The 72,089-nt window shown below is 32.5% G+C and overlaps 1 protein-coding gene across 1 annotated transcript; it reads right to left on the bottom strand.

Moving 5' to 3' along the window:
- Positions 1-2,195: 2,195 nt before the first annotated feature.
- LOC115697278 (MLO-like protein 6) lies at positions 2,196-42,544 on the bottom strand. The gene is made up of 14 exons (XM_030624214.2): positions 42,305-42,544; positions 42,128-42,185; positions 41,879-42,033; positions 41,650-41,766; positions 41,191-41,251; positions 38,628-38,716; positions 38,432-38,506; positions 38,224-38,312; positions 26,926-26,975; positions 26,749-26,789; positions 25,932-26,105; positions 25,522-25,557; positions 2,941-3,069; positions 2,196-2,827 (listed from the first exon to the last, which is right to left on the bottom strand). Exons 1-14 carry the CDS (start codon positions 42,434-42,436, stop codon positions 2,426-2,428), a joined length of 1,608 nt encoding a protein of 535 aa, XP_030480074.1. The 5' UTR covers positions 42,437-42,544; the 3' UTR covers positions 2,196-2,425.
- Positions 42,545-72,089: the final 29,545 nt, after the last annotated feature.

The following is a 72,089-nucleotide window of genomic DNA, read 5'->3' on the forward strand; positions in this document are numbered from 1 at the left end:
CATCTCAGCGCCCAGGTTAACATCCAGTGCCAAGGTTGATATGTGATGTGAACCTGGACACTGGGTGAGTGGGAAAACATATCGAGGATGTATTTTTTGAGGCCTAAGTGATATTTTGACATCACTTAGTCCATCTATGTGTTTTGGTGAAGTTGATCGCTAGTTCTCGGAGACTTGAAACTACCCAATTTTTAAGTAAATTACATTATCAGAAAAGTGAAAATATACAATTGTGAATTTGACTGTTTTGACTTCATAGCTCTTAGTTATTGTGAAAAACTAGAAGAGGTCATGATGGAATCAAAATCGAATAAGAAGAACCCAACGCACCATGCCATTTATGAACCTAGGCATTGGGTGCTTATTTTGGAGATTCCAGGATGTCGTTTTGATACCTACAAGGTGCTAGAACTTGAGGACGAGGTCTCTTACCCCATTTTTGACCATTACAGAGACAATGCCCGGAGCAGAATTGGCATTTGAGTGATTAAAACCGGCCCAGCACCAGGGCAACCTGGGCACTGGGTTTAGTTTCCAAGCCTTCGGGTTTGTGATTTTCTCCTTGAGTTTTCTTGTATCTTTGTTATTTCTAATGACAAAAAATATGCCTAGAACACTTTTTGAGAACTGATTAGAAAGCGATCCAGGTTGACATATTGTCAACCTGGACGTTGGGTCTAGCTTCAGGCCATCTAAAAGTTCTGTTCGGTCCCTGAAAAATAGTTGAATCTTAATGTTTGCTAAAACAGAGTATGCTCAAAAGAGTTCTAAAAAAAATCCTCAAAAACGGCCTAGGTTGACAAAATGTCAATCTGAGCGCTAGGCCCTAGTTCTGGCACCCAGGATGTGTTATTTCTTCCTCGAGAGTACATATTTCCCCATTTTTAATGAAGAAAAAGAAGATGCACGAGTAAAATTTTGATCTAATACTTGAAAGTAGCCTAGATTAACAAATTTTCAACCTAGGCGCTTGGTACCCGGGCACCAAGTGTTCCAAATGCTTAAAAATGAACTTTCTTTGAATCTGATTCTGATGTCTTAAATATGTCAGTGGTATGTCTAGTTCATGTCCCAATACAAAGTTTGATCCATTTGTACTAAGACGGTCTCGAAAACTAAAACCCTAGCTAAGATGTCAACTTGTGTGTTGGGTGAAACCCTAGGTGCCTAGAATTCCCAAGGTGCAGGTTCATGTAATTTCAGCTCTCTAGGCCTACATTTAGTTGCTTCATGTCTTCATGGTACAGAATACTGAAAAATAGTGAGCTGGAAACAATTTTTTGAAGTCTGAAATTCCTTTTTGGAGTTCTCGAAGTCAACCTGGGGGCTGGGCTAGGGACCCCTCCTAGGTCGACTGCTATGACTCGGGACTACTCAACTCCGAGATGTCATCTTTCTTGCCACCTGATAAACATTGATATCCATGTTACCAAAATAAAGTTTCTAGGTTAACATCCTCCATCTCTGAACCAGTTCATTTTTTGACTACTATACTTTTTCAGCAGTGGATCCATTTTACGATTTCCTTGGGTATCAGTTGGGGCAGTCGTGGTGGTTGGTAGTCATTGGTTTTGTAGGAATTATTTATTGATTCTCTCAATGGTTCATTCCTAAACGAGATACCCTACAAAATGAGAAATGGTTTCCATGTAGTGTTGGAAATTGTTTTTTGTATTTGAGGGAAACCCACAATAGTATTTAGGGGAATATGTAGGTTCTTCCTCATTTCTATCTAAAGTTGGAGCCTGTCCATCAATTATTAATTTTCTTTCATATATGTAAGCATATCTGTAATTTTCTTTTAAATTCAGAGTAAATATGCCAGCTACTTGATAACATGATAATATATACATATAGTTAATACTTAATATGATGTATGACAAACATATATATATAATTAATGCTTTGAAATTAGTTTTCATTATGATAGTTGGTGTGTCTAATAGGACATGTTGTATGGGAACAAAGAGAAGTGCAGTGTATTGGCAACTCATACTTAAATGATAGTAGGTTTAGTTCAAAGAGCATTTTTATTTAGAGGTGCTCAGCACTATAGCGTCTAATAATTTATTAAATTAAATTTTTAAAAAATTGTGAAAAAATATAATAATATAATACATTTTAAGGTGCTTGAGGTAGCTCTCTGCATTTTTCTAAATAAAATAGTTACGTACGTCATCAAAAACTTGAAGGGAGACAATATAAAATGCAATCCCATTCATAGGATATAGAAAATTATGAAGCCAGGATAATGGTAGAGGTGGCTACTAATTACAAAACACCACTACATATTCGCACGACGGTCATCATGAGTGATGTGCATGAGATTATATAAATCGAGGTTCAAAACACATAAGAAATGAAAGTAATAATTTAATCACAATCAATAATAACAAATGTACATGTAAAATATTAAATGAAAAATTTACAACCTTGTATCGGTGTAGGAGCGAAACCCATCAAAGGAGCTAATCTTCTTTCGGTCATAATCATCATCATCATCGTCGCCATCATCATCATCATTATCATTATTCTGGGATACATTTTCATTTATGGGTCTCAAGTTGTCCTCACTCATAATTTCACCAGCAATAGAATCATCCACATCAATAGAGAATGAGGCATGATCAAGGGTACTAAAAGAAAGTGATGTATCCATTGAGAAAATATCTTGAGAATTATTATTAGCTTCTAGTGACTTTGGGGGACTATGCATATGCCATTTGGTATTCCTTGTTCCTAGATTTTTTTTTGCCCTTCCTTTCCATTTCTTTAATCCTTTCACAACAAACTCTGTGAATACAGCTGTCCTCATTGACGATCCCATCTGACATTCATGCATTCATTCAAATTAATATAAGTAAGTTATTATATAAATATATATGTTCATGTTATGATTATAAGTTACACAAAATAATTATATTTCACATACGTACGTACCTGTGTGACAAGAGCATATAGAGGTAATGTCACATAGCCACATAGTATTTGAATTGATAATCCCATTGCCAGCTTTATCACAATGTTTTCAGTTTCTTTATGGAAGCATGACCTCAACCCAAATTTGTACTGTAATTAATAAATTTAAAAAGCATTTAGTATGTGTCTTATATATACACAGAGATAGGTGTACATGTTTATGGTTTAGCTACTTGTTTTTTATTGGTCAATTTTTATTAGGTAAATAGCGGCATAAGTACCCAAAGTTTTGAGTTTGTAAGCGGCATAAACCCAATGATTTATTTAATATTTATTGGATCATATCCAACATTGCTCCATGAAAAAGTAAAAGAGACATGATATTTAATTAATTAAATATACTCAATTGGTATTATTTTCACATGACAACAATACTGGATCCAGCTTCGTTGGACTTTACTCTTATTTTAAAAAAAAAGTTTGAAAAACACGCGTGCATATCATACCGCGTATAACATTATTATTTAGAAAAAGAAAGTAGTATAACATTAACATCTTATTTTCTTTCAACCTAATAACCCTAAATGGCACCTTCAAATTCAAAAAATACTACTATGTCATCCTTTTCTTCCCTTTCTTTCTCTCTTTGCACGACCTAATGGCAACGCCACCCTAAGCCATAGACAGTGAAACCCTAAAATCTCTCTCTCTCTCCAAAGCGAGTTGAATTATTGGAGATGGTGAGAGATTTGCATTTGAAAAAGTTTGAAGTATGAAAAATCTTAACCAAGATGTTTGTATAATTTTTTTGTAATGGTAAAGCTAAGTACTTGTTTTGTTCATATGAATTTTCTTGCTATAACCTAGTTTCAATCTAGTAATATAAATTATTGCATTTATAATAATTTTGGTGGGTCCTATTATCACGTCAAGCAATGCTTGACATGAAATTTATTTCCTTCTCACGGCATTTCATATCATGTCCAGTAGAAAAGTGACATGAAATAGTTTTTATGTCTAGCTTTGATGGCCATAGAAGGAGTTTTTGTAATAGTGAATGTTGAAATCCCATACCCACAAAGACTCCAAAAGACTTCTTTTAACAAATAATTCTCCAAGTTTCTCAAGGTATTTAAAAATCTTCAAATTAATTTTCCATTTGCTGATAAGGCTTTGAAATAGATATCGAGTTGTGTGAAATGCATAAAAGATATTTTCGAAGAAGCAGAAGTTGGAAGATTATAAAACTGTGACATCTGTTGAGGAGTGCAATGCAATCTAACAAAAGAAATTATCCCCCAAACTCAAAGCTCTAGGCAGTTTCTGTTGAGTTTTGTGCCCTAAATAAAATTCATTTCAATATAATCAGATTTATTTGTTAATAAAGATCAGAAATAATATTTTATGTTGCATGGTTCACATGATTTATTTCATGATTATATATAATGTATAAATTCTATTAAGTCCAGAACATATGTATTTGTTAATGATTATAGTGTTGTCAGAACAGTGGAATATAATCTTGATTATATGTTCGAAAGTTTAATTCCCTGATTTGTCAGTTCACTGGATTTAGACTGGCATGATAATCAGCGATAGGTATGCTTACACCTTGGATAAGTGTTATGTCCTTTCCAGGGCATTGGAAAAGTTTACCAGTATCGGATGTATGGAGTATACATTGGAAGGGACTGATATTGAACTTTGATTAGATATGTTAAATTTACCGTAATATCTATTCAATTCAATATCACCTAGTTGATCCTACATCAAATGATCTTAATCCTGATATGATTAGGTTCGATCTCAAGAGTATTATACATGTTCTTTGATTTGTTAGTTAAGCCTACTTTTGGGTCAGGGTGATACGTACATTTTGGGAACATGATAGTATAATTGAGTGGGAGCGCTAAACATAGATATGAAATCTATAACTTCTATAGGTATTTAGAAGTGAAACGATGATTTCCTTCGAGCTTGGCTAAACAAGGATAAATGGTTGAGTACTCATTTCACTTTGCTGAAATATCATTTATACTGAGCTAAGTGTTTTAAGGATAAAATACATTGAAAGGGTGTAACGGTAATTTTATCCCTATGCAATGCAGGTCATCTATTAGAGGATCATTGATCAAATTAGGATTATAACAATGGATAATTAATAGCGTATCTATATCATGGAACATATAGAGCGTTCTATATGACTGAGAGTGCAATTCCAAGTTCTATGCGTGGATGCAACAAGGAATGAATAAGTCAGTGGATTTACTTGGTAAATTCTTGATCTGCTTATTGGAAGCTCGGTTATATAGGCCCATGGTCCCCATACTAGTTGAGACCATACTGCTTGTAAGACTCAGATAATTGATTTTAATTAATCAATTATAATTCTGAAATTAGACTATGTCTAGTTTATGAATTTTCACTTAGCAAGGGCAAAATTGTGAAGAAAAGAGATTCTAGGTTTTATTTATTAATTAAGAGACTTTATATGTCTAATTAATAAATATATTAAATGACAATATTATTTAATAATTAATTTTTAGTTATTAAATAATTGGAATTGACATTTAATTGGTTAAATTGGAAAATTAGCGTTTTTGAGAAAATGGGATGGAAAAATGACAAAATGGCAAAATTGCAAAGTGGGGCCCAATAACATCCTATGGCCGCCCACACTAAGAATTTACCATTTATTTTTCTATTATTTTAATGCCAAATAATTCTAACCTAAACCTAGGTGGTTACCTATAAATAGATAGTGATGGCTCACACTTAAGAGATTGATGAAATTTCTTGCCTTCAGGAAAATTGAGCCATCTTACCTATACCATAGCCGAACCTTCATTCACTCTTTTCTTCTTCTAAATTTTCAAAACTTGGGTGAATGAGTGAGTTCCCACAAACATCAAGTGGTATCTCAATCATAGTGTGGAAGATTGTGAAGAATCCAATCAACAAGAAGGAGAATCGGGCTCAAAGAAGGAGAGAAAGAGATCCAGGTTCAGATCTTGATAATGCACTGCTACAGAAAGGAATCAAGGGCTAGAGATCTGAACGGAAGGAGTCATTATATTCCGCTGCATCCAATGTAAGGTTTTCTTAAACTCTTATGTGTTTATTTCATTGTTTTAGAATTTATATTAGGATGTTAATGAAACATACTTGTTAGTAAATCTAGATCTTGGTAAAATATTTCCAACAGTTTCAACATTCCATGTTCTATCGGAGGCCCGATTGAACTAAAAGTCTTGAGTGATTTAGGGGCTACTATGAATCTTATGACTCCATTCATAATTTAAAAGGTGAAATTAGGAGAAGCTCATCCTGCAACTATCTCCTTACAAATGGCAAACCAATCAATCAAAGAATCTCGGAAAATAATTGAGGATGTCTTGGTAAATTCATCTGCCTTGCTAATTTTGTTATTCTTAGTAGGGAAGAAGATGCAAACATCTTAATTATTCTATGGAGGCCAATTTTAGGCACCAACAGAGTGCTATTCAATGTGCTAAAGAAAGAATTGAAATTGCGATTACAAAATGAAGAGATAACATTTATTTTTTATAGCAACTAGTGTTCCAACTTGTTGTAGAATTGATACGGTTTATAATGATGATGAGTTGAAAGTCACCAATAGAAAGTACAATGTTAAAATCGATAGTCTGACAATTCACCATTATTTAGAATGGCTCACTACTACAACAATAGTTTTTCCTGACATTTGTAAACAGTCGTTTAAAGTATTCCCGTCGGTTAAAATATGCGACGGTTAAAAACCGTCGCTAATGTGGACTTCCCGACGGTTTAAAACTGTCGCTTATAGTATAGGGTACGGTTTAACACTGTTGCCTATACCCTGTTTTAGGCGACAGTTTAAAACCGTTGGGAATGTAAAAGAAAAAGAGAAAAAAAATACATATTTTTCTGCCATTAATGGTAGAAAAGTCTGTATATTCCCTCATTTTTTTCCTGCATTAGTTTTATAATTTTACCTAAATTAAAATAAAATAACTAATTAATTGTATTACAATAACAACTAACTTTAAAACACATTAAATTGATACAACAACAAAATAATTATATATAATAAATAAAAAAGTATATAAATAAATAAATGTATTTATACCGAGCTCAGAGAGAGAGAGAGAGGGAGACAAACGGGAGGTAGTGGTGGTCCAACGTATGAGACGAAGATGAGAGGGACGCCGACGGGAGGTGGCGGTAGTCCGATGTATGCGATGGAGAGGAGATAGAGACTGACGGGAGGAGGGGTGGGTAGAGATCGATGGACGAGAGAGACGAGAAGAAAGGGAGATCAACAGAGGGAGGAAGACGTCGAGAGAGGAGGGTGATGGTGTGGATGCGTGTGTGGGGTTTTGGAGAGTTAAGATTTTTATTTTAGGGTGTGGGAAATTGAGAAAAAATAGGTGAGAATAAATAGGTGGGCATGTGGAAAATAGAAAAGAAGTAGGTGGGCATGTAAGAAATATGGCGAGAAGTATGTAACAATTTTTTATTGGGCTCTTATACCTGACGGTTTAAAACCGTCGCCCGTCGCCCGTCGCATATACTATAGGTGACGATTTTAAACCGTCGCCTATAAGAGCCCAATAAATTTTACGAATTCCAATTAAAATCATCGCCTATTCCTGTAATTACTGTTAAAAACCGTCAGGAATACTAATTTTTCTCGACCGTTTTAAACAGTTACTTAATTTTTTTAGCGACGGTCCCCTAAAGAAACATTTTTAGGAGTCTTTCCTAGAAAGGCTCAAAGGCCACGAGCGATGGATGTCTTTATTTATTCACAATATCATAACTTCCTTTTATGACACTATAGCTTTTAAGGATGTCCGGGGTGGACTTGAGTCGATTTGAATTTTGAAAAAAAAAATTGATTGTGGAGTAGTGGACGTAAAACAAAGTACTTTTTGAATGCAACTCAATTTTTATTTAGTAATTTAAAACTTTAATTTTTTGGAGACTTAATTTATTTATTTTATATTCTTTTACAGGTTTGGTTATATTGATCGCTAGCTGTATAATGAGGAATCGAAAAATATGTGATAAAGAAAGTTGAAAATCTATGCAAGTGGTGCGACGGCACCAAATGTCTATGCACCCGCATCGGCAGAGAGCACCTGCCAAGTTGAGCAAATCGCGTGCCCGCACAAAAGAGTGATGTGTACCCAACCCTAATAGAAATAAAAAATTCTTATTGTTTTTTTTCCTTTCCATCTTTTCATTCTTTTAGTTTCACATTTTTTTTTTACTTTCTTCCTCTATTTTAATTTTTTTCTCCTTTTCCTTCTACCATACACAATAAAACTATCTCTTATTCGTCTATTTAATTCATCATCTCCATCATTCCACTTTTATTCTTCTTCTCTGTCAAAAAAGGTCTTAGAATCCATTATTTTATATAATTAGTTATGTTGGTTAGGAGTTAGTAATAGAGAGAGGAAACTTTTTGTTATTTTGTTAGTAACAGACCTTGGCTATTGCACTTGTATATATACTCTTTTATTACATAATAATATTACAATTTTACCTTCTAATATGGTATTAGACGTTTACAATTCTCTCTGAAATTATCACTTTTGTTTTTCATCCATGGCGAGAATGAGAGCTACTAGTTCAAGAAATTTTGGCCAAACTTCATTGTCAAACAACTCTTCTTTTATACCAAATGCTCCCTTAAATCCTTTAATCATTCTTACGACTTTCACCCTTACCAGAGATAATAACAACCAACAAGTCATCACCAATACTCGACCTGCTCACGAAGACAACTCCAACCCTGATTTTTCAAACTTCAGCGAACATCCTGGATTAACTCCAGTCACACCACCACTATATAATGAACCCTTCTAGCTGTTGCATCTTGAGTTTGAGCTCTTGGTTGTGTGAGTTTACACTTGTTTTGATGTGTTTTCAAGTTTGGATGGATTTTGGATGACTTGGAGTTGATACAATGCAAAAATACCAAAGAAAAGGCAAAAAAACTTAAAATTGATGTTTCTAGAGTTGTGCGACCATGCAAGTGCTTAGTGTGGCTGCGCAACTATTTTACAAATGTATATTGGGATAAATTTTTAACAAATCCTATTTATATCCTTTCACTTGGGAAAAATGATGAGATTAAGATTTAATTTCAATTTTGATTAAGGAGACTCAACTTTTGATGGTTGGAACTGAAAATAAACACTTTGCATTTTTTTGGATGAAGATAGGATCTAGCGTTTAGAGTTATTTTCTTATATATAGATATATATATTTTATTTTTATAGTTTATGTTCATATATCTTATTTGTAGAGTTCTTAATGATTAATATGAACTAATTTCTATTTAGATTTTCTAATTGACTCTATTGAAACTCACATATAGTTTAATTTAATATCCAATTCCTTCTTCATCTAAAGTTTACTCAATTCATGTTTATTGTGTATGTTATTGATTGTGCACCTCTTACACACTATCTATGAAATCGAATCAAAACCTGAGAAGTGATATTTGATTATGCTAAAAATGAGTATACATAGATTTCAATTTTGAATGAGAGTATTGTTGGCCTAGAATTTAGCCAACCGACATCGGAGTCGTATTTATTACTAATGCTTGCCACATGTTACAAAATAAGAGTAAAAAAATAAATAAGACACGAGATTTTATAATGGTTCGACTCCCTTATTTAGTGGGTAATGACCTACTCCCTAATCTGTTGTATTGATACCAAAGATAATACTACTTAGACCACAAGTGTTGTGGAATCTGCAGTATCTCTCTTAAGATTACAATATGAGAATGGAGTTGGCAAGTCTTAAGTGAGGGAGAGAACAAGCCTATGCGTGTGTGTGTGTGTGTGTGTGTGTGTGAGAGAGAGAGAGAGAGAGAGAGAGAGAGAGAGAGAGAGAGAGAGAGAGAGAGAGAGAGAGAGAGAGAAGAGATGAGTTTCAGACGTAGAGATTGAGAGTTAGAACTGAGAGCCTAAGACTTAGAGAATTAGGATTTGACTAATGCTCTTTATATAGTAGATCTTACATCCATAATATTCAAATAAAAATAGGTCAATAAAGCTATATTTAAATAATTAATTAATAAACTTTAAATGACTAAATTATCCCTTGAAAATAGAAAAGTTGTTGATGTTATCTCCCTATTTTTGTGGACTGTCAAGGCTGAATTCGCTGCTTAACTTGCTATTCACAAATGAAGGTTGCTCATCAAATGCCTACTAGGAAAATGCTCGATGTCCATGCACCTTCCAGGGTTCATGCTGACCGGCTACACATTGCTTTGAAGCTGACCGGCCACACAGTGCTTGGAAGTCGGCCGGCCTATGCTGGCCACAAGGCTAGCTAGGGGTAGTTGGCCAGTCCCTTGAGGTGGGTGGTTCATCATTTCTTCATCCCTCTTAAGTACTCAGACGCCTCGTTTATTAAAATAATGAGTAGATGGATTGGCCGTCTTGTTGGTGAGTTGTACTCTCACGTGGCATTGATATTGTCCACGTGGACATGCAACATCAGGTGGGCAAAAATTGGGATAATATTTTCCCTCCAAGTTCTTGTGCGGACGTTTGTACAGATAGATACTTTATTAGCTTAGTTGGGGCTGATGTAGCCTTAACCAGGTAGATCTCGTAGTATATTGAGCCTTTGAAATATTTGATCTTACTTACATGATCACATTCCTTAGCAATAACTTAATAGCAATACACTTCTAGATGTTTATTGATGCATGTTGCATGGCAAGTGAGAGGAGGTCCCACAGAAGCTTTGTAAGCTCATGGGGGGACTCACTTCTCATTTCCCACATTTCATTCTCTGTCTTCAAAAATAAAATTTTGAAAGCTCTTCATTCTCTATTAAGGCCGACGACCCCTAGTGCTCCATTTCTTGAGATCTTCATGCTATTTTGATGATTCAAGCTTCCCATCTTCTTCATCAATGATTTCTACTAGTGGGTAAGCTTTCAAATCCTGTTCTTCAATTTTTTTATTTAGATTTTCAATGATTGCTTTGAAGCTTTTCTTCATTTTGAACATTTTTCGATTCCTACATTAGATTGTAATCTTTTTGGTATTATGATCCACATGATAGTTTTAGAATGCATAATGTATGAATTCCTAATGAAAAAGATTCGATTTTGACCTTCGTTGTGATTCTTGACTCTTTGAGTCACAAAGAACATGAAGAACATATATGAGTTTTTGAAAAACACACATTTTGATCCATCACACACCCTGGCTAGCCATAGGGGTCTTGTTCTGGTTGTTGGATTCTCTCCAATAGTTAGGGGCAATCAGATGTACCCCATGGGTGCAATGCCTTAGCCAAAGAAGCCATATATTACTTGAGTGAAGGGTACCGAATCAGTTAGCTAGAGTCCCATCATTCCATATGTTTATCTAAAAGAATGTTTGAGGAGGCTCCATTGTCCAACATGTATCTTGTAACTTTTATGTTCCCGATTTGTGCAGTAATGACCAAGGGGTCATTTTGCGGGAAAATGACTTGAGCAACATCTCCTTCTATGAAAGAGATAGTGGGTTCTCCAAGCTTTGGTTTCTTGGAGCCCCTTTCTTTGACGGTCAGGATATCGCTTTTAGGCTCATGACGGAGTGTCCGAGCATAGCGCTCCCTCGCCTTTTTGGTCTCCCCTACGATGTGGGGTCTACTGATAATGGCCTCTAAGTGACTTGCCACTGGAGGTGGCATAGGGTCTCCATTTTGGACATCTTGTGCCTGAGATTGGTCGTTCTGCACATAACGACGCAAGTGGGGATTGTTCTTCCTTATGAAGAATTCATTCTCCCTCTTCAAATTCTGACACTTATTGATGTCATGGTCGATATCATTGTGAAATCAGTAAAACTTTGACATGTCTCTCTTGCTCATCTCTTTAGACTTGGCATATGCTATGAGCATAGTAAGTTGTTATATTATATGTTGGGATTTTAGGAAATCTTTGCGAAAATTCAATAATTAATTATTACAAGATAATAAAGGAATAATATGATCACAAGAGTTCTCAAGGATTAATAATAGAGAATTAATAACATGAACATAAGGAGATAACGATTAGAGATAACAAATTTGACTGACAAAATTAAATCTTCAAGAGGCATGCCACATTAGAATAATGTTATCCAATAAATCTTTACTCCAAATCTCCCATGGATTGCTAATGACTTCTTTGTAGAATTAGATTTGGGACTTTAAACCTTGAATTGTTTAGGGTTAGCAAAACTCTAGAATAATTGGGAGAGAACTAGAGAACTTGTTTTGAGAGAGAAAGAGAATGTTAGAGAGAGATTGCAAAATGAGTGATTAATTCATTTTGACTCACTCAACACCTTTATATACAATAGGAATCATCATTAACAATAATTCATGTGATTAGATCGTTGAATAAAATTATTTTGGTCATTTCTTGCATTTTATGAAATCATAAAATTTCTTATGCAAAGCTCCAGCAACATGTCGCCTACCATTGGGCGACAAGTCGCAATATCAGGAAATAAAATAACAAAACTCAAATTACTGTCATGCTCACTACTAAAAAATTGGGCAATTTCGGCACCTCAATCTCGGCAATTCTGTGTGGAACTATAGAGATATATACCAATCTCAGTGGTTACACACCGAACTATCGAGACTGGTGAATTTTTTAAAACACCTGCCTCACTCACTAGCCAGCCCGCACCCCATCACTTTTTTCCCTCTCTTTCTCTTCTTCTTGCTTAACACTAAGAGCAAGTCCAAAGAGGCTGCATTTATCCATATATGCAGTGATTCATCCTCCAAGGAGACTTTATTTAGTGCACCATTTTGACATTTTTTCTACAGTGCACGACATATATGCGTGCACTGTAGTCACGATATTTTTTTTTATATATATTTAATTAATATTAATACATTTATGTTATTATATTCATAAAATTAAGAATTTATTTTTAGAAAATAATGTACGAATTACTCCTATTTGTTTTGGCATAGATTTTTTCAGTTTATTTTTTTTATAAAGTCGTGTATATTATAGTTATTTAAAATATCTTATAAAATTTTGAGAAATTTATAATAATTTAACATGCTGAAAATAATGCACTTCTTCAAACGTGGCATATTGATATACGCCTACATGTTTCAACATTCTAGAGACTTGTTTAGTTTTTTTTAATGATCGTGTATATTATAGTTATTTAAAAAATTCTGCAAAGTTTCAAAAAATTTAAAAAAATTTAACATGCTAAAAATAAAATTTAATATTATTATCTTTAATCTAATTATTAAGTTTATTTAAATTATTATTTGAACATAATAATTGTGGTTATTTTTAGGAGAATTACCCTATATACTATTCTTTTAACTTTTGTTTCAAATTTACAGTTTGAGTTTCTAAAGTGGTTGCAGCGTTAGTTGCAATAGGGGTTTCTATATAGAATTCTGTAAAAATGCAAAAAAATTTGTTTTGAAGTGTAAACATAAAAAAACCCCTTATTTTTATTAATTTATATGATACTGCTTTTTTTTTTTTATTATTTTATTAAAAAATTAATATAATAATAAAAAATATTTTTTTAGTGTAATTATTGGTGTTAGGGTTGGAGAAGAAATATTTTTTGACCCTAAATTTATTGATAGTGTAACCTAAAGCACACGCCAAAGAGCACAGCCAAACCAGATCCGATACCGGCCATTTTTTGGTCGTCGTTCGCCCTCCAGCCACCCACACGCACCAAGGAGCACAGCCTGTGCCCGTCTCTCTTTGTCTTCTTCCTAAAAACATGACAATTTATTTTTCTTCTCCATCTCTTCTCCCTACAAAAGAACCAGGCCACTCTTCTATGGCTCTACGATTCTTCTTCTTCGATTCCCACTTGCTGATCTACTACCAGTTGGTGCTCTAGATTCATTGACTTAACATAACCACAAGGTATATATTTCTAGGTCTTTATTTACTCTACCATTTACATTTTGATTTGCTTCTTTTTCTTTTCTGAGTTTGTTGATCTAAGTAAATTTATCATATAGGTTTGAGTTTGCTCTAAGTTTGTTGAATTTGAATAATTTCTCTAATATTTTGAATGGTTTAGTAAGAGAAAGCTTGTCTAGAAGCTATGCCTTGGTTCGTTGAGGTGTGTGTCCTCTTTCAAATTCAATATTTATGTTGTGTGGCTTTTGAAGATTGTAGGTTTTCTTTGAGTTCCACTGATTTATATTTTCATTAAAAAAACAATTATACTTGATGATAGTGAGTAATATGAGGTTGAATTCTCTGCATCAGTAGAGAGCTGCTTTTGCTCTCTGCCTTTGCAAGGGAATTTCTTTCTATTTTTCTTTAATTCAATAAGAGCTCCCATCTTTCCTATTATTTTCCTGTCACTGTTCTATTGTTTTCTACTGTTATTGCTACTAGTTTTAGTATATTATAGTAGGCTCTCATCGATAGCAGGAGTAACTTTGTTTATAGATATAAAAGATTTCTGCTTTGTTTGATAATGGTTATAAAAAATTTAGTTGTTGGTATATGGCATGGTTATAGATGAAATTAATTGGTTAGCTACTGTAATGCTTCATTTCCTTTTAGGAAGCTCTTTAGTTATTTTACTGCAACATCAATTCTGTTATATTTGAATCTTTATTAAAAGAATGGTATATTTATAATTTTTCATTATATAAAATATTAGTGAGAGAATTTTTATTTTTTAAGTGAGATTTGGTGATTGCGTTTGCTTGTGAATATATATATATATATATATATATATATATATATACTAGGTGAATGTACGTGTCGAGCCACGTATTGCTAGTTTTATTTAAGATTTTGGTCTTTTTAAAATTTTGAATGTATTTTATTTTTAAAGATTACAAATTTTTTGTTTGAAAAAATTAAATATTTATATTTGAAATATTATTTAATAATGTATTAAAAATAATATTAGTGTAATTATAAAATTGTAAATAAATTTATTATTGGAGTAGTAGATTATTCTATTTAGTTCTTTTTTTAACATAGCATTGTAATGTAAGTTTATATCTATAAATATTCTGTAAAGTGTTAATATTATATAAACATCTCCATTTATAAAGCTAAAAAGTGGGTCAATGACAGAAGTGGTATATCTGCAATCACACAAAGATAGAAGTGGTATTTCTGCTTCCTAAGAAAATATTAGATAACGTGAGGTTAACTTTAATATATAAAGATTTTTCTTTTTAAAAAAAAAAAAAAATATTAATATTCTCCCAAGATAGGTTTGTTAGAGAGATATGTGGCTAAGATTATTTTTTTTAATTTAAAAAGAGATTATTAATATTTAAAAGATTGTTTAATTTTTTGGGTTTAATTATTGGGTTTATTTGTTAACGGGAGAAAAAACCTAATCGTTAAATTTAACAGAATATTCTTTTATTTTTAAGTATATTCTGTTAAACCAAGAATTGCCGTTAGATAGACACTTTTAATATATAAAGATATAAATATATATACTAGCAAAAAACTACGTGCGAGGCACGTATACTAAATTTATGCTAATTTTTTTCTATGTTATTTGAAAGTGATACAATTAAAAATTAAAGAAAAAGTATTATTAATTATTAGGGGAGATTATTATGTGTATCTAAATATTATATTTTATAATGTTGTCAATTAAAAGTGAATACCGAATGCAATATATTAGTATTTAAGAAAGCTTGATGATTTAAATATGTTTTAAGTTAATCCAAAAATAAATTAAAAATTGATGTTCCAATACTTAAAGAAACATTACTTAAATGGGTGTAAGATAAAAAGAAAGTTAAAAATCAATCTATAAATTATTGATAATTGAAGATAGCATTTGTCTAAAAATTGTAGATAAGAAAATTAATGATAGTCATTAGTGGATTTCAATCTTCATTTGCTTCGATAGAGACAATAGTGTAATTTTGGTATTTTGTACTTTTCATTCTAGCCGGGTCCGCATATATTTGGATTGTCTATTTTTTCGTTGATAAATTGAATATGGTAGTGTCGACAAAAAGTGAAAACCATGTTTAACAAAAAGTGATAGTATTATATAACAAAATACTATTAAATTATTTTAAAATACTATATTTTATTAAAATAAAACTCTATGCGATTAAAATTTCATATTTATCTTTACTCAAAAAGAAAAAATAATTGATAAAAAAAAGAAAAAAAAATGAAAAGTTTCTATTATTATCTCCACTGCCTTTCTAGATGTGAATAATGGTCTCTTCTTTCTTCCATATTCTTCTTTATTTTTTGTATATTGTGTTTGCAACATATATGTAAATTATTACGTAACTTTAAAAAACTTTACTCCTGGAAACTAATGCATATGTCGAGCACTTAGAATCATTTATTAGCTGTAAACTTTGTTGGGTTTTTTTCGCCATTGATGCTTGGTTTTGTGAACTTTGATAAAAGTCACGCTTCTTTTTTATTCTTATTATTACTTATATATTTTGTTATTAAGTTGTGAAGAAGAAAAAAGAGAAGTGCGGATTGGAATATGACATGTGATCCCATGGGAATGTCCAAATTGTAATAGGAAAAGGAATACAATAAATAATTGAAGAAAACCTAATCGTAGATGTACAACAAGAAAAATTCAATCGTATTTTTTTTGGATTGATTGGGATTTATTTTGTTTATTTTACTATATAAATAAAAAGTGACCCATGAATTTCTCATAAACTATTTTATTTTTAATAATAAACCATTTTATTTTTAATATAAATAAAAAATAAATACCGAATGCAGTATATTAGTGTTTAAAAAAGCTTGATAATTTAAATATGTTCTTAAGTTAATCCAACAATAAACTAAAAATTAATGTTCAAATACTTAAGGAAACACAATGTGTGTAAGATAAAAAGAAAATTAAAAATTAATTTCTAAATTGTTGATAATTGAAGATAACATTTGCTTCGACAGAGACAATAGTATAATTTTTTATTTTGCACTTTTCATTCTAACCGAGTCTGCATATAACTGGATTGTCCATTTTTTTTTGGTAAAAAAAAATTCCATATATAATTCGTTCTTTTTCTGATCTCTCTCAACAAACTAATTGTATATGCGAAGTCTTGCCAGCTGGCATGTGTGAGAGTCTCTCTCAGGTTTTGAAAGTCTGGTATGCGATCGACTATTTTTCTGCGTTTGGGTGAATCACGTTCCGACTGTTGAGGGTTCACCGGTGAAGCTTGTTGTCGACTGTGTCATCGACGGTGTAGGTTCGGCTGGACTGTGAGCACGGTTCCCTCTCGTTTTCGTTTGGTTTATGCGATCGACTGGTGTTGCGTTTTTCTGTTTTCTCCGATTGTCGACTGCTTGGCTGCGTTTGTGATAGGTTTGTTTCGATTGGATTCTCCTATTTTTTTCTGTTTCGTTTGTGATTTCACTGGTGGTTTTCTCCAAAGTCTCTTGATCGGTTTTGGTTCTTATGTTTTGTGACTGAGTTGCGGCTGGGTTCTTCTTCGTGTTTGTTTGTGTCGACTGTCTATTGTTAATTCTGGGTGCTACGTTTTTCTCTGGCGGCTTCTCTTGCAAAGCTGTTTTGCTTTCGTTCTGCAGTTGTGAATGGACAGGTGTGCTGAGATTCGTTTGTTTGTTTCTTGAATCTGTGACTGGATTATTTTTCACAACTTTTGTTTAGTCGTTTCTGTGTTTGTGGCTGGAGTTTGTGTCGAGTTTGCCGCTGTTTTTTTCTGTCTGTTTGTGTTTTATTTGGTGAATCATGGCGTCTAGTAGTCAAGCCATGGAGGACATGGAGCAGAGTTATGGGAATATAGAATTGGAGGATGAGGAGAGTTTTGGGATTGAGATAGATGATGATGTTGAGGAGACAACTCTGGTGGATGATCGGTGGTGTTTGGTGGGGAGATTTTTGAATGCTCGATCGTTAGATTTTGAAGCTATGAAGCATACTTTGGCTGGGTTGTGGAAGCCTGGGAAGGGTCTTTTTGTCAAAGAGTTGGGGCCAAATTTGTTCTTATTTCAGTTTTACCATGAAATTGATATTAAGAGAGTCATCAATGGTAGTCCTTGGACTTTCAATAGGCTTCCTTTGATTTTCAGCAGGGTACCGAAGGGTGGTGATCCGAAAGCAGTCAGTCTAAATAAACTGGATTTGTGGGTCCAGATTCATGGCCTTTCAACGGGATTTATGACAGAGAAAATTGTGTCTACAGCAGCAAATTACATTGGTACTCTTGTCGAATCGGATCCGAAAAATTATAATGGTCTTTGGAGGGAATACCTTCGGGTAAGGGTGACGGTGAACATAGATATTCCATTGAAAAGACGAATGAAATTGAAGAAAACAGGTGGTGAGTGGTTCTATGCCAATTTTAAATATGAGTTTGTTCCAACGTTTTGTTTTATCTGTGGTATTATCGGACACTCAGAAAATTTTTGTCATAAACTTTTTGATACACCGGAGGAGGAGCTTGTTAAACCGTATGGGAATTTTATGCGAGCGCCACCACGAAGAAAGAATTATTTGCTTGGTGCTCAATACTTACGCATGGGTACGGAGGCCGACGAACAATTTGACTATGAAAGGCCGTCGGTGCGGCAACCAGAGGATATGCCACAGATGCAATCTCATCATTCAAACTTGCCTCGGTTAGATTTTGGAGAGAATCACGGATCAAAGAATGGTAACAAGATTCCTGATGTAGTGGATGAAAGGAATATTTCTGATATTGGAAATAAAGCTAATAATGGGAATCAAACCATTAGTGGTAACAAAGATAGTGTTTCCAAGTTCAGTGCCAACGAAAGGGGGAAGTCAGTTGTGTTTGGAGATCATGTGCCAGGTCAACATTCTCTTTTTCTCCCTGGCCCATTAATGACACGTGGTGGACAAGTGGGTCGTGGGCCTTCTCTAGAGACGAAAAGAAGGAGACAAAGTGAAGGGGTTGTTGGGCTTGATTATGTTGATATGGATGAGGATGATGGTGCCGATATGGTTGATAATGGACTCTCAAAAAACGAGTTCGAGGTGGGCTCTGGTCTCCAGACCCACCGGGCATTATGAATACTTTAAGCTGGAATTGTCGTGGGATGGGCAACCCACGAGCGATACAATTCCTATATGACACTGTGGCCCAAAAGAAGCCTGATTTTATTTTCTTATGTGAAACTTTATGTCGTAAAGATGTGTTGGAACGGGTCCGACTGAAATTGAAATTTGATGGGGTGTTTGCGGTGGATGCTTGTGGTAGAAGTGGTGGGGTGGCTTTCTTATGGAGGAATAAGGAGGATGTCAAGGTGCTGAATTTTGCTACAAACTTTGTTGATGTGGAAATTCTTTCTAGTGATTTTGGGCCGTGGCGCCTAACTGGATTCTATGGGGAATCAAAAAGAAGTCTTCGGTGGTCCTCCTGGGAACAACTTCGGACTTTAGCTAATGGTAATACTCTCCCTTGGTGTGTGATTGGTGATCTGAATAATGTTCTCTCTCAGGAAGACAAACGAGGAGGACATCCTTATCCAAACTGGCTTCTTGATGGTTTTCGTGAGACTATCCGGGTTTGTGGGCTGATTGATTTAGATCTTATTGGTCATCAGTTTACTTGGGAAAAGAGTCGTGGTACTGAAAATTGGATTGAGGTTCGGTTAGATCGTGCTCTAGTGACAGAAAGTTGGCTTCATCGCTTCCCTTCAGCTAAGCTCATTAATCTTGAGGTCTCTTCTTCTGATCATTGTCCTATCTTACTTGATATGGCTGTTAAAAAGATTGTTTCTCTTAACCGTAAATTTCGTTTTGAAAATTGTTGGCTCCGTGAACCACTTTGTTTTCAAGTCGTAAAGGAGTGTTGGGAGGAATATCCTTTGGTGGGGATTCAAGAGAAAATTCAGCGGTGTGGGGAGATTCTCTCGGAGTGGGGAAAAGACTACTCCGGAAACTTTGCTTCTCGTATTAAACACTGGAAAAAGGAGGTGAGACGATGGAAGAATGGCCGTGACCCTGATGCCATTACTAAGTACAAAGAGGCCGAGACTGAGCTGTTCGAAGTTCTTACTCAAAAAGAGGTATTTTGGCGCCAACGTTCGAAGCAATTGTGGTTGCAAGAGGGCGATAAAAATAGCAAATTCTTTCATGCTACGGCCTCCTCTCGGCGGCGGTCGAATGCTATTGAGAAGCTTCAAAACGACGATGGAAATTGGGTCGACTGGGATTCGGGTTTATCTGAGGTTATGTGCTCTTATTTTCGAAACCTATTTACTAGCTCTACTTGTCATATGGATGATGTTCTTGATGGTATTTCACCCTCTATTTCTTCGGCTCAGAATGATTTTTTAATGCAACCTTTGACTGATGAAGAAGTGAAAGCAGCTCTTTTTCAGATGCACCCTGATAAGTCTCCGGGTCCTGACGGTATGACACCAGGGTTCTATCAGAAGTTTTGGGCGGTTGTGGGCGCTGATGTAATTAAACAGGTTCGTTCTTTTTTCTTAGTTGGTCATTTGCCAATTGGTCTTAATCATACTAATCTGGTGTTGATCCCTAAGAAGAAAAATGCCACTACCATGGGAGACCTGCGCCCTATTGCTCTCTGCAATGTTCTTTACAAGGTGTGTTCTAAAGTGCTTGCTAATCGGTTGAAGAGTGTTCTTCCTTCTGTGATTTCTGAAAACCAAAGTGCTTTTATCCCGGGGCGTCTTATCACTGATAATATTATGGTTTCGTTTGAGGTAATGCATTATCTTAAGCGGAAGAGGGTCGGAAAGGAAGGTTATATGGCTCTGAAGCTTGATATGAGCAAAGCTTATGACAGGGTTGAGTGGATTTTTCTTCGTCACATGATGCTTAAAATGGGCTTCCAAGATCGAGTGGTGGATCTTATTATGCACTGTGTTTCTTCGGTTTCATACACAATTACTCATGGGGGTCGTGAGATGGGGCCGATTACACCGGGGAGGGGTCTTCGTCAAGGTGATCCCCTCTCCTTATTTGTTTCTGTTGTGTGCTGAGGGTCTTTCTGCTCTTATAAAGAGATTTGAAGCCAGGGGTGTTCTTCATGGGTGTCGGGTGTGTAATGGTGCTCCTGTTGTTTCTCATATGTTGTTTGCTGATGATTGCTACATCTATTGCAAAGCCATTGTTAGGGAGGCTCATAGCGTTCTTCTTTTACTTCAACTTTTCGAACAAGCTTCAGGTCAGTGTGTTAACTATTCAAAATCAAATATATTCTTTAGTTTAAACACTACCTCCACTGCTCGACAAGATATGTGTAATCTACTCCGCATGCATGAAGCTCCTGACAATAGTATGTATCTCGGCCTCCCCTGTGTTATGGGCCGTAATAAGAATGCCATCCTTGGTTTTTTGAAGGATAAGATGCAAAAAAGAATTTTGAGTTGGGAAGGTCGTTTGCTTTCTAAAGCAGGTAAAGAGGTGCTGATCAAAACTGTTGCCCAAGCTCTCCCTACTTATGCTATGTCTGTTTTCTTGTTGCCTGTGGAAACTTGTAATAAGTTAGAAGGAATGATGAGCAAATATTGGTGGAGTTCGGGCTCCAATCAAAAACGTGGGGTCAGTTGGTCTAGTTGGAAGCATATGTGTCGGCATAAACATCATGGTGGGCTTGGTTTTCGTCACTTGCGGGATTTCAACTTAGCTATGCTCGGAAAACAAGCTTGGAGATTAGTCTCGAATGAGCATTCTTTGGTTAGTCGGGTCTATAAGGCTCGATATTACTCTCATGGGTCGTTTTTGACTGCTTCTCTTGGTCGAATCCTAGTTTTATTTGGAAAAGCATCTTCGAAACACAAGAGTGATTAAGAAGGGCGCTCGACGGGTTGTTGGTCCTGGTACAAGTATTAGTGTTCAGTTTGATCCGTGGTTAGAAGACACTTCTCATCCGTGGGTCACTACTATCGCTAATGGTATGGAGCAGTGGAAGGTCAACAATCTCATGGTGCCAGGAGAAAGATGTTGGGATTTGGAAGTGATCTCCGATATTTTCAATGATCGGGATAAGGAGTTAATTTTGAAGACCAACATTGTTCAGGAATCTACAATTGATACGTGGTATTGGTCTCTGGATCTGCATGGTGTTTACACTGTAAGGGAGGCCTATCGCTTGCTACATCAGGCTGATGTCACTAACATTAGTGACTTTGAGATAAAGATCTGGAAGATCGCTTGGAAGCTTCAAGTCCCCCCGAAAGTTCACCAACTTATGTGGCGTGCTTTGACAGGCTGTTTGGCTACTAAAGTTCAACTTAATACCAAGCACATTCCTCTGGATCAACTATGTCCCATGTGTCACCAATCATCTGAGACGATCATCCATTTATTGGTTCTGTGTCCCTTTGCAAGATCATGTTGGCAGAGGTCGAGTTTAAATATGGTCTCAGTGTCTTGGACGTCATTTTGGGATTGGTTTAGTCAGATGATATTTCAGCATTCTACTATGGCACAGGAGGAATTATTGATGGTAATTTGGGCAATTTGGCATGCCCGAAATGAGCTAGTTTGGCGGGAGAAATCATTGTCAGCGGCAGAGGTTATTCTATTGGCAAGAGTAGTCCTTAATCAATGGAGAAATGCTCAACAAAGGAGAATGGGGTCTTTATTTGTTCCTTCGGGTTCGAACATAGACTTGGAGCATTGGGTGAAACCGGTTATGGGAAAGATTAAGGTAAATGTTGATGGCGCAATCTTTGCAAATGACAGAAAATTTGGAGCGGCTGGAGTGGCTCGTGATCATGATGGGCGGTTCATTGAAGCCTTCACGGTCCTCTTGGAGGGGTGCGTGGACCCGGTCATAGCTGAAGTTGTGGGGGTTAAGGAGGCTCTGAGTTGGATAAAGAGACACCAATGGGGTCGGGTTGATGTTGAGACGGATTCTTTGGTTGTTGTTCAAGCAGTTCGAGGTTCGGTATTCATTCCATCTCCTTTTGGTCAACATGTGTCTGCTTGTCGTACATTGTTGGCTTCCTTACCCTTAGTCACTATTAATTTTGTTAAACGTTCTGTAAACAAAGCTGCACATTGTCTTGCTCGTAGCTCTTGTTTGTATTCAGATCGTATTTTCAGTGAGAGTACTGCTCCTGCTGATCTTTTATCTATTGTAATGGTTGAAAGTTCATTCTAATAAAGTTTACCATTTTCCTTCAAAAAAAAAAATTGTATATGCGGTTTAAGGTTCAATTTATTTTATATATATATTTTTAATTTCTAGAGTTATAGTTGTGATTATATATAGAGTTGAAATATGTTAAATATGAGTTCAAATATTAATAGGATTTGTTTTATTATTATTTTATGATATATAAATAATATTTTATTATTTTATTAAATAAAAATAATAAAGTCACCCATGAATTTCTTATAAATCAAGAATTTCAGTTATATAGACACACAATATATTTATATGAGAAAAGTGATTTTCCTTCTTCCCTTTATCCACTGTTTTTTCTCACCTTTAATCCACATTATTTGATTTTGTAATTCGTATGATCATGGAAGTTTGATTGCGAACTATGGTCATATGTGTTATTGCCTAGTGCTTGGGGCTCATAATTGTTTGGCTTAGTTTATGGAATATGAGTAGTTTTTTGAGTTTTTTAATTTCTTTGTATTTTCACACAATTATATATTGTACTGTGTTCTATCTGTTTGTGCTTAATTTGGAAGCAAAAATATTATTATGTAAATTTATTTTAATTTGGAAGAATATAATTAAATTTTTGTAGCCAGTGTATTTTTTATTTTTGTAATTTTTTTTCTTAAAAGAAAATGACCTATATCTTTTGGCAGTGGAGGAAAAACTTTTGATAATTTAAAAAAAAAAATACAAATGTACGCAAATGATCTCAAATAAATCCATAATGAAAGAAAAGAAAAGCATTTAAAAATAAACCTAATATTTCCAAATTATCAAGAAAGAGAAAAGGTTGAGACTTTTGACACTTTCCTGAAAATACAAATATACCAAATGGAATTTAAAAGAGAAAAAGAGATCATATTGACCATGGAAAGAGGCAGTGAGATTAAGAATAGTTTTAGCAACCGGGATGATTTCTAGAGTGATAGCATCGCCATGGAGCAAAGTAATGGGAGGAGACTGGGGAGTCAAAGCACATAATCCTACTTGACGGCTTGGGAGAGTAGTCGTCTATATCGACAATTCTATCATGTCGAGATTGCCACCTTTTGACCTATCTTGGCAATTCAAAATGTAACTGTTGAGATTGCTATCTATCTCGGTGGTTTCAAGTGTCGAGAATGCACATATGCGTGAGCAAATGACACACTTATCTCAACGGTCAGAGATGGGTCTATCTCATGGGTTTTTAGCTGTCAAGGTGACATGTTGCTCAAACATGGAGACATGTCTCCTGGGACTTCGACGGTGTTCTTGGTTAGTTACTTGGAAAATATTCTAGGCGACATGTTACTATGCAATTTTCTCTAAAACATTCATTTGACACTTTCGATTGACTCAGAACTTCTCGGTGGCTTAGTTGACTCAAAATCAAATTTTAGGACCTAACAGCAAGTTCCAACACTCCTACAAATACAAGTTTAAAGTACACATTCTCTTAATGTGTTTTGGTCTTTTAACTTGTATCATTAGTTATACATTTCTCATAGATTAGTCTTTACTAATCTTATTGTATTAACTTTAAGTATTTAACCATTATAGACACTGGTTAGAAGCATTGGAGTAGACTTAAGTTGATTATGTGATATGTAAAAGGATCTCTGAATATTGATCTCATACTCAGTGCTAAAGCTCCAAACATACAAGAAGTATCTAACTATGTTGATCATAGAAGAAGTATCTAACTATGTTGATTCTGATTATGCAGGTTGTAAGATAACTATCTGATTATGTTATCATAGGTCAAGATGGATGTTATTATATACTATCATATAATATATGGTTGAAACAAAAGCCGTATCAAGCCATCTGGTCAAACAATTTCATTAATCAAAGTGTTTTGTAGTTAATGAAAAATCTCATGTTCCATAAGAGATCAAATGACATCAAGTTAAGGATGTGATCTCAAGCAAGAAGATTACCATAGGTCACAATCTTGCTGATATGTTCACTAAATGTGTAACTCAAAGCAAGTTTTGGCATTGCCTAGACTTACTGAAAGTTAGTAATGTTGGATAGGTCTGAGGTTTATGAAACCATCTGTACTGAGATAGTTTGGAGATACGGAAGTGACTAAACCAAGGTGTACATTTGTGATGTTTATGGTTTAGCCTTAATTGTTTGGACAAGTTGTTACGGTTCTTAAAGTGGTTAAGTAAGTTAACTCCCAACCATTTGAGCTCTATTCTAGATCGTGCTCTTTAAATAAGTGCTAAATGCTTATTTGAGCTCAATTCACTTAGAGAGAGAGGTTCGGAAGAGAAGTTTAGAGCAGTCTGTTGTTTCATTGTTAAATGCTTATGAACCATTTGAGCTGTATAAGGTTCTTAAGTTTTATTTGTTTGAAGTTAATCTTTGTGGATAAGTTTTGATCCTTGCTTGTTTCTTTTAATCTTCTCTTGTTTTAGTGTGTTTTTGTTCAGTGATAGATAAGATGACAACAGTAAGCTACTGAATGCATACCCAAGTCCATGCAAAGAACGCCAGTTGGAAAGAATTCTGCAGCCACAAAGCCAATATATATGTCATTGGAATGTTGCTAAGCTTAGAAATTATTTATAACATTTCCACAAAAAAAGAAAAAAAAGAAGAAATATGTTAAAACATAATGCCATATGCGCTATTAAAATGTAATATCAATAATATATCGAGGGAGTTACCAAATGTATAAATGTCTTACAAAAAAAAAAAAATACCATAAAAATCTTCAGTTTTGTTATGCCAACTTGAAATTATCCTATATCCATATTGAATGGACCATGGACTTTTTATTTTCTCTGATAATGGAAATCCACAAATTTTATATTTAATTACTACTCGAATTGGCTTTGAAATAAGGTAGCAAAATATATGAAATTCAGTCGAAAAGTCACCTGGAACAAGATGAAGTGCATAAGATGGAGAAGCAATCTGGGTCGGCCCAACCAGAAGAAATGGTCACTAGGCCTCACTAGAAAAGTGCCTCTTACGACTTCAGATTTATCATGGCCGTCCAAGCTCATCTTAGTTATGATGCTTTGTAGATTCGTTCCCACTATTAATAGCATCTATAAGACCATAAATTTTTAGTAAACATATGATATGATACACTATATCACATGACATTTTATAATTGATGACTAATTTTTTATATTATTTATTTAATTAAAATATGTTTGATCAATATTAAAACATACCAATAAAAATATTTTTAATGGAGTATAATGTAGTTTATAAATACATCTGAACACACTTTATAAAAATTATTACCCTAATGTTATTCTAAAAAGTGTGTTAAAGCCAAATTATATATAAAATATAGTATTGTGTTAAATTTGGCTAACAATAAATATTATTTTTTATTTAATATAATACCACTAATTATTAGAATTTATTGACTTTTAATAAACTTTATATTTTTTATTTATAATATTACTATTATTTAAATAATAAAAAAATAAAAAAAATAACTATTATTTTTTATTTATATTTACTTATTTTATATAGAGCACAAAATACAATTATAAATATAAATAGTAAACTAAACATAACACAATTTCATTTTTTGTGAGAGTCTGCAAAATATATTTGTGGTGATGGGTACTTTAAAGTCTCTCCTTGATATATTTCTGGCACACACACACATATATATATATATATATATATATATATAAAGCCATTATAATTTAAAATCTTTGTTATTATTCTTACCACTAATGGAATAATAGGAAGCCATAGATGATTGTGAAAGCCTGCAAGAATTTAGACAAACAAAAATATCATTATAAGTAATTGGAAATTTTAATATTATAAAGATTACTCATACACTATAAAGAAATCGTACTATATATAAAAAAAAAATCATAAATATAATATATTCTTTCTTACTATGTGCGTTGAAGAACAAAAAGAGTACAGAAAAAATCCAGATCCACCAACTGCATAATGAAAAGAATAAATTTAAGAATGTTAATTGTTATGAGCTAATGTAGTACTAATTGTGTTGTTTTTTTTTTTTTATTATTTTTTGAGGAAGTAGTACTAATTGTGTTATGATGAATTTAGTATCATATTAGAAAAATATCGAATCTTTTGTGATCACTTTAATTAAGTTTAAGCAGAATAAAAGTTTCACTATTTAATCCTTGAAGAAGTTTTTCGACAAAGAGAAAGAGAGAGATCTATGAGGAAGACTTTAGAAAAGCTTCACTAGATTGAAAAGTGGGAAAAACCTTAGTTATTATTTGAGGTGTTATCTTATTTATATTGATCAAGAATACAGAACAATTAGTTACAACAATCTTGACTCTAACAACCTCTAAACAGAGTAACAAAGCTAAAGCTAACTAATTCTAAAAACTAACTGTATAAACGACTTAGTGTCTTGGCTAACATCTCCCCTCAAAGGAAACGGGAATGAACCAAATGAAGTTTGGATTTCAAGTACTCAAAACGATCAGTAGGAATGGCCTTAGTAAGGACATCAACAATTTGATAAATCGATGGGACATATCGGACTAATAGTTATTGAGCGAGAATTCGGTAACGAACAAAGTGTAGATTAATCTCGATATGCTTGCTACGAGCATGAAACACGGGGTTCGCAGAAAGAGCAGATGCTCCTTCATTGTCCACCCACAAAATAGGAGCTTGAGATAGTGAAACTTGTAGCTCACCAAGAAGAGAAACAATCCACTTAATTTCAGCAACCACATTAGCAAGAGCACGAAACTCACTTTGAGTGCTAGATCGGACTACAACTTGTTGCTTTTTTGCACACCAAGATATCAAATCTCCACCAAGGAACATAGCATAACCACTAGTAGAGTGATGATCATTGGGAAGCTAGTCCAGTTAGCATTATAACAACCATGAGGATCCATAGTAGTTGTTGGTGTAATAAGAAGACCCTAAGAAATAATCCTTTTTCAAATATTTAAGTAACTCTTTGCAAGCTTCCCAATCAACAATAGTAGGATCTTGAAAAAATTGAATTAATTTATTAATAATAAAGATAACATCAGGTTTGGTTAATGTAAGGTATTGTAAAGCTCCTAGTGTACTACGATAGAGAGTGGGATCAGAAAAAAAGAAGCACCTTCATGACGAGACAATTTGTGAACAGAACTGGTTGGATTTGGACAAGCTTTTTAGCACCCTCAAGATGAAGTTTAGCCAAGAGATCAGTGATGTACACAAGTCCTAGAAAATAGTGTAATGGACCCAAGTCTTAAGAGAAAAATTGGAGTTAAGATCATGAATAAGCTTGTGACTGATGGTGGAATTAGGACCAGTAACCAATATATCATCCACACAAACAAGAAGAAGCACAAGTGTCTGTCCTGAACCAAAAACAAAGAGAGAATTGTCAGACCGAGACACTTTGAATCCCCACTGCAGTAAGGTAGTTTTAAGCTTATCATTCCAGGCACGAGGCTTGCTTGAGACCATATAAAGCTTTGTGTAATTTGTAAACACGGTTAGGGTTGGAAGGATCCACAAAGCCAAGGGGTTGCTACATATATACCACTTCATTAAGAGTGCCACTTAGGAAGGCATTGCTAACATCAAGCTGCTGAATAGGCTAACTGGAAGAGACAACCAGGATTAACACAGTTCAAACCGTAGTCGATTTAACTACATGGATGAATGTTTCTTCATAATCAATTCCAAGCTTTTGGAGATACCCTTTAGCAAAAAGGCGAGACTTGTAATTATCAAGACTACCATCTGCATTCAACTTTATCTTGTGAACCCACCTATTTCGAATAAGATGCGTACTTGGATCATATGGAACCAAAGTGATATAACCTGCTGCCTCAATTGCTCAATAACAGATTAACAGTAGAAAAGAGAAGAAAACATCACAGTGAGTGTTATTGAATTCAAGTAAAAAAGATTACAAGATAGAGCCTACAAGGCTCTTGCTGCAGAGAGAGAAATCTCAATACCAGCATAAACCCCATAAACCTCCCAAACAGTACTTTAACAAACTTGCAATCTCACTCACAATTACAATCATACCCTTTAACCGTATAAGACCAAACTACCCTTAAGCATTAACATTTTACCTCTCCTAGCATAAGTGAACCGCACCTTGGTCCTAACATTACCCCCCCCCCCCCTATATCTCGAACCTTGTCCTCAAGGTTGAAAGCAGGGAGCTGTTGGCGGATGGTCTCAAACTTCTCCCATGAGGCTTCAAACAAGGGTAAATTCTTCCAACGGATCAAAACATCAACTTCATCACTGGGACCATTAGTGCCATGGCGCACATTCAGCACTTCCTCGGGCTCCACTTGCAGTTCCAACTCCGGAGTAAGTTGGGAGGAAAGGTGGAAGAAGAGGAGGCTGCCCCAATGACGGCTCGGAGCTGAGAAACATGAAAGACGGGGTGTACCGCTGCACTAGGAGGAAGGTCAAGCTTGTAGGCTACTTCACCAACGCGGCTCAAGACTCGAAATGGCCCATAGTAGCGGGCTGCCAACTTCTCATTACGACGGACAGCCAACGTTTTCTGTCGGTAGGGACGGAGTTTGACAAACACCAAGTCACCATCCGCAAAACGGACCTCACGACGGTGGGAATCAGCCGTGGTCTTCATGCGGTGTTGAGCACGAAGGAGATGCATTTGAGATCACCAAGGAAGGAATCCCTATCTTCCAACATTTGGTCCACGGTCAAGACCGCCGACCCGCCTGAAGGATAACGCACTAAAGGGGGAGGGTCGCGGCCATAAAGCACCTTAAAAGGTGTACACCCCAAAGACGAATGAAAACTGGTATTATACCAATATTCCGCCCAAGACAACCACTTGGCCCACACCCGAGGTTTCTCCGAAGCAAAACAACGCAAGTAGGTCTCAAGGCAGCGGTTAACTACCTCCGTTTGACCATCGGTTTGGGGATGGTAGGCCGTACTATGCTTCAAAATCGTGCCTTGCTGCTTGAACAGTTCAGCCCAGAAGTGACTAAGGAAAACACGATCTCGATCCGAGACAATAGAGCAGGGAATACCATGGAGCTTGACAACATTGTCAATGAATGCTTCCGCCACAGTTTTGGCAGTAAATGGATGGCGGAGAGTAATGAAGTGACTATACTTGCTCAAACGATCAACCACGACCAGTATAGTATCTACCCCTTCGGAACGAGGCAAGCCCTCAATGAAATCCATGGTGATATCATCCCACACCTGGGCGGGTAAGGGTAACGGTTGCAACAAACCGGCTGGAGACATCGCCATAGACTTGTTGCGTTGACACACCTCACAACGACGAACAAAGTCAACAACTTGCTGCTTCATCCCCGTCCAAAACACATCAGCCCGAAGGCGTTGGTAAGTGCGGGATTCCCCGGAATGTCCCCAGATGGGAGTCTCATGATATTCCTTCAAAAACTGAGGTAAAAGAGAAGAGGTGGCAGCAAGCACTACTCGGCCCTTGTACCTCAGCTGGCCATGGTCAAAGGAGAACCCGGAAACCTCCTTGTGTTGCTCCAAATCAGCACAAATCTTAGCCAAGAAGGGGTCGGCTAGCACTTCTTGATGGACCACATTCCAATCAAGCCAAGAGGATGTAGTAAGGACGGCACAAGTTGCGGGAAGAACTCGCGACAAAGCATCAACAGCCTTGTTAGCAATGCCCGGACGGTATTGTATCTCAAAATCAAACCCCAGTAACTTCACCAACCACTTTTGGTGTTCCGGAGACACCAAACGTTGTTCCAAAAGGAATTTCAAGCTTTGTTGGTCGGTGCGTACCAAAAACCTCCGACCCAACAAGTATGGCCGCCATTTGAGAATCGCCAACACTATGGCCATGAGCTCCTTCTCGTAAATGGACTTGAGTTGAGCCCGTGGCTTCAAGACTTGGCTGAAATACGCAAGGGGTCGGCTTTCTTGCATGAGAACGGCTCCTAGAGCATATCCCGAGGCATCCGCCTCTATAACAAATTGTTTAGTGGAGTCCGGAAGAGCTAAAACCGGAACTGTGACCATGGCGTGTTTGAGAGCTTCAAAAGCGGTGGTAGCTTCATCATTCCAACAAAATCGATCTTTCTTCAATTGCTCCGTAAGAGGCCTAGCAATGGATCCATACCCCTTGACAAACTTTCGATAATACCCCGTAAGACCCAAGAACCCGCAAAGACTTTTCAAATTGGTGGGCAGCGGCCAATCCAACATTGCTCGGACCTTGTTGGAGTCCACCGAGACCCCAGAAGCAGAGATAATGTGACCCAAGTATTCCAATTGCTGTTGGGCAAAACAACACTTTTTCTTGTTAGCATAAAATTGGTATTTAGCCAAGGTATCCAGGACTACCTGTAAATGTGAGAGATGTGCCTCCATGGTCGGACTATAAACCAGTATGTCGTCGAAGAAAACAAGCACAAAGCGACGAAGAAAGGGTTTAAAGACATCATTCATGTTAGCCTGAAATGTTGCTGGCGCGTTGGTGAGTCCAAACGGCATAACCAAGAACTCATAGTGACCCTCGTGAGTCCGAAAAGCAGTCTTAGGCACATCCTTCGGTCGCACCCGAATTTGGTGGTACCCCGACTTCAAATCCAGCTTCGAAAAGACCTTGGCACCATACAACTCATCAAGAAGCTCATCAATGACTGGTATCGGAAACTTGTCAGCAATGGTTTCTTTATTGAGAGCCCGGTAATCCACACAAAAACGCCAACTTCCATCCTTCTTCTTCACAAGTAATACAGGACTCGAGAACGGGCTCGTGCTTGGCTGACAGATCCCCCCTTGCAACATTTCACACACCAATCTCTCAATCTCATCTTTTTGCACATGAGGCTAACGATAGGGCCGTATACTGATCGGGGCTACTCCGGAGCGGAGGCAAATAGCATGGTCTCGGTGTCGGGGAGGTGGCAATTTGTTTGGCATGTCGAAAACACCCGAAAATCGCTGCAACAACTCCGAAACAGCCGCTGGAATGTCCTCCCCAGCCCCCACGGCAGTTGTATGGCCGAACTCCACCCACAACCCTTCATGTTCTTCTTTGATGGTCTTGATCATCGTCTTAAGTGAGACCCGAGTCTTGTGGAGGGTGGGGTCACCACGTAACTCCACCATTTGGCCGCCCCTTTTAAACCTCATGACCCCTTCCTTCCAATTATGGTGAGTGTCACCTAACGTCTCTAACCACTGGACACCCAAGATTACATCAGTGCTTCCCAAAGCCAAAGGCAAAAAATCGTCAATTATCTCTACTGTTTGCAATGAAACCGGCACCCCCAAACAAATTCCCGCTCCCTTGACCGCTTGACCCGTTCCCATTTGAACTCCATAGGCTTCCGTAGTTGAAATGGGAAGTTTGAGTTGAGTAACCAAGGATGTAGCTATGAAATTGTGAGTAGCTCCACTATCAATAAGTACCGTCACCTCTTGGCCATGAACACTACCCACCAATTTCATAGTTTTTGGAGAAGTCAACCCAACCACAGAATTAAGTGACACTTCCACCACTTGAGCTTCAGTCAACCCTTCCTGCTCATTAACGCCTAGTTCTTCCATGGCAGTCAACTCTTCCATTTCTTCCACTTCCTCTTGCACCAAAATGATTTGTAATTCTGGGGATTTACATTGATGTCCCCTTGTCCATGGTCCATCACACTTGAAACACACTCCTCTAGCTCTTTTCTCTTGCACCTCAGTCTCCGTAAGTCTCTTGAATCCCTTACCAAACTCCATTTCTCTTCTCTGGTTTAAGGGGGTTGATGCACGCTGGAAACTATTTTGGGAAGAAATACTTTTATTAATTGTCCCATTCATCCCATTAAAAGTCCTTTGAGTGAGCCCATTTGGATTAAATGAAGAATTTCTATTTGGGCTTACCCCTTTACTCGGCCCACTCCCAAAAGCCCGAACCACTTTAGGATTGGCTTCCACTATCTCAGCCAACTCCATAGTCTTCTCCAACCCCACCGGTTCAAGGAGACGGAGTGTCCCCTGTATCTCCGAATTCAGTCCCTTCAAGAACGCCGACTCCAACAGCGGCTCTGCCACCGCCCCCAATGACGCCGTCAAAGCTTCGAACTGTTGCCGGTATTCCTGAACGGTGGACGTCTGCTGCAACGCCAAAAACCGATCATACGCCGATCCTTCGTGCGCAGGGAGGAATCGCCGGAGAAGGAGGTCCTTCAACTCGCCCCAGCTGCGGATTTCACGCCGTCGATTCTCCCATCTGAACCAGCGAAGAGCCGGTCCTTCTAAACACAAGACAGCCGCCTCCAACTGCTCCTCCGCCGTTAACCTCTGCAATGCGAAATACCTCTCCGCTCTATACGTCCAATCATCGGGGTCCGAACCAGCGAACAGAGGCAGCTCGATATTCCTTGGGCGGAATTCAGGTCGTCGTCCCCCATAACCACCAGTCTCGTCCGGATTATGGCTTCCCGCTCCACTAGACCCGATCGGAGGTTGAACGGACCTCCCAATTGGGCTTCGCGGACCATCGGTAAGTTCTGTAGCCATTCTCGCTTGTCCCCGGAGTAGCAGATCCAACTTCTCGCTAATGACAGCAATGCCCCGTTCATGAGATTCAACCTTCTCCCTCATCGAATCCCAATCCCCGTGAACTTGTGACTGTGATTCCTCTTCACCCAATTGAACCGATTCCACCACCTTCTTTGAACTTCTCGTATTCGTCATGTTCCCAGATCAATTGCTCTGATACCAATTGATATAACCTGCTGCCTCAATTGCTCAATAACAGATTAACAGTAGAAAAGAGAAGAAAACATCACAGTGAGTGTTATTGAATTCAAGTAAAAAAGATTACAAGATAGAGCCTACAAGGCTCTTGCTGCAGAGAGAGAAATCTCAATACCAGCATAAACCCCATAAACCTCCCAAACAGTACTTTAACAAACTTGCAATCTCACTCACAATTACAATCATACCCTTTAACCGTATAAGACCAAACTACCCTTAAGCATTAACATTTTTACCTCTCCTAGCATAAGTGAACCGCACCTTGGTCCTAACACAAAGTCTAAGTACCCTATTTAGTGAGAGCTTTGAATTCATTATTCATGGAGCCATACCATTTTGGATCTTTGAGGGCAGCTTTAATATTGGTTGGCTTAATTGGTAAAAGGGCCTCTAAAAGTGGGTGATGAGTAGCTAAATAGGCCTTTGGTTTATAGATTGCATGTTGGGATCTAGTAACCATCTTGTGAGCTCAAACATAAGAGGATGATGGTTCTACAACAATTCTAGTATTGAGAGAAACATTTTCTGGAATAAAAGAAGAACCAAGGGCTTCACTAGTAGATGCAGATGGTAACTGAACCAGTAGTGCGAAAATTGCACCAAAAGGCACAACAAGAGCAGAAGCAGCAGCAATAGGTGCAAGACTTGGAGATTGAGATACAACATTAGTCTCAGAAGAAGAGGCAATAGTTACATCAAGTGTGATAGCATTGACAGATGTTGTAGCATGAGTTGCAGCAGGATTTTCAAAACCATAATGAATTGGAGTAGCAACACCATGAGAAGTAGTAGCATTAGTAGCAGAACAAAAGTGATTTGTGAAAAATGAGCTTCAAGATAAGAACTAGAAGATAAATGTGGTACCTAATACTCATCTGATGAGGATGAGGCTAAGAAATGTATTCATTAAAGACCACATTCTGAGCAATAAAGATTCTCCTAGCTTTGTTTTTACATATCTATCCCTTGTTTTGAGGAGAATACTCCAAAAATAAGCATGGCTCAAATCTAAAACTTAACTTGTGACTATTGTGAGGTCTCAAATGTGAATAACATACACACCCGAATGAATGGTTTCGAGAATGTGTAATCACGTACTTGATAAAATATACATTCATAGGGACTCAAATCATTAAGCACGGGTGTAGGAAGTCTATTTATAGAATACACTGCCCATTAGAAAGCATTCCACCAATAAGACATGTCTAAACCAGATTGAGCTAGTAAAGTCAAACCAGTCTCTATGATGTGCCTACGCTTGCATTCAGAACGACCATTTTGCTAATGTGTGTGAGGGCATGGATGTTGAAAATGAATCCCTTGATCTTGCAGAAATTTGCCAAAGTTTTTGTACTCACCACCTCCATCAACCTATGCACTCTTAATAGGTAATCCAAATTATTTTTCTACAAGAACTTTGAACCTAATGAACACCTCAAACTTTTGTGATTTTTGTGTTAAAGGAAAAATGCATGTAAGCCTACTGAAATCATTGATGAAGTGAACATAATATCTGGATACATCTTTAGAGGAAATGTAAGAAGGACCCCATAAATAAGTGTAACAATTCTAAGGGTTGATTAGCTCATGTGAGAGATAAGGACAAGGGAAGTTTTATGATTTTTTCCTTTTTGACACACTTTAAAAAATTGTAAGTCTTCGATTGATACTTAATTAGGAATTTTGGGCATTAAGTTTACTTAAAATTTAAGTGAAGGGTGACCAAGTTTACAATGAAATACATTGGCATCATTAGTAATAGATGCAGAAAAAATTAAGGATCACAAGAAATTTCAAAAAGCAAACTTTTATTAACCTGAGTTTTATTACAAACACTTGTCATTGAACATTTACTACTTGAAATATTATAGGATTGATTACAAGAGGATGCCAAGGAACCAATAATGATTGAAGGGAATTTGAGAGAGGCTCATAATAAGTGGCAAGATGACATTACAAACTAGTAAAAGAAGTGGACTGAGAATCATCTCCAAGCATATAGAGGCTATTTTTACATTTCCCTTTCAGCAAGACCCTCCCTGATTGTTTTTTCTTGACAAAATAACAAGACTTGTGAAACTCAAGAAACACATTATTATCATAAATTAGCTTAGATACACTAACCAAATTCATTGTGATAGTAGGGACTTTTGATACAGAATTTAATTGTAAAGTAGAATTGGAAGAGAGGGAAGAATAGCATGACCAATATGAGAGATAACTAACTTCTTACCATTACGTACAGCAAGGAATTCAGAGCTAGTGTAAAGAAATTTTCTGTAAAATCTAGTATTGTTAAAGATGAGTATGCTTGAGGATCATGATCACCTTGAACTTCAGTCAAGTAAGCTCAAGGTGGATTTGTGGAAGCCTTGGGAGTGATAAAAGCTTTGTCAAATCGATAATGACGTATCGCAACAGTATGATCCAACTTGAGACACACTTGACGTAAAGGTCTTGGACCATTTGAGAAAAAAGATCGATTATATGGCTTGGCTGCTGGTGTTGAAGTAGTTTCGTATGTTGACCCTCGAGCAAAGGGAGGTCTGTAAGGGTCAGGATGATTGGTTCTTGAAGATCCAATTGTAAGATTTCCTGCCATCTTAGTGGAGAGGTCACCAACACTATGATGGCGTTCAATTCTACACTCATGAACCATTAACAATGCTTGCATTTCTCCAAGGACTTTAATTCACGACTGGAAGTTATATTGGAGACAACTGAATCGTATTTAGGTCCAAGGCCATTAGCAGTTGAAGTTCAAGATAAGGATCACTAACAACACATCGAGTAATAGCCAAACTGTCACTGAGAGATTTAAATTTTGTCAAAAAATTCAGAAATAGAAAGATTTCCCTTTTGAATGTTTCAGAGTTGTCCTTTGAGCCACAGAAGAGGAGCCTTTGATTAGCTTGAGAATCTTTGTTCGAGAGCCTTCCACAACGAGGATGAAGAAGTATGCGAGGCAAGAGAAGAAACAACAACTTCAGTCATCGAGGATCTCAGCCAAGAAAGTAACAACTGATCTTTGCGCCTCCATTAGCTAAGAATATGATTCAGATCGCCATTTTGCAAGAACCGAGGAGGTTTGTTGGTGTTGAACAAGAAATTATCAAGATCATAACCTAGTAGGGACAATTGCGATTTCTAAGACAAGTGGTTAGCTTGATCGAGTTTGATTGTTTAGGAGGAGCTCAACAAATTCGAGAAGGGATTCCATGGATGATTTGGAAAACCAAAGTTTGGAGCAGAGAGTATTGTTGTTGGAGTGTCGTTAACATCAATTTTAGATTGAGGATCATTTGAAGAGTTTGCCATGAACGTCAGTCAAGAGCTCTAATACCATGAAAAAGTTTTTCTATAGAGAGAGAGAGTGAGAGAGAGAGAGAGAGACAGATATAAGGAAGACTTTAGAAAAGTTTCACCAGATTGAAAACCGGGAAAAAACTTTAGTTATACTGAGGTGTTATCTTATATTGATCAAGAATACAGAACAATTAGTTATAACAATCTTGACTTTAACAACCTCTAACCAAAGTAAAAAATTGAAGATAGCTAATTCTAAAATAGCTAACTAACACTAATGATATTAACTGCTTTATGACTCGTTTGGTATGTCGTATTGCATTGTGTTGGATTGTATTGCAGTAGTGTTATTTAATAAAATACTATGTTTGGTATTGACTTGTATTAATAGATTTTGTAAAGTTATAATATATTTTCAATAAACTCAACCCAAACACCGACTATGGGAAGGGTCTGGGTCCGGGTTCAGTTCGGGTCCGAGTCTAGGATTGGGTCCTGTTTCAGGTCTCGGGTCTGGGTCTGGGTCTTAGGTTTGGGTCCCGAGTCTAGTCTCGAGTCCAAGTCCGAGTCCCGGGTCCGGTCGGTCCTGTTCGGGTTCAGGTTCAAGTCTCGAGTCCCAGGTCACGGTTTAGGGTCCGAGTTGGGGTCCCGCGTTCGAGTCCGGGCATGGGTTTCGGTCCTACGTTCGGGTCTCGGGGTCCAATTCGGGTCCGGGTCGGAGATTATAGTTGACCCGAATCCTTTGTAAATATTATAATACAAGCTAATACAGACCATTTGTTATGCATTAAATAATACAATTTACATTGCATTAAAAATTTTTGTCGTAATAATTAATACAATATATTATTTTATTATTTATTATTCAATACAATACGGTTCTTATACAACCTACCAACATAATATTGGCTAATAGTCCTGTGTTTTTTTTACTTAGTAAAAAGTAAACTCTTATTAATTGCCAAATCAGAAAAAAAAAAAACACATACATACGATTAAATTCCTTTATTATTATTATTATTTTAAAGAGCCAAAGTGCTGTAATGTAATAGACCAACTCTTAGTTTCCTCTTCTATATAAATACATTTTTCGTTAAGAAAAGAAATAAACTACGTATATAAGAATAATTTATAAGGTAAACTTACTTTATCCCCACAACCACGCGAAAGTCATTCTCCAAAGCCCTTCTTATATATTTTTGGAAATCAAAGTTGGTTCCTTCATCAAAATGTGCCTAGAAGATGTTCGTACGATAATATAATTTCATTAATCTTTATAAATTTCTAATAATACTTAAAAAAACATAAGTACAGCCAGAGAGTATAACTGGTAAATTGGGACAGTAGATAATACCATTATGAATCCATGTCTTAGAGTCAAATAATCCACCTTTGATACAGATTTATAGAATTGTCTAAGAAAGCAGATCTGCAATTTAGTCAAAATTTTATTAAATTCTCTTTAATTTAATAAAAGTATATTGAATATATATTTTTTGAAGAAATATTATTAATTATTTAGAAGAAAAATTGGTTTGATATTTAATTACCGGCCACCGCAGAATTCGATGTTGGCTCCAATAGTGCAAATGCCTCTTCCCAAATGATGTTTGATGGATTAGCTTAAACCTTCGTGGATCTGATTTAAATTGTAGTCATTTAATTTAATTAATTATAACAACAACAACAATACAAAAAGAAAAAAAAAATATAACAACAATCACAACAGTGGAGGAATCCATAATTTAATCCTCGACGGTTAATACATTTATAATTTGGTGGGGGATTAATTACATTTTTTTTCTTTCCAAAATTTGAAATAATAATATTGTTGTAATATATGACGTAAGTAATTAATATTATATACTTTGTTTGCCTAATCAATTTTCTGCACGTGGTTTACACTTATAAGAGATAATGTAACTTTAATGTGGTCTACTTTGTTCTTTAAAATGTTTTATTAAATTTTTGTTTTTTTATTTTTAACTCATACTTTTATATTACACCATGTATTAAATTTATTTTTTAAAAAACTTTCTATGTAATTTAAATATAATATCTGTATATATTTTATTAACTTAAAAAAATAAAAAAATAAACAAGATGTTAACTAAAAGAATGAGAGGGAATTTTTTTTTATATATATATATATATATAAAAGGGTAAATAGTGGCATAAGTACCTAAAGTTATAGGTTTGTAAGCGGTATAAACTCAATGATTTTTTTTAGTGGCATAAGTACCTAATGTTTATAAAAATGTAATTTTCTTCTAATTTCATCAGTACAGATTCTGTTATTGTCTTAAACAGGACACATATAAGACCCGAATTTTAGATTATTTGGTCTGATCAAAAAATATGTAGTATCATTTACTTCCAAATCTTTTTTTATTAAATTTAAAACGGAGCCTGTACTGACGAAAATAGAGAAAAATTACAGTTTTACAAACATTGGGTACTTATGCCACTAAAAAAAATCATTGGGTTTATGACACTTACAAACTCAAAACTTTGAGTACTTATGCCCCTATTTATCCTATATAAAATATGTTTAATTCTCCATTATTTATTGAGCTACGTAAAACTCAAGAGATAGTCTTAAGCTATTTTAGATCTTGATTTACCTTACTTATGGATATAAATTTTAACACAATTCTTTAAAACTTTAGCAAATAAGTTAGTTTAACTCTTTCTATTGGGGATGCTCTAAAATTGAGGATGTGTAATGTGTTTAATTGGAAGTAATAAAAAGAAATACAATGGAAATGAATCAATTTTTAATTCATTCCATTTATTTAATGTTACATTTTAAAATACTGGAAGAGTCATTTCTATGGAATGACTTTTTTATAATTTTAGTACATGAAATAACTTTTTTCTTTTGAAATAGAAGAAAAAATCATTTCAATAAAAAATTAATAATTTTTTCTGTTATAAAATTTAAATTTTATACTATTTTATTCCAATTATTCTCATTCTTATTTTTATATTTTTATTCATTTTAATTAAATTTAACCTTAATGCATGTGTCTAATTATTCTTATCAAAAGTTTGTTTAATGAAAGAGGATGCAATTACGAATAACGTTCATATTATTATACTATTATTAATATAATTATGTTATTAATATAATTAACTTACATTTTAAAATTTTAGTAATTAGATCTATGAATTTAATTGAAATTTATTAAAAATATTGCATTTTATTTTAATAATTATTTTTTAAAAAATGAGACACTAACTCATAGTGAATAATATCTAATAATAACATATAGAGTGTTTTCACAATGCACTCTACTAAAATAAGTATACTGATTCAATCAGTTGCTGTTTTCACATCTATATTAGTTTTTTAGTACATTTTTTTTTTCATAGTGTGTACGTTATAATTGTTTAAAATATTTTGCAAAATTTTGAGAAAATTCGAAATACTTTTTAATGTAGAAATTAATGTCAAAATCGTCTATTTCACATGTATAAAATAAAAAAGTCAAGCATGCAACACTCTTTGAATCCTATTTTCGACTGTTAAATTTTTTTCAAATTTATCAAAATTTTACCAGATGTCTTAAATAACAACGTATACGACCATAAAAAAAAATTGAAATAAATATTCTTATAGATACCGAAATAAATAAATATGCATCAGTACACTTATTTTAAAAAAGTGTATTGTAAAATTTTTTAAATATATATTATTTAACTAATACGTGCTTCTCACAAATGAATAAATAAATAAAAAAAAAATCATAATATTTGGTTGTAGGTAAATTAGATAAAATTATTTTTTTAAAAAAAAATAGACAAAATTAACTTTAAATAAGAATGATTTTTTTTTTGAAATCCAATAAGAATGATTAGTTTTAGATATCCAACGCGGTAATATAGTCATGTATCTTTCAATTGTACATTTTTTGTCCACTAGTTAGGTTCACAGTTTTGTCGCTTACCTTTTCTATTTATGACAAATATGTCCCAACCAAAATAGTATAATTAGGTCCAACACAATGCTATTAATATATAGGGATTATATACATTCAAAAACACACACAAAATAATAATAATAATAATAATAATAATAATAATAATAAAAAAAAAAAAAAAAAAACGTACCATTAGAAAATTGATAGTCCAATGTTCTGGTTTCTGCCTCCCATGCCTCCCACCTCATCATCTGAAATTTATTTTTTTCAATCGTTAATGTTGAAATTAGAATGAATTTATAAAGATATCCAAACACAAGCCAAGCCAATTTGTCCTTTCTTTCTATTTAATTAGATCTAAACTGATGGAAAAGTCCCGACTTCAGCAATTGACACACTCTTGTTTTGCTTGGAAAGCTCATCTAGCACCTTCATTTAACTTCTATTTTCATTTTATTTTGAATCATACTTTTATGACTTGCACTAGCAATATTACATTAAATATTAACTACAGCCTAAACATGTATTTATTTTGGTAACAATGAAAATACGAAATATATATTCCTATCCATTTTATTCTGTCAGTTTTTTTCTTCTTAACCTTTAACCGAATTTAAATGTAATATTTTGAATGTAAAGAATTTTCTACCTTGGCAATGCCAAAACCGAAGGTAAGAACGCAAGAGAAGACATGGGAAACGGCCAACACAAAGATCAGGTACTGAAGCTGCCTTACACCATTTCTCGATAGCAGAGAAACCTTATCCTGTTTTTCCATCCATACCACTGTTTCTAAATCCTTTTTCTTTAAAATACCATAAATATATTTTTGCAAAAATACCACATTTTTTTGTCCAAAAAAAAAGGGTATATTTTACCTGTTGGGCGCACTTAGCTTCCTCCTCTACGTCGGTGGACATTTGGGTACCACAAGGAAGAAATGTGTGGCCAACACTTTCGGGTATACATATGTTTGCAATTGTCTTTTCGCTAATTGTTAGAAACAATGATACGAACCCCAACAGCATCAGCTCTGCATTAATTCATGATTAACAAGTAGTTATATATAATAATCCCACAATAATTCATTTATACTAAAAGAAAAACATTACAAATCAAAATCACACCTGATTTGATCTTATCAAGAGCTTCAAGTAGAGATTTCTTCCGTCTTTTGTTTAGAAACTATGAAATAAGAGAGTTAAGGAGAGCTTTTTTTAAGATTACAACTGATTATAATGATAGTAATTAACTGCAAAGATATATATTTGAGGAAAATGATAAAATATGGGTGATAACGGTACCTTGGCTAAGCGATGAAGCAGATGCTCAATGATAATAGAGACTAAAATCAAAACAAAGCAAACTGTTGCCACTGCCCAAGTCGGCGTCCTTTCAAGTGTCGCTTCCGTCGTAGTACTATCTTCTTCCGCCATTGATCTTTCCTAATCCTACTCCTCTCTCTCTTCTCTTTCTCTCTCTATCTCACACACTCTCTTTCTTTCTCTCTCTCTATATATATATATGGAGATCGTCTATTACTCCGGTTGATGTTAATCAGGCCACTTTGGGTAAAATACTGTACAATAAGGCCTCGTTTGAAACGCGGTATTAGGTCGTATTGTATTGTATTATATTAAATTGTATTTTATGCCATATTTTTTTATGTAAAATTAGATGTAGTATTAATTTTTATGGACACCTAAATATATAATATTTTAGTATAACTTAAAGTTTAACATAGTATTATACAAAAATATAATGTATAATCCAATTCAATATAATACAATATAATACAATACAATCTAATACGACATTCCAAACTAGCCCTAATAGAATTATTGTGGGAAAAATTTCACTAGAAATCACCAAGGAAATGTATACAAGGAAAAGGGAGAGCTTCATATATATGGAGAGAGAAAGGGTAGTGAAAACAATTGAAATTTTTACATCATTGAGTATGCCATTGATGACACATTGACACTAACAAATCGTTTATGTAGTTTATTAATTATAAATAGTTTCACATAACTGCAATTTACCACACTTATATAAATTACAGATTACTCACAAAATAGTCACATAGCAACTTGATTATAATATATGGATACAGATTCTTTTAGTTTGATCCACAATTTTGGCGAAGCATAGCCCACCATACTTTATTCTACCAATAGTGCGTATGTAATGTATAAACATGACATTTTAACTAAAATTATTTTCAATGAATGTTAATTGTTCAAAAAAATATAAACATGACATATGAATAATTTAATGATTCTCACCATTTAAATTATACAAAATATTTAATTTATTTCTAGTTTAATTTGCGGTATAAATATTTAAGTTTAACTTCTTATTATAAATATTTAAGTTTAGTTTTTGACGATAATAATACTTATTGCAACGTCTATAACTATTTGACCATTAGGTATTAAGTCTTTATTCACCTGTTATTTTCTTATTAATATATTTAAATTAATTTTTAAATAAAAAATAAAAATTTAATGTCATGGACTAATAAAGAATTGTCACATGACAATTTACTTGACATTCAACAGCCAGATACCTATAGATGTTCTAGAATTATAACTTAGATATCATTTTCGTTAAAAATTAAAGTTAAGTATTTATTTACAACTGCGAGTTAATCTTAAATATTTATACCGTAAATTAACTATACACTTAAATTATTGGGTAAGCATGCATACCTTGAAAAGGTTACTGTAGTAGACACATAGGACGGACTTGAGAATATATGGGCTGCGATTTAAATTTTAGGACTGTTATTTTTAGAAATATACAGAAAAAATATTGAAGAAGAGTGTTATGGACTCAAACCCATACCATTATATGTGTCATACACGCCAACCAACCAAGCTATAAATATTTATTTTTTATAGTACACTTAATTTTTTTCAAATAAAAAGCTTTTTATTTGGAAAATTTACACCCCATGCTTAAATTATCACTTTTATTACATTTATATTGTTACACGGTATAATTTACTTTTATACTGTATATATTTTTCATTTATACTGTATTCATTTAAATATCTTACTTTTTTACTGTTTTGAGTGACATTTGTCACATCAATTACATTGGGTCAGTTTATTCTTTTAAGATGAATACACGTTGTTGTTAGAGAATTTATATATATAAACTGAAACATATATGTTTATGTATAAAATGCGGAATTAAATCAAACATATATACACTATGAATAAGGATCGAAATACCTCCAGCCATTGATTCTTGAGCTTCAAACCCACATAAGCTTTGATCTGCAAAGGAAACTTGTTGATGTGGGTAATCGGGCTTCCTCGCTCTCTCAACTCTCTTTAGATGGATTTTGCTGTTATGAACAGAATGAGTGAGGAGCTCAGGAACCGAGACCCTATATTTATAGGTCAGATACTCCATCAGTATCTGCGCCACATTAATTGTCAGAATGTTTTGACAATTAATTCAGGAAATCAAATTAGGTAATGAATATAGAAATCTGACCATATATAGAATATTACATAATTGATTTTGTCCAAATTCAATGAATATAAAATATTCATTTATCAGAAAATCAGTTATTTATTTATTTCCTTAAATAGAAATTTATTTCTTTAAATAGAAATATATTTCCTTAAATAAAAATATTCTTATATTCTCCCACTTGGTCAGCATTTAGACTAAAACATTCAAACCCAAACGTTCCTCATTATATAATAAACATACGAATCATAGCGACATATTCTCATTATAAGTCGAGTATTATCTTCCATGTATTACGATATATTTATTATATAACAATGTACTTTATGTGGCAATGTACTTAAGCGAATAAACCCTAACCCTTATGTTTATTCAGGTCCTCTTACGATAATTTTCTCAGATGAAATTAAGGTGCACATAAATATGAGAAAATATCAAAATTAGAGTTTCATTGAATAATTTTTGGTTGTACAAATAAAAACTGCATATGGATTAACTGAATCCCATATTTACTTTATGATCCTTGAATTTGTGTTGCGGCATGCCTTTAGTCAAGGATGTGCGATCACCCAATTCAGTATGCGTGATTAATGACCACTTATCACACCTTTTTATGACTAAATTCTTAATGTCGATATGCTAGCTTCGACCAGTACTTTTATAGTTATTTAGCCATAAATATTGTAGCTGGATTTATCGCAAAACTTTCTTAATGGCCTAATGAAACTGTAATTCTGAACTCTAGGCCTACTATGAAACTCTATAATACATAATACGAAATGTATCCTCAAAACAATAAATGAATGTGACTTCTATAGTAGAAATAACAATCAAGATTCTCCACAATATAACTTACTGGTAATCTTAAGGTTGTAATAAAATATTGACTTACGTGAATCAATATAACCAGTGAAGTGTAGAAGAATCTAATTGGTTAACTATATTTCTAGATGGTCAATTCATCTTAACAAATATGTATGATTATAATTTTTAGTATCTTAAAGACACCTCATCACTTTGTATGAAGAATAAAGTGGTCTTAACTTTAGTTATTCTGATACTACTTAACGATCCTGAAACAAATGTAATGCAAAGTCTTATTCAGACTCTTAGGCATACACTAGGCTTCTAAAATAGAAGCAAATGAATGTTCTTAATTTATTCTCACTCCAGATCATTTTTCAGATGCTGGTTCGAGTTGAATTTATCACACTTAAAGTTAAAAGTTATATCAGATGAATAATACATAATTTTATTTAATCAGAGATCCTGTGGCTACTCTCTAATTAATTAAAATTATATATATTATTTATATTCCTTATCTCAAAATAATAATTTGAGATATGAATTATTTCACCTCATATAGAAAACTTTTATCATCATTTGCAAGTAACATATTGTCTATGTATAAAATAAATATTACTCCCACTAACCTTCTGGTATATAATTATTTCCATAATTCTCTTTTCAAACCTAAAGGAAAAGATGATTTAATACCAATTTGTGAGATGTTTGTTTTAATCTACAGGTAGACACTTTAAGCTTGCATATGTTCACCCCTATTAGAGGAAAATATTTATGGTAGTCTGTATACCTTCTCCTCTAGTTTACTATTTGGAATTAATTAATGAATTGAAACGAGCAACAAATGCCAATGTCTAGAATCTTTTATAAAGACAAGTGAGAATGTAAATCTCTTTTGTTATTGATTCTTAGTTCAAAATGAACTTCTTAGCAATGAATATTCTTTTATATCTTTATGTTTCTCAATGTTGCCTAATGAATATTATTGGTGAAAAAACTTATGCTTAATTAATGTTCTCCACCCCATTAGGCAACTTTACTAAAGATAAATTTTATTGCTCTTTAAGATATTCATTTCTTCATTCATGGCATGTTGTACTACAACTTCAATTCTTTATCATTCTATAATTTAATTTGTGTCTCAAATTAATATTGTAGTTGAACTCTTATTGTACAAAATGTAATCACTAGAAAATATTGATCTTATTGTTCTAATAAGTCATCTTAAGGATGGACCAACAAACTCTTGAAAGAGCAAATGGTTCAATATGCATGTTATTTTAGAAATTATAAGCAATTACTAAATAACATAACTTATTAGAATTTTATCAATGACTTGTAGACTATTAATGATTAGTTATGAATTCTCAATAACCATTAACCTTAAGGGTTGTTGTACTAAATCATAATTAATCTAATACTTGAGGTGGAAGTTTGAGAAAATATGAATTATCTTTCTTAGAAACTAGTTTCCTAGATTGATCACTCCTACTGATCAAGTCAATTCTTAATTCCACAATTCTAGTATTGTGAGATGGATAATAAAATATGTAACCCTTAGACCTTATAGCTTTTATGATGAAATGCTTATTTATGGTATTTGGGCCCAGATCTTTTCTTTGACAATTGTACTCTAAATGTATATGGGTATTTATAAAATGTGTACATGTCATCAAGTCGGTTTTCAACCTTATCACAACTCAAAATATGTTTGAGAAACAACTTTAGTTAGAACACGATTCGATATGTACACCCCATTGAAGAGTATCAATAGAGAAAGATTTAGGAAAGTTCGGAGTTTGCTATGTAGGCTCCACCCCATGTCCAAAAAATGCTTAGTTTCTTAAATCTGTCACACACTATGATTTAGGTGTATCAGGCATATGTATCGGGCAATGAACCTATGCTTTTAAAGAAACTTTGCAAATGGACTGGGAGTTTATCCATTCTCACGAATTTTAGTATTCTCCATTTTATATTTGATCTCACTATCTTAATATGCAAAATGCACTATTTCTCTAATTAAGATTTAAATGCCTTTGAAACATATAAATCTATGCTTTTGTAGAAATATAATTTATGTGAGTAATCATTAAAAAAGAGATGCAAAATTTGAGTCTATGTCTTCAAAATTAATTGACTAGTATGATTTCTAATATGATAGAATTCTAATATGCACCGATTTTGACTTGTTGGAATACATATTCTTAATGAATTTCACACAAGTTCTAAATAAAGTTAGTAAAATCAGTGTAATGAATATCTCCACCATTTACTAACATTTATTCTATTTATGGATATATGTTCCATATTTTTTGGTGCTATAATGTAGAAGAATTCTTATTAGCAATACATTTTTTTTTATTGTCAGATTGAACTTGCATATCTTTATGAGTGACATCATTTTGTAGTAAAGACCTCTAAATGTGTCTAAATCAAGTTTCAATAGAATCTTGGAACATAAAGGTCTTTGCTAATTTTAAAACAAAGTCACTACTATATTGCTTGTTCCTTAAACTTCTAAATGTGAAAACTTATCTTGTCTGTGGATAAGATTTGCTCACAGTTACTGACTTTCTCAGGTTTATTTGTAAACCTTGCAAGAAATTATGAATGTGGAATAACAATCTAAAATAATCCACTGTGTGTTAATGATAAATACATCAACTATATTAGAATGAATTCATACACAATAAATTAAAATTTATTGGTGATAATACAGTGTGATTTGTATTTCTTAATTATACAGTGAAAACTGTACATGTTAGATGAAGTTATCAGAATAAATTTTGGAAATTTCTACTGGTATAGAAGAAATTTATGAATAGTGATGTAATAAAATTACATATATAGTTTTGAGGTTTAAATGAATCATGTTTTACCAATGAATAAACATGCTTAAATATGAAATCTTATTAAACAAAAATTGCATGTGGGCTAAAATTTTAATTTAATAAGATTAAATTTAGATGTAGATTATGATAGATTTACACAATTTATGAAAAAACTTAAAGTTTAATATTTCTATCTCAATGAAAGGTATGAAACACTAATAAATTTTTCAAAATTTTATACTTTATGATAAAATTATTAAATTAAATCTACATAATTCCCTGTGGAATAAATTAAGAGAATTTAATTCAATATATTAATTATGTAAATATAATAAAATCCCTGTAGGGTAAGATTATTATGTTCACATAATTTATGTCCATTATGTGATCTTGATCCACTTAATATATATAATTTTATATAATTAAGGATGCTGTGGCTACTCCCTAATTATTTAAAATTATGTGGTCCACTAGACACCAAAGTATAAACTGAAGATTAAAATTTTACTAAATCTAAAATTTCTTGTGGGCTAAATTTTAAATTTAATAAAATTAGATGAACCTTATGATAGATTTAATTAAACAATTAGTTTAGGAAAATGAAGGTTTATTATCTATCTTTATTAAATTTGTGATAACACTATTAAATTAAATCCCCATAACTCCCTGTGGGGTAAATTAAGAGAATTTAATTTAACATATTATCTTAATTAATTATACAAATATAATAAAATCCCTGTAGGGTAAAATTATTATACTTATATAATAAATTACAAGTTATGTCCATTAAGGTGAATTTTAATTAATATATAATTTTATACAAATAAGGATGTTGTGGCTACTCCCTAATTATATAAAATTATATTTTCACCTTTGACATTAGGTATTGGGCTCTACCTAAAACTAATTTCGTTATTAACATAGTAGACAATCACTGAGATTAGTGCTCCTAGTGTGGTCGTCCGAAGATCATTAAAAACCGTTCTAGATATGAGCATTTGTCCCAAGTTCATGTTTTCTTATGTCAAACCACAAAATTACTTACATTTTATTCATATTTTATTCATTTTAGGAAGTTTTATGAATATTTTATGAATAATTTTATGAAGTTTTATGAAACTTAATGTGCTATATAAAATATTCAACCTATCTTAATGTTTGAACATTTCTAAATATATCTAGCACTATAAAAGAAATTTATGTATAACATTTAAATCATACAAATCAAAATTAATTGTATTAAAAATAAATTTTCCAAATAAATACAAATTCAAACAATTATTGTATGATAATAAATTAAATGCTTAATTCCATGATATGTAATTAATTATGCATTTATAACCATATAATATCTTAAATATTTGTACTAATAATTAATTTGTATAAATAAGTTAAATATACAAATTAGTACAATTAATTATATGAAATGAATTAAATGCAAAATTAAAGAATATACTTAATGACAGATTATCAATTAATTTAATCAATAAATTACTTAATTGGTAAATAAATATAATAATTGCGCACTTAATTGTAGAACAATTAAATATTCACATTCTTAAAATATCACAATTATTGTAATTACATGTAAAAAAATAAAACATGTAATTAATTTACCAAATTAAAAACTTTCCATAATAATTTATTACTAAATAACATATAATATATGAAGATATATGTTAAATAAGAATGGAAAGTTTAAACAAATGTAATTTAATTGACTAAATAAACAAAAATAAGGAAATAAAATAAAATTCCAAAAATAAATTAAAATAATAAAATTTCGGAATTTTCTTAAATTTTTCTTAATTTTCATTTTTTTTTTTTTTTTGAAAAATCTGCCCTGAAAAACGACATAATAAATTTTCCTTAAACTTCTAAAAATCATGAAATCAATTCTAAAATGATCTAAATGAAAAAATTAATAGATCTATATTGATTTCAAGCATCGAAAACACGCAAAATGTATACTTTTAATTTCAAAAAGTGTTTTGGGGTCCGAATGGATTTTTCCAGTAAAATTTTCAGATTTTAAGGTATTGAAATTATTTTAATGCACAAAATCGATCTATAATATCTTATGAATATAGTAAGGCATATAGAATTCAAAATAAATACCAAAAATGAAAACGGAAAAAATACGGACCGAAGCATAAAACTTTCATGTATATATATACTCATATACAATATATACTGCATAAAATCATCATTAATGTATGGAAGAGAATATTACATACAATTTTATGCAATAAAAACATATATAAAAAATATATATATACGTATATATATACAACAATACTTACGTATATATATAATATATATAAACAAAATTAAAATATGAATATATATATGTATATACGTAGATTGAATTAAATATATATATATAATTGAAATTATATGAATATGAATATATATATAAATTAAGAACCGATCATATACATATATATTATATATATGAAGATGTATATGAATATGAATGTATATATATATGTATATATAAAAAATTGAGTATGAATATATATATAATCGGGATTATATAATATGAAAGTATACATAAAATATACATAATTTATATTATAAATGAAGAACCCCGTAAATGTATATATATATATGAAACTCAAAAAAAAAAAAAAAAAAAAAATCAAGGCAGAGATATATAATCCGCTCTGATACCAACTGTTAGAGAATTTATATATATAAACTGAAACATATATGTTTATGTATAAAATGCGGAATTAAATCAAACATATATACACTATGAATAAGGATCGAAATACCTCCAGCCATTGATTCTTGAGCTTCAAACCCACATAAGCTTTGATCTGCAAAGGAAACTTGTTGATGTGGGTAATCGGGCTTCCTCGCTCTCTCAACTCTCTTTAGATGGATTTTGCTGTTATGAACAGAATGAGTGAGGAGCTCGGGGACCGAGACCCTATATTTATAGGTGAGATACTCCATCAGTATCTGGGCCACATTAATTGTCAGAATGTTTTGACAATTAATTCAGGAAATCAAATCAGGTAATGAATATAGAAATCTGACCATATATAGAATATTACATAATTGATTTTGTCCAGATTCAATGAATATAAAATATTCATTTATCAGAAAATCAATTATTTATTTATTTCCTTAAATAGAAATTTATTTCTTTAAATAGAAATATATTTCCTTAAATAAAAATATTCTTATAGTTGTTACCTTTACCAAAGCCATTCTCTTCTCCATCATCTTCAATCTCACTTTCTTCTTTTTCTTAACCTTACTTTCTAGTTTTTTTTTTTTTTTTTTTTTTTTTCCATTTGTTTGAAAAATCCATCCACATTTTTCTTCTTTTATGTTTAATTGTATTTGAGCCCTCTCTCTCATGTTCTTCTTTTTCTTTTGTGGGTATTTTTTTGTGTTTCAAAGTCCATGGTTATTATTTTTTTTGTTTTTTTTTTCACCGTCTTCTTCCTCAAGTTCTTTCTCTCCATTAACATATAAGTTTTTTTTGGAAGAGATTGTAATGGTTACATTAAATATGTAACCGTCATGGTTATATTTTTTTTTAGTCATTAGATTATCATTAAATAGTTGTGATTAAATTGGAAATTAAATAAAAATAAATAATAATTAATTTATAACGTAATAGTCACCTAATAATTTATTTCTTTATAAAACTTTAATGAATGATTAATTATATTTAAAATTAAATTAATTATAATTATTAATTAATTTTTCATAATTTATTATTAAATAAAGATCTTTTAGCAATTTTTCCCCTTAAATTATTAAAATTTTTCTAGCAAAATTCTTAATAATTTAAAATTATACACATATAATTTCATAATTAAAATTTTATTATACTTATAACTTTAATTTAAAATTATTACACTTAATTATTAAGTTTTTTTTATTTAAATATTTAAAAAGTAAAAAGTAAAATAAGTTGATCTTATTTTCAAAAAAAAAAAAAAAAAAGCTAAACTCCTCCATCTTTTTTTTTTTTTTTGATAAGGAGTTATTTACTCAAAAAACCAAACCAAAGTTAAAAAACAAAATCAAGCTCCCCAAGAAAATACGAACCTCAAACTTGAATAGAAAAACTCATACTTAGTTCTTCTAGTTATAAAAAAATAATTTAATATCATTTAAAAATAATTAATTATTTAAAAATTTATTATACAAGAAGAGAATTCTAATTGTATAAAAAAAGTCTAATTTTTGTAAAAAAAAAAAAACATTGTAAATAATAATTAAATGACTTAACTGTTAAAATAATTACAGTAGGGATTTTTATAAAAAAAAATTATTTATGATTATTAATTGCTAAAAGAGATCTTGTTAAAAAACCAAACTAGTGTCAAAAAATAAAGTCAAGCTCCCCCATAAAATAAGCAACCTCAAACTTGAATAGAAAAACTCATACTTAGTTCTTCTAGTTATAAAAAAAGTAATTTAATATAATTTAAAAATAATTAATTATTTAAAAATTTATTATACAAAAAGAGAATTCTAATTTGTGTAAAAAGAAGTCTAATTTTTGTAAAAAAAAAAATCATTTTAAATATTATAATTAAATGGCTTGACTGTTAAAATAATTATAGTAGGAATTTATATAAAAAATTATTTGTGATTATTAATTGCTAAAAGAGATCTAGTTAAATATTCAATTAATTATAATTATAATTAATTGATTTTAAAAAGGAAGTTTTACCTATTGGTAACCTAATATTATAGGTAAAGGAAAAATGTAACCATGATGGTTACAATAAAAATGTAACTATTGAGTAGTCAGTCACCCAAGTATTTTTATTTTATTTCTTGTTCAGTTCTTTTTTTTTATTATTATTTTTTTCTTTAGTTTTTAAAGTTTTTGGCCACATTTTTCGGAAAGATAAGAGTATGGTTTTTATATTCTAATTTTTTAGAGCTGGGCTTGCAAATATAGCATCTATTGCATCTGGTGTTGAGGTTGTGCAGAAGATGATTAGTTGTTTTTAATCTTTTGGTCTTTTTTTTTTTTTTTTTTTGATTTCTTTTAGTGTTATTTTGCGGTTGTTTTGCCATGATTTATTTATTTGACGTAGATTTTACTGTTCTTGCTCCATCTTGCCAGAATTAATGATTATTTTCTAGATTTTCTCATGTTGCTATGGTGATCCTGTCCATGGGTGTGGTAGATTGAGGTTAGAAATACATTTCTTCTTCCTTCTTTATGGATGTTTTTGTGGTTTTTTGATTTTTCTTTTCTTATAAATACATTTAACGAGCTCACTGGCAAGAGAATTTTGAGGTGTATGATTCTTTTATGTTTTTCTAAGTGGTTAAATCTGCTACATTTATTTTTCATTATTTTTGTGTTATTTTAGTATTTTTTTATATTCTGATTTTCCAAGACTGGGCTTGCAAATATAGCCACTATTGTATCTAATGTTGAGGTTGTGTAGAAGATGGTTAGTTTTTTTAGCCTTTTCTTTGTTTTTTTGTTTTGTTTGATTTGTTTTAGTATTATTTTACAGTTATTTTTCCATGACTATTTATTTGACGTCAATTTCACTATTTTTGCTCAATCTTGCTGGAATGAATAATTATTTTGTTAGGATTTTATGCCCTAAATAAAATCCATTTCAATACAATCTTATCTGTTATCAATAGAAGATTAGAAATCATTTATGTTTACATGTAGTTTTCATGTTTATGGTTTAATGTATACAATTTCTGTTAAGTCCAGAATATATAGTTATTCACAATTACAGTGATGTCAACACAGTGAAAGGTAATTGTGATTATATGCTTCAAAAGTTAATGTCCCATGATTCATGAGTGCACTGGATTTACTCTGATGTGATAGTCAGCGATAAAGCTTACTTACACCTTGGATAAGTGTTATGTGTTGGGAATATTTTACCAGGATCTAGATTTACTAAAAAGTATGTTTCATTAACATCCTATATATGAATTCTCTGAAATAATGAAATAAACACATAAGGGTTTAATAAAACCTTACATTGATTGCAGCGGAATATAATGACTCCTTCCGTTCAAGATCTCTAGCCCTAGATTCCTTTATGTAGCAGAGTATTATCAAGATTTGAACCTAGATCTCTTTCTCTCTTTCGGGTTTGGTTCCCACCGTCTTACTCACTATGATTGAGTACTTGACTTGCTATGTGTGGGCATGGCACTCATTCACTCAAGGTTCGAATGTGGAAGAACAATGAAGGAGGCTAAAATCACTAAGGAAGGAACTCTCTCATCTAGGTTGGTTGAATAGTCAAGTTGACAATACTTGGATAAGTGAGAGCATCATGTTCCTTTTATAGTGTTTCAGCTAGGGCTTAGGGCTGAATTATATGGATTAAAAAAGAATAAAATATTGGGCAAAATAAACAATAGGGCCAGCCACTTAAAGGAACCAAACTCTAGTTACAATTTTGCCACTTTTTTTCAACCACTTATTCTTCTTTCAATAATAACATATTTTCCAATTCATTCCTAATAAGTATAATTAATTATCAAATAAAATTTTCATTTATGTAATTTATTAATTAGACCATACAAAGTCTCTCAATTAACAAATTCACCCCAAAACCTCTTTTCTTCACAATTAAGCCCTTGCTTAGTGAAAATTCGTAAATAAGACATAGTCTAATTTTACAATTGTAATTAATTAATGAAAATTAATTAACTGAGTCTGCAAGAAGTATTACCTCAACTAGTGAGGGGACCATGAGCCTATATAACCGAGCTTTCAATAAGTAGATATTGAATTTACCAAGTAAACTCCCTAACTTATTAATTCCGCCTTGCGCCACTATAGATTTATAATTGAATAGCACTCTCAATTATATAGAACGCTCTATATGTACCACGATATAGATACGCTATGATTAATCATTGTTACAATCCTAATAGTCAAAGATCCTCTATAGATGATTTACACTGAATAGGAACAAATTTACCGTTCTATCCTTCAATGTATTTTATCCTTAAAACACTTAGCTACCTATAAATGATACTTCAGAAAACTAATATAATTATTGAAATGAGGCCTCAATCATTTATCTCTATTCAACCAAGCTAGAAGGAAATCATTATTTTACTTCTAAATACTTATAGAAGCTATAGATTTCATATCTATGATCAACGCTCCAACTCAATTGAACTACCTTGTCCTTAATCTATATGTCACGAGTGTTGGGTTTTATGCCCTAAATAAAACTCATTTCAATATAATCAGATTTACTTATTAATATAGATCAGAAATAACATTTAATGTTGCATGGTTCACATGATTTATGTCATGATTATATGTACATAATGTATAAATTCATCTGAAAGCCTTTTCACATACTTGATCCTGTTTATTGTGCCGTCAACACATTGGAAAGTAAACATGACTATGTGAATAAAGTTTCCTAGATTTATCAGACACAGGGTTTTACTGATATGATAATCTACAACAAGAGTTTACTTGTATTTGGAGAAATACTATGTTCTTTCCAGAGCATTGGTTAAAGTAAAGCTCAGGTTGGATGCATGGAGTATGCATTGGAAGGGACCGATATTGAACTTTGACTTAGATTTATTAAACCTACCGTAATATCTATTCAAGTCAATATCGCCTAGTTGATCCTAGATCAAATGATCTTAATCCTGATATGATTAGGCTCAATCTCGAGAGGCTATTCGTGTTCTTTGATTTGTTAGTTAAGCCTACTTTTAGGTCAGGGTGATACGTACATTTTGGGAACACGGTAGTGCAATTGAGTGGGAGCGCTAGCATAAACATGGAATCTATAGCTTCTATCTGGCGAATAGTAAGCAAAGGATGATCTCCTTCGAGCTTGACCAAACGAACATAAATGGTGGAGTACTCATTTCACATAAGCTGAAATATCATTTATACGGGGTCAAGTGTTTTAAGGAATAAATACATTGTAGGGTGTAACGGTAATTTAATCCCTTTACAGTGTAGATCATTCATATAGAGGATCATTGATCACATTAGGATTATAACAATGGATAACTAATGATGTGTCTATATGGTGGAACATATAGAGCATTCTATATACTGAGAGTGCAATTCTAAGTTCTATGCGTGGATTCAACGAAGAATTAATAAGTTAGTGAATTTTAGTGCTAAATTCTTGATCTACTTATTGGAAGCTCGGTTATATAGACCCATGGTCCCCCCACTAGTTGAGATAATATTGCTTGTAAGACTCATGTAATTGGTTTTGATTAATCAATTATAATTCTCAAATTAGACTATGTCTATTTGTGAATTTTTCACTAAGTAAGGGCGAAATTGTAAAGAAAGAGTTTATAGGGGCATATTTGTTAATTATGATACTTTGTATGGTTCAATTAATAAATATGATAAATGACAATATTATTTAATAATTATTTATAGTTATTAAATAGTTAGAATTGGCATTTAAATGGTTGAATTAGGAAATTGGTATTTTTGAGAAAATCAGATACAAAAGGTGTTAAAATTGCAAAATTGCAAAAAGCAAGGCCCAATCCACTAAGTGTAGGGCCAGCCACTTTTGTAGGAAATTTAAACTGATTTTTTCATTATTTTAATGCCAAATAATTCAAACCTAACCCTAGTGGAATGCTATAAATAGATAGTGAAGGCTTCAGGAAATTTACACTTAAATTTCTACACTTCTTCTGATTCAGAAAAACTGAGCCTTCTCTCTCCCTATCTTTAGCTGACCACTCTCTCTCTTCTTCCTTGATAATTTCGAAATCCTTAGTGTATGAGTAGTGCCCACACACATCAAGTGATACCTCAATCATAGTGAGGAAGATCGTGAAGAAAGATCATCAGCAAAGGAGTTTCAACATCAAAGATTCAGAGAAAGAGATCCAGGTTCAGATATTGATAATGCTCTGCTACAGAAAGGAATCAAGGGCTAGATATCTGAACGGAAGGAGTCATATTATTCCGCTGCACCCAATGTAAGGTTTCCTAAACTTTATATGTGTTTATTTCATCGTTTTAGAAAGTTCTTATTTAGGATGTTAATAAACATACTTGTGAGTAGATCTAAGATCCTGGTAAAATAAATTCCAACAACTGGCCTCAGAGCCATGGTAATTGATTTACTTACATGTAATTTGGACTTTAAAACGATTGTTTGTATGTTCTTTAGATGGTATCATGTTGTATTGAGTGTTATTTCATGATTGATTGATGTTTGTAAATTTTCGTGAAAAATAATTGCGATTTTGTTTCTGGAATTATTTTTATTGGATAGTATGGGAAAAATTAAGCAAGTTAGCCTTTTACAGAACTCAATTTCGATTTTATTTGAATTAGTTATGAATTTTTGAAGATTTGAAAAAATCGGGGCTGTGCTGATATTTTCCTGCGATCGCAAATCTGTCCGTACAGTTCACAATTTTTTCATTTTTCTTCGATTTTTCATGCTTTTTCATGGAATTAACTTCCAATTTTTGGTATAGTTTTGTATTTATACTATTACTATTCCTAATTCAATTCTAATTATCTTTTTGAATTAATTTAATATTTTTTAAATTTAATTCAAGATATTAGTGTAATTTGAATTTGAATAGAATTAGTATCTATATTCTTGCTTAAAAAATCTATCTTATTTTAAAATTTGATTATATCTTATCTTATTTTAAATTTTAAAAATAAGATATTTATAATCATGTAATTTTTAAATGATATAAGATATTTTGCTAATTTTTTAAATTTTGTTATTTTATTTATTTAAATTACATTTAAAATTTGAAAAAGATATTTATATCTTTTCTAATTTTTTATTTAATTTTTATTTATAAAATAACATTTAAAATTTAAAAGTAGTTAGCAAATTTTTGAAATGATATTTAGGTTGGTTGAAACCTAATTTTTCAAAAATTGTAGGTTTAATTTTAAATTTAAATTTTTTTTAAAAAAAAAAAAATTCGAATTTTTTTTTCAATTTTTTTTTTTAAATTTTTCGAAATTTTTTTTATTATTTAATTAATTATTTCGAAATTAATTATTTAATTTAAAATTAAATAAATCCTACATCCAACTATCCAGCTAACCTTGTTGCAGGAGTATGTGTTTTAGCTTATGTGTAAGTTTTTAAAACCTATTATTACTTGATTGCAAATAGCCATGGTTACCTTTTGCCAGATCTAATGATCTGATGGCTCCCTTGGTCAAGATAATAATTTGTAACAGGTATATTTACAATCTTCTTTCATCTGTGTATGACCTAGCAACATGATAGGACCCATCCAAAGTGTGCCTGTGTGAGCCTATGTGTTTAATTTTATTATAGATGCATGTAGGTTAATGTTGCTAAAATAAATTATCATAGTTATTGATAGAATTTATTTAGGCCCATTTAGTTTTTGGGCCTATTCAATTAATAACAGTTGTTCTTATTAAGGTTAAATTCCTCTCTTTTGGGCCTTGTGTGAGAGTTGGGAGCCATAGAAGTGGGTACGACATACTGAACCCAGCACCCCCTCACACAAACTACCCCAATTGTGAAGGCTCATTTGCCTGATTTGAACAACTGTACTAGGTTAATTACACTAGTTTAACCTAATAAAATTGATTAGCAACATAATTAATTTCATTTATTTTGAAATTAATTTAAGAAAATTATAGTTTAAAGAATTTTTATTCTAAGCTAAACTATATGTATTTTCTTGTATTTAATTAAATATAGAATTATAACCATCTAGATTCTTTCTGGAACTTAATTTAAATTTTTCATTAAATATTCTTATTTAAGTTGATATTTAGTTATTTACAACTAACCAACTTAAATCTGAATATCTTTTGAATTTCAAATTTTAAAATTAAGTTGAGGAATTTTAGGCATTGGTTATTAAGATTCTTTAGATATTTTTTAAGTTAATATCTTTTCGAATATTAACTTAAAATGAAATATTTTCAAATTAAGTGGTTACAACTTAATTTTTGATATTTAATTAAATTTAAATTTGAAAAAATATTTAAGTTCTAGATTTTTTCTAATAAAACTTAAATTAGATATTTTTTCAAATTTTGTGGAAAAGATACTTAGTCAAATAAGATATTTTCTAGATAATTATTTCTAGACTACTTATTATTTCTAATATTAAATAGGAAAATATTATAAATTGTGAAATTAATTATTTAATTAATTTTGGTACAATTTATTTTAAGTATATTTTTCCTAGTATTAAACTAGAGATTAATAATTAAGCCTTCTCTACACTTAATTATTTATTTCTTGAATTTAATACATTTAATTAATTTGAAAATTAAATATCTAAGTTGATTTTTATCATCATACTTAAATATTTCTTTTTTCATGACATTTAATTAAATAGAAAATTATTTTTAGTTGAAATTTATTTTTTCAACTAAATTTAAATAATTTTCAAAATATATTTTTTTTATTTTATTAATCAATTTTCGAAATTGCATTTCTTAAATGCTAGAATTTCGAATTTTATCTTGAAAAATAGATTAAGTTGTAAATTAATTATTTATTTTAATTAATTCTTGGATCAACTTAAATCAATGATTTTTTCATTTATTGATTAATTTAAAATAAATTAAATTAAAGTATATTATTAGAAATTGAATTAATTAGTCAAAGGAAAATCTAGATAGATGATATTTTTGCTTGAAGTATTTTTCTAGTGTATTTAATTAAATAGAAAATTCATATTTAAGTTGATTTTCATCATCATACTTAAATATTTGAAATTTTTCTTATATATTTAATTAAATAGGAAAATTATATTTTTTGTTGCAAATTAATTTTATTAATTAATTTTGGGCCAACATTAAATTAGAATAATTTTTCAAGGATTAATTTTTTATTTTAACATGCATTTTCGAAAATTGTATTCTTAAATACTTTAATTTTTCGAAATGCAATATATATTTATAGAAAATTAAATTTGAGTTGTAAATTAATTTAAATTAATTTTGTAACAACTTAAATTGAATATTTTTCTAAATATTTATTGGAAATTATTACTAAGATGGAAATAATTCATGTTATTTTCATATCCATCTAAGTAAAATTTATAAATATTAAATTAAAATTTATATTTAGAATTTTTCATTCTAAATTGGAAATTTTAATTAAATAAATATATATTTAAAATAAATAGAATAAATAAAGAGAATCAATGAAAATACAACTCACTTTAAATAATGAGCTTGATTATTATTAAGATATTCGATCTCCATTGTTGGTCTTACAAAAGTTAAATGTTTTCAATATAACCTCGAGACGCTAGACTTCGTCCCCCTATGGATGGTTATACGTTGAACGCATTTAACACCGTAAGATTTCATTTGATAAGTGTTTTGTAAGTTTTCGTCTCTATTAGACTCTCCCCTACGGTGACTACTTAGAGATAAACTTATGAAACATGAAACAATGGTAGAGGCTCATGAAATGAGAATAACCTTGACTCTCGCCTACCGGGACAACGTTGGATTCTTATTTTGATCGAATAAAAGGTTGCTAGAATGGTTTCTATTTTAGATGAGCTGACAACTCTATTCAATAAATGATGCTTTGACTCTCGCCTACGGGACCTTTGTATCGGTTGTTGAAAACCTTGGAAATTATTTAGGATTGTATGTTTTAGTATTTTCACTAGTCATTCCTACTTGCTATATGTTTATAATTTCTGAATTGTGTATGAATTTATATTGAACCATGTTATTTTCTGTTATTAAGTTGTAGTTTAATTTCGAATCTTCATTGTTGGTCTAACATGTTTGTTTTTCTAATGAGATAAATCCCTAATGGATTTTTCTCCATTAGACATACATAATAGTGTAAGATCTCGAAAGATAAGTATTGTATATGCGACATCTAACTGTTCATCAATTGATGACACCTTAGACTAGTATTTTTACAATATGAAACAAGAAGATTACATAAATAAGATTACTTTGTCTTTCGCTAATCGAAGCATCGTTGGATTCTTATTTATAAACGAAATTATCCTAATTCCTCTTAGCTTATTCATTTCGAATTAGCTTCAAAACATATCATTGGATGAATGGTCTATAAATCATTTCATGTCATTATATTTTCTCTTAAGAAATTAAATGACACATATGATTATAATCCCGAAATTCTATTCCCAATTGATATAAATCCTCAATCTTAGAAATCTCCTACTTGTATGGGCAAATCTGACTTAGAGTTTGTATTAGTAGTGGTGGTCCAAGAAAGAATTACTCATTATATTTGGTTGAATTTAAGTCTTTGACTTTAATTTTAGAATCCAAACAGAAATTTTCTTATATTTCTAATTCCAGATACAATACAGTTACACTTTCTCAAGTGTTTAATATCCATCTTTTATTAATGGATTCAAACTGTATGGAATATGAGTTAGGTATTCTGTGACCAGGATCCACTTGCACTATTCTAAGAACTCTTTGATGTAACTAAACCTATGTCATCAAAAGACACTACCACATTTTTTTTTAATCTATGGCATTTGTATCTTGTTCATAGTGAATTTGACATGATCAATTTTTAGAAAGAGTTAATATGCCTATATCCACTGAAAGTAGTTCATCTCATTCGCAGATGGATGTACATTCAGGGGTGGATATGAGTTTTTCGTTGTATTCTTAAAACGATAACTCTAGATTATACCTTTTAGCAAAGAAATTTGAAATGTTTGAAAAATTTCATTAATTTCTAGCAATGGTTAAAACCATTAAGGTAAGTGGTTAAAGATCTTGCGAACTGATAGGGGTGGAGAAATAGTTAGTAGATATGCAGTTCAAAGATCATTAAATTGATTTTTGAATTATATCCAAACTTACCTCCCCAGAAATTTCGAGTTGCATGTTAATGATTAGTTACTAGTCGTTGCCTAATTCCTTCTATGGTAATACAATTTCAGAATGATGTAATGGTTGTATACTTAATGTAAATCATCACTAGATTCATGGATGACCTAATCAAAATCTTAAGAAAAGCTAGAACTGTTAACCATGGTTTGTTAGCTATTCTAAGTGATTAGGGGTGGACCATCTAATAGTCAATAGATAAGAAAGTGTTTGTTCAAACAAATACTACTTTTCTAAGATAATGACTAAGTCTGAAAACAAGTAGCAAATAAAGGAGATATTTTATTCTTGATTCCAAAAGTGTTCTATCATCTTATATAACATATGATGATCCCACTGCCTCTGTTGTCTTGTCACAACCGAAGAGATCAATACCATTTAGTTTTCTTCGACATAATTCACGGTACCTTGTCGTAGTGGGAGAGTTTCTAGGAACTCACCTTCTTATGACTTGGGAGACACAAGTGATTAAAATCCATTGTGAGTTTAAACAAGTAATGGATTGTCAAGATAAGAAACTAAGAAGAAAGCCAATAGAACTATGGTTTAATCCATTCACATGGAATAACCTAAAGTTTTCTATTACAAGGACATAAAAGGAAATTTTCGTTTATAAGTCCATTCAATGGACTTAACAAAACTTCCTGTTCCTAGTATTATAGGTTTGAGTTTATCTAAACCTATGGCTTGTGGTATACCTGGTAATTACTTACTCTAATGCAAGCAACTTACTTTAGTAAGATGCTGAAGCATTTTCTTTCTAATGGCAATCTATAGAAGCTTCACAACTTCTTAGGTATAGATTTTATTTATCTAAGGAAAAGTCTTAACTATTCCAGAAAAGATAAAGCCATGAAAGAATTTCTTATATCAACAGTGAAAGGTCTTAGATATGCTTTTGTATGCCTTAGACCAGATACCTGCTGTTGAGTGGGAGTAATGAGTAGGTATCAGATTAATCCAGGAGAAGAACATTGGAAGACAATCAAGTAAATCTTAAGATTAAGAAGAGGAACTATATGTTAGTCTATAAGGGTGTGTTTAAAACTCTTAGACTACACCATATAAGATTTTCGAAATTTGCCTATGTGCTAGTAAATCTTTTTGATAAGATGGTGATTACTCTGGGGGTGGAATAATGATTTTAGAGAAGTGTAAAAACCTATCTGAAGTCTCTAGGTCTACCAGAGAGAGACTGAATGTTAAAGCTGCAGGAAAGGTACTTATTCAGTCTAAGGAAAGTTCTATACATCTTTGGCGCCATTCCAAATTGCCTTAAACTACTAGTGTTAATTTCCTGATCAACCAAAAGTAGTTACCAAAGGTATAGAATCCAGTATCCCAAGAGAGTAAACATATAGAGAGGAATTTCACATTATCAATGATTTTGTGATTAAGGAAGAGTAATAGTGGAGAAAAGGTTGTGGTTAATTCAACCTTTCAGATCCTATTACGAGGAGTTTACTACTACTACACTTGATTTGTATATCAAGGTGTTGAGATTATTTAAAACGCACTTTTTGTTTTATATTAGTGCAAGTGGGAGTTTGTTGGGTTTTATGCCCTAAATAAAACTCATTTCAATATAATCAGATTTACTTATTAATATAGATCAGAAATAACATTTAATGTTGCATGGTTCACATGATTTATGTCATGATTATATGTACATAATGTATAAATTCATCTGAAAGCCTTTTCACATACTTGATCCTGTTTATTGTGCCGTCAACACATTGGAAAGTAAACATGACTATGTGAATAAAGTTTCCTAGATTTATCAGACACAGGGTTTTACTGATATGATAATCTACAACAAGAGTTTACTTGTATTTGGAGAAATACTATGTTCTTTCCAGAGCATTGGTTAAAGTAAAGCTCAGGTTGGATGCATGGAGTATGCATTGGAAGGGACCGATATTGAACTTTGACTTAGATTTATTAAACCTACCGTAATATCTATTCAAGTCAATATCGCCTAGTTGATCCTAGATCAAATGATCTTAATCCTGATATGATTAGGCTCAATCTCGAGAGGCTATTCGTGTTCTTTGATTTGTTAGTTAAGCCTACTTTTAGGTCAGGGTGATACGTACATTTTGGGAACACGGTAGTGCAATTGAGTGGGAGCGCTAGCATAAACATGGAATCTATAGCTTCTATCTGGCGAATAGTAAGCAAAGGATGATCTCCTTCGAGCTTGACCAAACGAACATAAATGGTGGAGTACTCATTTCACATAAGCTGAAATATCATTTATACGGGGTCAAGTGTTTTAAGGAATAAATACATTGTAGGGTGTAACGGTAATTTAATCCCTTTACAGTGTAGATCATTCATATAGAGGATCATTGATCACATTAGGATTATAACAATGGATAACTAATGATGTGTCTATATGGTGGAACATATAGAGCATTCTATATACTGAGAGTGCAATTCTAAGTTCTATGCGTGGATTCAACGAAGAATTAATAAGTTAGTGAATTTTAGTGCTAAATTCTTGATCTACTTATTGGAAGCTCGGTTATATAGACCCATGGTCCCCCCACTAGTTGAGATAATATTGCTTGTAAGACTCATGTAATTGGTTTTGATTAATCAATTATAATTCTCAAATTAGACTATGTCTATTTGTGAATTTTTCACTAAGTAAGGGCGAAATTGTAAAGAAAGAGTTTATAGGGGCATATTTGTTAATTATGATACTTTGTATGGTTCAATTAATAAATATGATAAATGACAATATTATTTAATAATTATTTATAGTTATTAAATAGTTAGAATTGGCATTTAAATGGTTGAATTAGGAAATTGGTATTTTTGAGAAAATCAGATACAAAAGGTGTTAAAATTGCAAAATTGCAAAAAGCAAGGCCCAATCCACTAAGTGTAGGGCCAGCCACTTTTGTAGGAAATTTAAACTGATTTTTTCATTATTTTAATGCCAAATAATTCAAACCTAACCCTAGTGGAATGCTATAAATAGATAGTGAAGGCTTCAGGAAATTTACACTTAAATTTCTACACTTCTTCTGATTCAGAAAAACTGAGCCTTCTCTCTCCCTATCTTTAGCTGACCACTCTCTCTCTTCTTCCTTGATAATTTCGAAATCCTTAGTGTATGAGTAGTGCCCACACACATCAAGTGATACCTCAATCATAGTGAGGAAGATCGTGAAGAAAGATCATCAGCAAAGGAGTTTCAACATCAAAGATTCAGAGAAAGAGATCCAGGTTCAGATATTGATAATGCTCTGCTACAGAAAGGAATCAAGGGCTAGATATCTGAACGGAAGGAGTCATATTATTCCGCTGCACCCAATGTAAGGTTTCCTAAACTTTATATGTGTTTATTTCATCGTTTTAGAAAGTTCTTATTTAGGATGTTAATAAACATACTTGTGAGTAGATCTAAGATCCTGGTAAAATAAATTCCAACAACGAGAAGATCCAATTGGTCGACTTTAACGAACAAATTGAAGAACATAGATAATACAACTAAGTTGAACCTAACCATATCAGGATTAAGATCCATAGACCTAAGATCAACCATTGATATTGAGTTAGAAAGATATAACGGTAAGTTTATGATATCTTATCCAAGATCAATATCGGTCCCTTCCAATGTAGACTCCATACATCCAATACTGGTAAACTTTGCCAATGCCCTGGAAAGGACATAACACTTATCCAAGGTGTAAGTATACCTTATTGCTGATTATCATATCAATCTAAATCCAGTGAACTGACAAATCGTGGAAATTAAACTTTTGAACATATAATCATGATTATATTCCACTATGCTGACGACACTATAATGAACAAATATATGCATATTTATATATGTTCTAGACTTAATAGAATTTATACATTAAGTATAATCATAGAATAAATCATGTGAACCATGCAACATAAAAGCGATTTTTGATCTTTATTAATTAGTAAATCTGATTATATTGAAATGGATTTATTTAGGGCACAAAACCCAACAAACTCCCACTTGCACTAATATAAAATAAGAAGTGCATTTCAAATAATCTCAACACCTTGATATCCAGATCAAGTGTAGCATGTAGTATTCTCCCCGTAATTAGATCTGACAGGTTGTATTCAATACAACCTTTCTCCACTATTACATTTCCTTAATCACAAAATTCTTCATATTGTGCAATTCCTCTCTATATGTCTACTCCTCTAGGGATACTGGATTGTTTATTTTTGGCAACTACTTCTGTGTTAGTTAGGAAGTAACACTAGTAGTTAATAAATTGTTGGTACAATGCCAAAAATTTGTATAGAACTTTCCATACACTGAATAAGTATCTTTTCCCGTAACTTTAACATTCAGTTTCACTAGTAAAGTTAGAGACTCCAAATCGGTTCTTACACTTCTCCAAAATCACTGCTCCACCCCTAGAGTAATCTGTTGGAATTAATTTTACCAGGATCTTAGATCTACTCACAAGTATGTTGATTTAACAACCTAAATATGAACTTCTAAAACGATAAATAAAAACACATAAAAGTTAAGAGACCTTACAGTGATGGCAGCGAAATTAAGTGTCTCCTTCCACTCAGATCTCTAACCCTTGATTCCTATCTGTAGCAGAGTATAATCAAGATCTGAGCACGAATGTCCTTTAGTTGGATGTGATCCTTCACAGTCTTCCAATCTATGATTGAGGTACTGTATGCTGTGTGTGGGCACTTCTCTCTCACAAGGAATTCGAAATTCTCTCTCTTTTTCTCTCTTGATTTCGTGTGATACAATGTATGGCATTCAAAGACCTATCAAGAGAATAGAGGGGGCGACTTTATATAGGAAAAGGGAAGAGCTCTACTTTCCAAATAAACAGTTTCCTCTTTTACTGTGTAATTGATTAACTGCCTTATTTAGTGTGATCCACCACTTTCCTATTATTGCTAGGCTTTGATTAGCAATTACATGGCAATTTAAAATTGAAAATAATAATTGGGAAACATGCAAAGAGGTGGCCGGCCATGGTGTGATATGGGCCTCACTTGAATTTTGCAGTTTCCTCAATTTTATTTCTATTTCTCAAAAAATGCCACTTTTCCAGTCCAATGTATACTCCATACATTCGAAACTAGTATACTTTACCAATGTCCTGGAAAGAACATAACACTTACTCCAAGTGTAAGTATACTTTATCGCTGATTATCACATCAGTGTAAATCTAAAACACTGATGAACATGGACTAAGTCTTTTGAATCATATAATCACAATCACATTCCACTGTATTGACAATACTGTAATTGTGAATGAATATATATTCTGGATTTAATCTGATTTTGTGCATATATTAAATATATACATTTTACCATAAACATGTAACATACATGTAAACATAAATCACTTCAAAATTCTATATTGATAACTAATCAGATTGTAATGGATTTTATTTAGGGCACAATACCCAACAAACTCCCACTTGCACTAACATAAAATAAGTTGTGCATTACAATCAATCTTTCGTCTCGATCCTCTGATCAAGTGTAGTATGTTTGAATCCACCCATATTTCCGGAACCATGTTCATAAAACTTATGAAACCTCCTTAACTATATGCTTTACTCATCAAGGGATACTGAAATCCTTACTGCCCATCAAGTACATCTGGACAAACAGAAGACATATCGCTCAAATTTTAAAATTTGGAATTGAGATAATGCAGTGTAGAATTTTCTTCAGTAAAATAACTTTCTGGTAATTTCGAATTTACAAAGTTATATCTTCTCTGATGAAGCTTGAATTATTATAGATGGGTTTTTACACTCTTCTACAATGATTCCTCCACCCCCAGAGTAACCACCATCTCAAAATTCTTTATGAGTCGGTGTTGATATTGGGATCACTAATGCATAGTTCCTTCTAACATATAGGTCACTTTTATAAATCTTTGTTGACTGTCCCCTAATGTTCCCCATTTGATTACATCTCAGATGACTCCCACTCAATAGTAGATGTCTGATTAAATAATACTTTGGACCTCTTATTATTGTTTTGAGGGATATCTCGTTGTTACTTATCATCTTAATCTGAAACTGTAAGTTTCTTTAAGACTACATCAACAACATAGCAGTCTAGTATTTGAAGTGTAAAATACTGTTGGGTTTTATGCCCTAAATAAAACTCATTTCAATATAATCAGATTTACTTATTAATATAGATCAGAAATAACATTTAATGTTGCATGGCTCACATGATTTATTTCATGATTATATGTACATAATGTATAAATTCATCTGAAACCCTTTTCACATACTTGATCCTGTTTATTGTGCCGTCAACACATTGGAAAGTAAACATGAATATGTGAATAAAGTTTCCTAGATTTATCAGACATAGGATTTTACTGATATGATAATCTACAACAGAGTTTACTTGCATTTGGAGAAGTGCTATGTTCTTTCCAGAGCATTGGTTAAAGTAAAGCTCAGGTTGGATGCATGGAGTATGCATCGGAAGGGACCGATATTGAACTTTGACTTAGATTTATTAAACTTACCGTAATATCTATTCAAGTCAATATCGCCTAGTTGATCCTAGATCAAATGATCTTAATCCTGATATGATTAGGCTCAATCTCAAGAGGCTATTCGTGTTCTTTGATTTGTTAGTTAAGCCTACTTTTAGGTCAGGGTGATACGTACATTTTGGGAACATGGTAGTGCAATTGAGTGGGAGCGCTAGCATAAACATGGAATCTATAGCTTCTATCTGGCGAATAGTAAGCAAAGGATGATCTCCTTCGAGCTTGACCAAACGAACATAAATGGTGGAGTACTCATTTCACATAAGCTGAAATATCATTTATACGGGGTCAAGTGTTTTAAGGAACAAATACATTGTAGGGTGTAACGGTAATTTAATGCCTTTACAGTGTAGATCATTCATATAGAGGATCATTGATCACATTAGGATTATAACATTGGATAACTAATGATGTGTCTATATGGTGGAACATATAGAGCATTCTATATACTGAGAGTGCAATTCTAAGTTCTATGCGTGGATTCAACGAAGAATTAATAAGTTAGTGAATTTTAGTGCTAAATTCTTGATCTACTTATTGGAAGCTCGGTTATATAGACCCATGGTCCCCCCACTAGTTGAGATAATATTGCTTGTAAGACTCATGTAATTGGTTTTGATTAATCAATTATAATTCTCAAATTAGACTATGTCTATTTGTGAATTTTTCACTAAGTATGAGCGAAATTGTAAAGAAAGAGTTTATATGGGCATATTTGTTAATTATGATACTTTGTATGGTTCAATTAATAAATATGATAAATGACAATATTATTTAATAATTATTTATAGTTATTAAATAGTTAGAATTGTCATTTAAATTGTTGAATTAAAAAATTGGCGTTTTTGAGAAAATCAGATGCAGAAAAGATAAAACTGCAAAATTGCAAAAAGTGAGGCCCAAATCCACTTTGCATGGCCGACCACTTTTGTAGGGTTTTCCGTCTGATATTTTCATTATTTTAATGCCAAATAATTCAAACCTAACCCTAGTGGAATGCTATAAATAGATAGTGAAGGCTTCAGGAAATTTACACTTAAAATTTTCTATTTTTCCTTCAGAGAAAAACCTGAGCCTTTCTCTCTCCCTATCTTTAGCTGCCACTTCTTCTTTCTCTTCCCTCTTGAATTTCGAAATTCTTAGTGTATGAATAGTGCCCACACACAGCAAGTGATACCTCAATCATAGTGAGGAAGATCGTGAAGAAAGACATTCAGCAAGAAGGAGTTTCAGCATCAAAGATTCAGAGAAAGAGATCCAGGTTCAGATATTGATAATGCTCTGCTACAGAAAGGAATCAAGGGCTAGATATCTGAACGGAAGGAGTCATATTATTCCGCTGCACCCAATGTAAGGTTTCTTAAACTTTATATGTGTTTATTTCATCGTTTTAGAAAGTTCATATTTAGGGTGTTAAACAACATACTTGTGAGTAGATCTAAGATCCTGGTAAAATAATTTCCAACAAATACTTGCTAGAGATTAAGCAATCAAATTAAGAAACCATAAAATGTTATGAGGATTAGAAATCTTGAGTCAAGTCATTCGAATAGACTATGCAAGAATTCTTCTATCTTGTTCTCATAATTTTGATAAGTTATTTCTATCCATGTGAATGGTTAGATTTGTTTTATCAGTGAAGTTCTTAAGTTCCTATCACAAATGTCAACCAAATGAAGATGGGTAAAGAATTTTAATATTCTCCCACTCAACTAAGGTAATGTGATACATTATCAAAGAACTTTAATGGTATCATTCACTATTACAACAGTAAATCTAAACTGGAACATATAATCAAGATCAAAGATTTGTTATGATAATAGCTAATTTATTATATTATTACCATGTTTAAAATTATGTGTCACAAAGAGTACTATGGAATAAAGTCCACCCCTAAGTATATAGAGATTATGTTCCACCCCTAAAGGCTGTAAAGATCATGATTCCCTAAGTGTGATAGAGAGTATGTGGAGTTGAATATAATCCAGAGTTCATTAGATATAAAAGATCGTTGAACTGCATATCATTCTTAACTTTTCTCCACCCCTATCAGATCAAAAGATCTTTTTACTAAACAAATTCTCAATAATTGTTTTAGAACAAACAATTATTCATAAACATAGAAATAATTTCTAGTGTTTATGTAGTAATAACTCTGTAAGGAGTTTAAATAACTATAGAATTTGTATCAATAATAAAAACAAATACACATACAAACATAATAAATATCACAATTGGTAATTGATTTATAAGATAAAGTACTGAAGCTCAACTCATAGATTGGAATTAAAAATAAATTTTATTATAAACCAAAAAAAATATTTGCAATATTATGAGAAACGAACAGGGAATAAAATCCCAAACTTGAAATCCAAATTGTTTGAAAAATTAAACAATTAATTTAAAAAATTAAATGAGCTTCTTCTTTATCATAGACGACCTCCATCCACAATCCAGCTTTCAGATCCAACTCGCTAAGACAACATCCGAGTTTAAGAAGCTTGAACTATAAGAAGAATAATAAACAAGGTTAGTAGTCTAGAATTAATAATCCAAATGGATAATAATTCACTCAACACATCAGTTTATAAAGAAATACCTTGTTTCTTTGCAAGAAGCTTAGTACATTGGGATTTCCAATGGCCTTTCTCATTGCAGTAGAAACATTTTCCTTTTGGTGTATCACCAGAAGCTGCAACCTTTTTGTTCTTAGCTGCTTTCGCAGCTTGAGCTTGCTTCTTGGTATTTTTCCACTTCTTCTTATTCTTGGATTTGGAAGTAGAGGCAAAGTGTGCCTCAGGATTAATCGTCCTATTACCATTTCTAGAATTCTGAGGTTTACTCTCTCTTTTCTTGGGACCTCCAATCAAATTTTCATATGTCTGAAGGTCATTGACTAACGTATGAAAGTCTTGTTCCTTCTTGTTCATGACATAATTTGATGTATAGGGCAGAAAATCTGGAGTCAGACTATTCAAGATGAGACTCACTTGAGTAGTCTGATCCATTTCAGTACCATGATTCTGGGCTTCCTGGAAATAACTTGCCATCTGGAGAAGGTGATCACGCACATTCTGATGGGGTTCCATCCGTGCGTTGATGAATTTCTTAGTCGCGTCAAAGCGAGACTGGATGGATGCCATACCGAATAGTTCAGTTAACTGCGTCATGATTTCTGCAGTCGTGACAGTGTTAGCAAACCTTGTTTTCAAGGTGTCAACCATGCTGGAAAGCATGAAGTATCGAGCTTTGTTGTTAGCATTATGCCAACGCTCAAACTTCTCTTTAACAACTTTGGTTGCATTATCACCTGGCTGTTCAGGAGACGGCTCAGTCAACACAAACAAGGCACTTTCACCTATGAGAGCAATATTAATGTTCTCTCTCCGTTTTGGGAAGTTAGCTCCATTTAGCTTATTTTCAGTTAATAGTGACAACATGGAATTTGACATTGCAATTCAGGATACTACAAGATAATAAATAGAAATCAATTATGGTTTAACATAAAATCTTATTCAGAAATTATTAGCACATAGCAAGTAGGAATGAC

The sequence above is a fragment of the Cannabis sativa genome, chromosome 7 (genome assembly GCF_029168945.1).
Source record: "Cannabis sativa cultivar Pink pepper isolate KNU-18-1 chromosome 7, ASM2916894v1, whole genome shotgun sequence".
In the NCBI taxonomy this organism is placed as follows: Eukaryota; Viridiplantae; Streptophyta; class Magnoliopsida; order Rosales; family Cannabaceae; genus Cannabis; species Cannabis sativa.

Bases quoted from the DNA above. Each gene is read 5' to 3' on its own strand.
- LOC115697278 (XM_030624214.2), bottom strand. From the start codon at position 42,436: ATGGCGGAAGAAGATAGTACTACGACGGAAGCGACACTTGAAAGGACG. The intron at 42,034-42,127 runs GTGTGATTTTGA...GAATTAATGCAG, and splicing joins TCTTGATAAGATCAAATCAG to AGCTGATGCTGTTGGGGTTC. The intron at 3,070-25,521 runs GTATGCATTCAG...TATTAATTACAG, and splicing joins CGTTCTTTGCATGGACTTGG to TACAAATTTGGGTTGAGGTC.